The sequence below is a fragment of the Callionymus lyra genome, chromosome 3, assembly GCF_982586985.1.
Source record: "Callionymus lyra chromosome 3, fCalLyr1.hap1.1, whole genome shotgun sequence".
NCBI classification, from domain to species: domain Eukaryota; kingdom Metazoa; phylum Chordata; class Actinopteri; order Syngnathiformes; family Callionymidae; genus Callionymus; species Callionymus lyra.
The window spans coordinates 40,578,803-40,639,750 of record NC_141820.1 but is presented as its reverse complement, the minus strand read 5'-3'; the positions used below and the strand labels follow the sequence as shown (position 1 = coordinate 40,639,750).

The 60,948-nt window shown below is 39.9% G+C and overlaps 2 protein-coding genes across 4 annotated transcripts; one reads left to right on the top strand and one right to left on the bottom strand.

Annotated features, from left to right (window-relative positions):
• Positions 1-9,592: 9,592 nt before the first annotated feature.
• lrig3 (leucine-rich repeats and immunoglobulin-like domains 3) lies at positions 9,593-28,054 on the bottom strand. 2 transcript variants are annotated; one of them, XM_087788001.1, is made up of 19 exons: positions 27,604-28,054; positions 24,894-24,965; positions 24,749-24,823; positions 18,642-18,776; positions 18,071-18,214; positions 17,737-17,880; positions 17,517-17,660; positions 16,206-16,349; positions 15,241-15,321; positions 15,105-15,176; positions 13,391-13,462; positions 12,799-12,962; positions 12,342-12,677; positions 11,877-12,158; positions 11,327-11,803; positions 11,022-11,180; positions 10,808-10,948; positions 10,527-10,742; positions 9,593-10,099 (listed from the first exon to the last, which is right to left on the bottom strand). In XM_087788001.1, the coding sequence occupies exons 1-19, from the start codon at positions 27,822-27,824 to the stop codon at positions 9,876-9,878; spliced, it is 3,303 nt and encodes a 1,100-aa protein (XP_087644127.1). In that variant the 5' UTR covers positions 27,825-28,054; the 3' UTR covers positions 9,593-9,875. The 2 variants fall into 2 exon arrangements, with proteins under 2 accessions (XP_087644127.1, XP_087644128.1); XM_087788002.1 differs by lacking the exon at positions 24,894-24,965.
• Positions 28,055-38,814: 10,760 nt separating this feature from the next.
• Positions 38,815-52,530, top strand: LOC148084990 (monocarboxylate transporter 2). Of its 2 annotated transcripts, XM_087787998.1 has the most exons (6): positions 38,815-39,014; positions 41,335-41,409; positions 48,716-48,947; positions 49,936-50,079; positions 50,467-51,273; positions 51,949-52,530. In XM_087787998.1, the coding sequence occupies exons 3-6, from the start codon at positions 48,734-48,736 to the stop codon at positions 52,227-52,229; spliced, it is 1,446 nt and encodes a 481-aa protein (XP_087644124.1). In that variant the 5' UTR covers positions 38,815-39,014; positions 41,335-41,409; positions 48,716-48,733; the 3' UTR covers positions 52,230-52,530. The 2 variants fall into 2 exon arrangements, with proteins under 2 accessions (XP_087644124.1, XP_087644125.1); XM_087787999.1 differs by lacking the exon at positions 41,335-41,409.
• The last annotated feature ends 8,418 nt before the right edge of the window (positions 52,531-60,948 follow it).

Sequence of the window (60,948 nt, the reverse complement as noted above, 5' to 3'; positions counted from 1 at the left end):
CTGAAGAACTGGAAATCACTTTTGCCTCCAACATTACAAAATCATGTAAGGGGCCACTTTTCAATAAAAGAATGTTCCAGGTGCACAAAAGCTTTTCTCAAGTTGTCGAGTGTCTCCCTCATAAATCTGGGAAGTCATCACCTCAGGCTTCAAACCTAACTCCAAATGCGCACCAACTTCTGCGAGTCAAATCACGCCCCTTTAATGTCTTCAAAAATATAACCAAAGTTAATAATCACAATCAAGACAGCTGTTGATTCTGATCATTAACTTTCTCCTGTTCATCGATAGTCAGAGTTAAAACTCCACAAAATAAGTTGGATTTAGCCTTTCCATGACCTTGACCCGCTTGTTGCCCTGCAATTGACTCAAAAGAACTAACTCAGATGTGTTCAGCTCATCCAAGAATCTGAAACACAACATGTCCACAAGAACTTTGCGTTGTTAATCTTGCATTCTTTGCCAAGTACATTTTATGATGAAAGTGCTTTTTATACTGCTTGTGGTCAGTGGTCAACAGGATTGAACAGAATATTAATGAATAAAGGACCTTAACTTTGCCATCTCTGGCAGGGACCAGGCACCTATGCAAAGCTTTGGGAAAGCAACCGATTACTTTTAATCCAGAGTCCGTGATTCAAGGCTCCATATCCGTGCTTAACAGGTCTGGGGTGTGGGCTACTGCAATCCACAGACAGATGCAGCTCTTTAGATCTGAGTGGGATTAGTCACAGTGGAGGCAGAGGGTCTCAAGACATTGTGAGAAAAGAGAAAGTGCAGAGTGGGCGTTTTTCTTTTTATGTTTTTATGAGCCTTCAGGCCTCCACCCGTGCCGACATGGCCCAGACTTTACAATGAAAGAGTTACAAGCAGCGAAATTCCAGAATCCTTTACCGGAAGGGTGGGAGCGGGGTAAGCTGGTGGGACATCAGGCTAGTGGTGTGGGGGACAAAGCTATGGTGGAACTTTTCTCAGGCAGCATGATTTATGACAACATCTGAAAGAAAACGCTCCCCCGTATGTTTTCGATCAGATGTGGGCTGCAGGTGGAGTTGTGGAGTGAGATCAGGCAACTCGTGTGAGATTCAGACTCCAGGCAACTTGAGTGAAAAGATGACACAACAGTGAAACGGCTGTGTTTAAACTCTGATCTAGATTATTCACTCCAGGTCATGTCTAGAACCTTGAGTGCACCCTGATGTTGTCCTTGCTGGTTCAACATCACTTCTTTTTTAAAGCATCAACTATGTGAGATCAAGACCAAGAACATTCTTTACCAATAAAAATGAAGAGGCCAACATAAATCTCTGTGCAGGTCCTGAAATAAAAGTGCAGGCCTCTTTTGCAGGACCGCTGCCTCCAAGACCCAACCAGCGGAGTTTTAATATAACACATCTCGCTACTTTTCACTGGAGAAAATGTTTAGGATTTTATATTTTAATATTTAAAGTTGCACACCTGTATCAAAGCACATTTCTAATTGGTAGAACCTTCCAATTATAATGGAAATAAAAATAATTCAGATTCTGATGACCAGGACAAGTCAAGAAAAGGCCTCAACTTCTGAAAGAGCGGGGTCTTAACCAAAAGTATAAATGTATGACCCGAACAAGACTGAGTAGTAAGATGCAACCTCTTTGAGATCAGCAAAAAATAAGTCTAGTAAAGGTCTAAGGCAAAAGCTTTGACAGACCAAGACAGGTTGGGATGCAGTCCCTGGTCTGTTCAAAACAACAATGTGAAAGACTCTTGCTTCTTGATTTGTTTCTTTATTGTTCAATCAAAAAAAATTACTTCAATCAAAAAAAAGTTTCTTCAATAAAAAGTTACTTTAATCAAAAAATACATTTTCAAATGGTTTTCTTTGATTGAAGTTGTCTTTTTTTTGCAGCGCAAAACTTTGGGTAGGATGTTTGTGTCTTAATATTTCAATCAAAAAATAAGTTACTTCAATCAATTTAAATCTTGTGTTTTTAATCAAAGAGAAAAGAGTATTGATATTTTTGATAAAATTCTTTATTTTTTTGATTGAAGTGAATGAAGTTTTTAAGTCGTATTTTTTTTATTGAAGTGAACATTCTCAATTGTGCACGGTGGCACAGTGGTAAGCATGGTCGCTCACAGCAAGAAGGTTGCAGATTGATTCCAGGCCAAGCCAACCTTTCTGTGTGGAGTTTGTATGTTCTGATTGATGATACGTACATGAAAATACTAGTTCGTTGATCATGTTTAGTCGCCACAACATCATGATTTACGCCCCATGATAATGTTTTTGTGCTCGCTGTTGTTTCTGACGAGTCCACTGTGTGCGCGCTCTCAAACAATTCTCCCTCACCCAGATCACGGGGAGACTGAGGCCTATCCCAGTATTATAGGGAGAGAGGCAGGGGACACCCTGGACAGGACAGCAGTCTGTCACAGGGCACACAAAGACAACCATTAACACACATACTCATACCTATGGACAATTTTCTGAAGGTTCTTAATCAACCTCTGTATGTTTTTGGACTGTGGGAGGAAACCGGAGTAAACCCACGCAACAGGAGGAGAACATACTAACTCCACACAGAAAGGTTTGCTCGGAATGTTGCTGTGAGGCGCCCGCGCTAACCACTGTAAGTAAGTAAGTAAGTAATATTTATTTATATAGCGCTTTTCTAGACCAGGGTCACAAAGCGCTTAAACAATCAGAACAATACTCAAAAAAGTATATACTTTAAAGATCAAGATAATACTGAGAACAACACAGGAGTTCCAGAAATCAAGGAAAAGCCTGAACAAATAGAAACGTCTTAAGATGTTTCTTAAAGGAGTCAGTAGACTCCATCAAGCGCAAAGAGAGAGGAAGATTGTTCCAAAGCTTAGGAGCAACAGCCTGAAAAGATTTCTCTCCTCTGGTCCTGAGCCGTGTGCGTGGAACCATAAGTAGATTCTGATCCACAGACCTCAGAGCCCGAGCTGGGGTGTAAGGCTGGATCAGATCAGTGATGTAAGGAGGAGCCTGACCATGAATAGCTCGGAAAGTAAGAACCAGAATTTTAAAGTTGATCCTGAAAGAAACTGGAAGTCAGTGAAGAGTTTTAAGGATTGGAGAAATGTGAGTTCTTCTACTAGAGCCGGTCAGAATTCTTGCTGCAGAGTTCTGAATCAACTGCAGGCAAGACAGCTCCTTCTTGTTAAGACATGAAAACAAACTGTTGCAATAGTCCAGACGAGAAGAAACAAACGCATGGATTACAAGCTCCAGATCATGTTCCGACAACATTTTCCTAAGTTTAGAGATTTTTCTCAGTTGAAGGAAACAGTTTCTGGTCAGTTTTCTGCAGTGTCGAACAAGAGACATGTCTTTATCAAATACAACACCCAGGTTTCTCAGGCTCAGTTTGACAGACCGACCTAAGTCACCCAAGTACTGACTCAACCCTGGAACCTTATCATCAGGAGCAATCACCAGTGTTTCAGTTTTGTCCACATTTAGCTGTAGAGTGTTTTCACTCAGCCATTGTTTGATTTCTAGCAAACAATTGACTAAGCTGTTCAGCCTTTGGGGCTCAGTTGGATCAACAGAGCAGTAGAGCTGGATGTCATCAGCAAACATGTGATAAGAAACATCAGGAAATCTCTGAATGATTTTACCGAGGGGAATCAAGTACAGCAAAAACAATAAAGGACCCAGAACAGAACCTTGAGGGACTCCACACAACAGATCTGCCGATTCAGACCTCATTTGATTGGCAGATACACTAAAACTGCACCCAGAAAGGTAAGATGAGAACCATTCTAAGACAGACCCAGACAGTCGTACTTCATCCCTCAGTCTTCTCAGCAGGATCTGGTGATCAACTGTGTCAAAGGCTGAGGACAGATCCAAAAGAACCAGAACAGTGAATTTACCAGAGTCAGCCGACATCATGATGTCACTGGACACTTTCAATAAAGCTGTCTCCGTAGAGTGATGTTTACGGAAGCCAGACTGAAACTTCTCATGGATGTCGCTCTGATCAAGGAACAAAGACAGCTGCTCAGACACCACCTTCTCCAAGATCTTGGACAAGAAAGGGAGCTTAGAAATAGGCCTGAAATTACTGAGGTCAGTCGGGCCTGGCTTTTTGAGCAGAGGCTCCACAATGGCATGTTTAAATGCATTTGGAAAAACCCCTGTGGAAAGGGAGTGGTTCACCATATTGGTAACCCACGGGCCAATTACATCAAATACTTTGATAAAAAGCCTACAAGGAAGGACGTCATCTGAGCAAGAGGAGGGTGTCATCTTGTTCACTAGTGCCGAAATATCACCCAAAGATACAGCAGTGAAGGAGGACCAAGAGGAGGAGAGGGGCTCAGAGACAGTAGGGGTTCCAAACAAAGGGGGAGAGATTTTCTCTTTGATCAATTTAATTTTGTCAATGAAAAATCTCAACAATGCATTGCTGTCAGCTTCACAGAAGACAGGCGTGATTTGAGGAGCAGGAGACACGAGAGAATTAATCGTGTCAAACAAAACTTTGGGGTTTTTCCTATTTGCTGCTACCAGTTTTCTGATGTAATCAGATCTAGCAGTTTCTACCATCTCATTGTAAGAAGTCATCAGATCCCTGAGGTGAAGTCTATGCACCTCAAGTTTAGTGGACTTCCAGAGACGCTCAGTCTTTCGACAAAGTCTCTTCAGACTCAGGAGATCTTCATTTGTCCAAGGGCACCTTTTTTTCTGAATTTTCAAGTTTGATTTAACAGGTGCCACTTGATCCAGTATTTCAACACAATGAGTAGTGAAACAGTGAATCAAACTGTCCACGTCTGGGCAGTCATCAAAGGAAACACGGTCAAACATAGCAGAAAAACTGTCTGCAGTATCGGCTGAGATGACGCTTCTGAGACCTAACTTTCAAAGGCTTAGGTTCAGGGATGAAGTCCAGGTTAAACAAGACAAGAGAATGATCACTCAGATGGACATCATGTACAGATACATTAGAGATGTCCAGACCAAGAGTAAAAACTAAGTCTAAAATGTGGCCTTTTTGATGAGTGGGTTCAGAAACATGTTGCTCAAAATTAAAGGCTTCTATTAAAGTTAAAAGTTCTTTAGCAGAACAACATGTGATGGCATCAACATGAAGATTAAAGTCTCCAAGAATAAGAACAGATTCCATCTGAATAATGGAAGATAAGGTAAGGTAAAACTTTATTGATCCCTCAGAATCCACTTCCCAAGAAGTCACTGAAGTCTTTCAAGAACACCGCCGCAGGACTAGGCGGACGGTAGATTGACACACAATAGAAAGGTCTTGTAGAATCACCCAAGATCATTTGAGACTCAAAAGAAGTGAATTCCTGTGTCTGAATCACTTTGCAAGAACAACTCTCCCTTAAAACAGTAGCAAGACCACCCCCACGACCAGAGAGGCGAGGCTTCCCCAGGACAGCGCTCCCTACTGGACAGAGTTCGTTCAGATGAATAAACTCTTCCTCTCTCTGCCAAGTCTCAGAAAGACATAATGATCATTAAGTATAAAGGATTTATTAGTAATAGAGCGAACATTAAGAAGTCCCACATTCAGCACCGATGACGTCACTGACGACGCCGCGTCACTGACAGGCGCGCAGACCGGGATCTTTTGAAGCGAACAGCGGTCACGTGGGTACCAGCTGTCACTGACGTTCAACTCGGTAGTAAAAGCCGAATTAAAGAGAGGAAATGAAAAAATCTTACCACCTTTCGTTGAGGTCTGGACAGACGGCAGCGCTGATGTGTTGTCATGCTCTGCAGCGAGAGGAATGTCGATCAAACATCGATGACGTCCGATGACGTCAGAGTTGTTCCGAGCGATCGCGACTGCTCGTCTCATCCTGACCTGTACTCCAGACCGACTCGATCGCTTGTGGAAATCGCCCGGTACCCGAGAGATCAAACGATATTATTCCACAGAGTCCGAGTCGATGAGAAGCGGAGCCGGAAACAGATTCACCGGACGTTGGTAACGGTCGCGGTTATAATCCTCCATCGACTCTCTGATGTTGAAAAGAGCCTCACGATTATAGATCATAGATGCTTGAGACATATCTTAAGTGATATGAGCATAACATCCGGACAAGTAGTCGTTAAAACGACTGTTTTGGGCAATTAATGCAGGAGCTTACGTTCAAGCAGCCGATCAAAGGCTCACCGGAAGCGGAAGTCCACACTTTTACTGTGCCACTTCAATCCAAAAAAATTCACTTCAATCAAAAATATAAATAATCTTTTCACTTTAATTAAAAAACACAAGATTTCATTTGATTAAAGTAACTTTTATTTTGATCGAAAATATTTTTTTTGATTGAAAACTTTTTTTTTGATTGAACAATAAAGAAACAAACATAACTCCATATAAATGAAGCCTGGTCAGAGCTGGAGGGGGTCTTGGGCACTGCATATGTTGCACTAGTGTGGAAACATGTGTGGCGCAACCATCTTGTGTTCATCAAAACTTCCTTACAATTCTGGCAGGACTTCCAACAAACTCAATAGAGCAGCCTTTAAGCAGCCAGGTGGACTTTTTAATCCAACTTTCCAGGGACAACAAAGAGAGAGAGGCATCCAAAATAATCTGTCCAGAATGAGTCTCATTTCTTATAATGACACTACGGATGTGAAGTATGTTCAATGGTTTGTATTGACACTATCCTTAACTTAAATAACTAGAGCTAAACTGTTGTAATGGTTTAAACAGTGCCTGAAAAAGAGCCATGAGAGGAGTCAGCTGCTGCTGCTGAACCTGGAATTCTATGTGGGGGGGGGACGTGAACACGCAGTGGCTCCTCTCTCTCGCAGAGAGGATATCTGCATATGTTCATCTTCGTCGCGTTTGGTGAACTCAAGGCGCACCTACTCCAGTGAGTTAGAGTCCCAGCCCCCCAACTCCCCCCATCTCCTGCTCCTGCTCCTTATCCTGCTACAACCAACAAACATTGGAAGCCCAACAAGCTAAGGAAGCAGAAGAGGGGAAAGCACGGAGGTATCCGGGCTAGTCCTCATCGGCCTCTCCGCTCGTTGGAAAATAAACTTGACTACATCCATCTACTACAGACAACTTCAAAGTCTGTGAGAGAGTGTTTGTGGAAACATGGCTTAACAACAGTGCCCCGGACTGTGCCAGTCATGGCAGGGGACTCTGTGTTTACATCAGCCTGGTTCCGCAACGCTGCTATACAAGCACTGCTCATCTCTGGTGGAGTTTAGATTATTAAATGCCGGCCTTTCTACCTGCCAAGGGAATTTAGTGCCATATTACTGGTGGTAATATACATCCCCCCTGGCTCCAATAACAACAGGAGGAAAGCACCACAAGAACCCCACCAGCACATCAGTGACCAGCAGACAGCCCACCCAGATGCCTTCCTCATCCTGGCCGGGGATTTCAACCACGCCAACCCAAAGAATGTGTTTCCACAACTCTATAAACACATCAACTTCCTAAAACGAGGAAACAATATCCTGGACAATGTTTACACCACACACAAACGTGCCTACAAAGCTCATCTCCTCCCCCATCTTGGAGCCTTAGACCACACCAATGTTATGCCAATGCCAGCATAACAGTGGTTAAAGTAAATTAACCAGCTAAAAGGCTAATTTGCATGTGGCCTGAGGGGTCTACAGAAGCACTCCAGGACTGCTTCTCCACCACAGACTAGAGCATTTTCAGAGAAGCAGCCACCTACAACGGCACTACAGAACTCCAAGAGTACACAGAGTCTGTTACTTCATACATGTGGAAGTGCATGGACGATGTCACGGTCACCAGAAGCATCTCCATTTGGGCCAACGAGAAGATGGGTCTGAGGATGGCCAGGGCTAACCTGTCACGAGGCATCAGGATGGCCAAGAGGGAGTACTCCAGGAGGATTGCTGACCGCTTCAACGACAGCTGAGACACCAGGAACCTCTGGCGAGGGATGCAGACCATAACTGACTACCCTGGTCGTGTCCTGAGAGACTGTGCCGAGGAGCTCACAGATCAATGCCACCACCATCATCCCAGTCCCGAAGAAGTCGTCCCCCTCCAGCTACAACGACTATTCTCCAATCGCACTCACTCCCATCCTCATGAAGTGATTCGAACGGCTAGTCCTGCAATACACCAAGTATGAGCTCCCCCCCGCCCTGGACCCCTTCCAGTTTTCCGGTCATTGTGGACTTCAGGAGAGTGCACACCCAGCATCCACCACTAACCATCAACAGAGCTGCAGTGGAGAGTGTGAGCAGCACCAAGTTCCTTGGTGTGCATATATCTGAAGATCTGTCCTGTAGAAACAATACAGCATCACTGGCCTAAAAGGCGACATGCGCCTGTATTTCCTCCGCAGAATGAGGAGAGCAAGAGCCCCACCACCCATGATGCTCACCTTCTACAGAAGCACCATCAAGAGCATCCTGTCAAGCTGCAAGACCCTGCAGCGCATTGTGAGAGCAGCTGAGAGGATCATTGGTGTCTCTCCCCCCTCCTGGACATTTATAACAAACACATCACCAGCAAGGCCATCAGGAATACTGGTGACCCCACTTACCCATCCCACAGCCTCTTCAGCCTGCTGCCATCAAGGAGGAGACTGCACAGCCTTCAGGTCAGAACCAGCAGGTTAAAGGACAGCTTTTCCCTCCAGGCTGTCAGGAGACTCAACTCCCTCCCTGCCCTAACATCACTCTCATCTCCGCTTGGACCACCTGTGCATTAACTTTGTTGTTTGTTGTTATCCTGTTTATTATTTAATTATTTAATTATTGTTTATTATTTATTTTTATTTTGTTGATTATTTAATTATTATTATCATTATTATTTGTAATGTCTTATTTAATGTCCTTCCATGTTTTACTTCATGTTTTGCATTATGGGTCTGAGAGGACAATTTCATCGATGCTGTATCAGGGCCGGGTCTAGGCAGGGGCAAGAGGGGGCCTGGCACAATGCCCCCTCAAGATTTGTGGCTGCCCCCTCATACATGCCTGTCTAGACCCGGCCCTGTGCTGTATGCCTGGCATGCATGTATATTTGACAATAAAATAACTTGAACTTGAAAAGTATAGGTTGATGCTAATAAATTTCACAGAGTGGAGACAAGTGGTCTCAGTATCTAGCCAGCATCTCATTGAAATACATGAATGTGTCATTGCAAAAATCCTTGTTTGCATTTTTAAATTTATATTAAATCTGAATGTGTATAATTGTAATCTATGACTAAAGGTTAGCAGAAAGAAGTGGAGATTTTCAAACTTCACAAGAGACCTCTGCTAGATGGAGCGATAGAATTTAAAGGCTAGCCAGACTAAGCTATTTAACTCAGACTAGGTGCCTTACGATGCTCAAATTTCAGACAAAAACATTTTTAAAAATACCACTCGCAAAAAGAAAAACTAACCACAGTAGCTTTCCAATAATATTTCACCAGCAGCTTTAAAAAAAAAGATGTCGAAATGTAATGAGACTACAAAAAAGGCTGTTCCTGGCTGTCAAATCAACACTTAACAGGTAATTTTATAATCCTGTCTAGCTATGTACCAAACGCTTTATAAAAAATGATTCATTCTCTTTCCATTTGAAAATCTATCAGAAGCTTTCTGAAGTCACACGATAAAGGTTCTTTATTCTCTTAACATGTGCAAAACATCGCTCCATTCAAAGCCAACAACAACACAACAAAAAGTAAGTAAAAATAATCTGATATATATACAATTTACAATAAACTTTCTCTTAATAATAATAATAATAATGTGTACAGTCATCTAGAATATTCCGCTGAAGTCGTAACATTCACCGCTTGCACAACCCGCCTTATTGAAAACAATTTCTCAGTGAGGTAGAAGTTTCCCTTTGGTCTTCATGGTAACAAAAGTCTGACTAGGTGCTATGTCGGAGATCTAAATCCTTCTTGCCACCGTCGAATGGTTCTTCGTAAACACTTCTGCTTTGCTCCAAGTCCATGACAATCTGATGATTCCAGTCCTCGTCTGGAGCAGTGTACGGATTCTCATGAAGGGACGTTCCGCTGTGTGAGACTGACGGAGGGAGGAATCCAAGGTACTGTTCCTGCTGGGGCCTCCAGGGGGATTTCCCAAATGTTCCTGGAAGAGGTCGGAGACAGTCAGAAAGCACACTGGGAAGGTTTTGTTTTATCAAGGTCACAGAATGATACTATCGATCAAATGGTTGTCCAAAAAACAGTATGTGAGTGTCTTTAGAATTGATTTCTTTAAAAAACTGAAAATGTTTGCTTTTTGGAGTTTGAGGCTTTTATTGAAAAAAAAACAACTGTTTTTTTGTTACACTTACAAACTGATTAATAGCAGGTGTGTGTGTTTATCTGTGTGCAGGTTTAGTATATGCAAATAATTGTGTTTATTTTAAACACTTAATTGCCACTCAATTAAGGAAAGTGTGTACTTGTGAGTGTCATATGTCTGTATGTTTGTGCGTGCGTGAGCAAGAGAAAATTAGCTGCGTCGGTGTAGGCAGACCATACTTATTTCAGGGGTGACTCTTTAGACATACCCATGAAGGAGTTGTAAGACGGAGGGATGCAGTCCTCCGAGCCTTCATTAGGGTAACTCTCTGTGGACGTGCGGCGGTTGGTTTGCCTGTACGTGCCCTTCTGATGCAGACCTCCGTTGGTTAACTGAATTAGCCCTGAGGACGAGCTGAGCTCATAAGGTTCCGACAGGAAGTAGTTATGGGAATCAATGTAAGTGTTGGGTCTCTGGTCGACGCCTGAAAATAGAAAAAATGTTAATCAAGAAGTTTGAGAAACCATCTTAAGTCATGTGGCCCCTGACCTGTGTAGACTTTTGTTGGGTCAGCAGAATACATATTGTCTGTGCACAGCAGGGACCCAATGGGACCTTGATAATGACAAAGTAAAGGATCCAGCGCTGCATCGATGTCCACATTACTTCCTGTATCCATCTGGCAGAGACCTGAAAGGAAAGAGTGTAAGAATCCTGCTACACAGATGGACTATGTTGACGGAGTCAGATTAAGTACCAATACCGTTAATGTCTTTAGCTTGCAGGTAGAAACCACTGATGGAGGATGCCATATACGGGTGAACACTACTGCTCTCAGAGGGAATGTAACCATCTTGCCGGTCTGCTAGTGTGCCCTGAGAGGACAAGTAGCTGGGTATGTCGGTAGGCAGGTTGGTCTCATCTGGAGAAGAAATGTAAGGTGTTTTGAGCTAATACAAACAGTATATCCTTATAACAAAATGTTGTCAAGTGTTTACAAAAACAAAGTGCTCAAATCTATTCTGCTATATTAATTCTACATCTGTTAGTTCAAGATTGACATTTGACCTGTATTTGTGACGCTACAGTCCTCATTGCGTCTCCGCGTGTGGTAGATGATCACCACCCACACCAGCGACGTGCCAACCACACAGCAGACGACTGCGATGATGACAATTCCCACTGTTGTCCACCCATCTTCGTCTGTGCCGGCACCACCGATAATACCAACCCCGATGCCAACCTGCACTCCAGAGTCGCAGTTTGGATTGGGGATGACGGCTAGTCGGATGTTTCCTCTCTCTGTGCCAAGAGCGTTGGACATCTCACAGGTGTACTTCCCGGCATCGGCCTCAGCTGCATCTACTAAGATGAGGAGCTGGTTTGCAGCTGCAAAGAAGTGGCGCTCCGTCACAAACAGTGGGCTGTCGTCCTTCGTCCAGTTTAGCCGGGGTGGAGGGCTGCCTCCAGCGATGCACTGCAGCACAGCAGTTTCCCCCTTTGCTACAGTTCGGTCGATAAGCGGGCGGAGGAAGGAGGGGGTCTCTGTCGTTTAGAAAACAAAACATAAAATGTCTCCTCTGACAATTATAAGCAATATAAAATTAAAGATTCTAACCAAGAACTGTGAGGGTTGCATTTGCGGAAATGGAACCGGCCGAGTTCTGAGCTGTGCAGCTGTAAACACCGATGTCTTCCGTCTTCACATCCACGATGAAAAATACATCGTCCTCTGGCATCACATGCATGCGACGTTCACGGGCAGCAGGGAAGTCGGTACCGCCATCTTTCTGCCAGGCAATCTGAGGTGACGGGTGACCCACGGCAGCACACTCTAGCCTTGCTGTCGCTCCGGCCCGGATACTCAGGTCCATTGGAGTCTTTGTGAAAGTCGGCATCACTGCGAAAGAAAATACAGTTAAAAAAAAGCTTGAATAGAAAGTTAAGAACACTGTTAAAAAAAGACAAAAAACAAAAGTACCTTGCCAAGAAAGATAAAATATTGATAATAACTATTTACATTTGGATTTTAAATATTGATATATTTCACATAAACATTGAAAGATATATTAAAAAAACTCACTGTTGACGGTGAGTCGGGCCTTGGTGGAGTATGAAGAGCCAAAGTGGTTGGAGATGACACACTGGTACTTTCCCTCGCTGGTGAACTGAACTTTATGAAGTTGCAGGGTGGTGGTGTATTCCGTCACCTCTGTCTCACCTGTCGTCCCACTTTGGACACGCAGGTGAGCTTGGTTGTGGATCTCGCCGTCCTTGAGAACCTCATTGTCCTTTTTCCAGGCGAAGGTCATAGGTGAGTCGCTAGAGCTCGCCGCAGAACATATGAAGGTCACGTTGGAGCCCTTTAAAGCCGACTGCGTCTCGGGGTGTACTGTGATCTGAGGTTTTGGAAAGTCCTCTAGAGCAGAGACAAACATTTGTTAGAAACCTGTGTTGGGTAGATTTCCACTCTGCTAAGCCATCTGGGTCAGCTGGCGACCGCTAAAACGTGTTAGTGTTGAATCCATGGCACGACTCACCGCACACAAATTCCTCTGCACTGACAGCAAACAAGCTCCTGCCCTTGAGCAACTGCGGGTGGGCACAGCTGGCGTTGACGCAGGGCAGGAAGGTTTGCTCTGCCACCCAAGCCGGAAGCCATTTCAGCTGGCAGTCGCACAGCAAGCTGGAGGTGTTGAGGCGTCTGAAGGGGGACACGATGTTATCAAACAAGAGCAGATGCAGTATATATGTTGTATGGCATTAACTAGTTATATAGATAACTACAGTTCCAAAAGCAGTTTGTATTCTGATAACTTTGCTAACTTTTCATGCTGAGAGCACATATGCTGACTCACTCACACATGTGATTCATCCATCTTATGAGTCTCAACCAATTCTGCTCTAATCATAGAATCTTTCTGACATGCATAAATCTGCAAATTCATTAATCCAGTTTCTTGCTTGAATATAGATCAACAACAGTAACTTGTAGTCAATGAATTATCTTCAAAGTCTGACCACATCTTAAGGAAAGTGTGACCTCATTAAATAACGTACAGATTTTGTGTCGTAATATGTTGACAAAAGAATTAAAAAAGAGCTTATTGATCTGTAGTAGATGCTACTCACAGCTCCAGCAGGTTCTTCATCTGAGAGAAAGAATTAGCCTGGATGGACATTATGGCGTTGTTGCTCAGATCTCTGCAGGCAAATGAGGATTCAGTCATAGGGGTTTTCACAAGAGTTCCTTGAGCTTCATATTTTGAAGGTAGGTAGGTAGGTAGGTAGGCAGGTAGAACTTTATTGAAATTGTTTTTTTTCCAATTAGCCACAGCAATACAGCAATTATTCATAAAAATAAAAATAAAATAAGAACAAGAACAAAGAGAAATAAAGAGAAAGAAAAAGATGATACAATCTAAGTCTAAAGATAAGATAAAGAACATAGATCAAAGAAAAAAAACAAAGAAAAAGGATACAAAGATTAACATAGAACAGAACATCATGATACTTTTACACCACTCCTGCCCCCAAACTCAGAATTGTACAATCTAATAGCCCGAGGAATGAATGAGTCCTTGAGTCTATTAGTTTGGCATCTGGGAAGGAGCATTTGTGCACTCATTCTGCTTCTCTGCTCACTGATGACAGTGCTCAGCAACTGTCACCAGTGAGTCCAGCTTCATGCCAACCACAGAGCCAGCCTTTCTGATCAACCTGTCCAACCTATTGACACTCCTCTTGGACACATTCCCACCCCATCACACCACAGCATAAAACAGGACACTGGCCACCACAGACTGGTAGAACATGCAGAGGAGCTTCCTGCAGATGTTAAATGATCGGAGCCTCCTCAGAAAGTAAAGTCTACTCTGAACTTTATTATATACATGGTCTGGGTTGCAGGACTAGTCCAGGTACAGTTACTTGATTTGTATTTAGTGCACAAAGTTTTTTTTTTGTTTTAGTTCCATATGATAATTCATAATAGAAAACATTGTAGTGCAATGCTAGTTTTGTATACAGAAAATGTATAAGTAAGTAAGTAATATTTATTTATATAGCGCTTTTCTAGACCAGGGTACAAAGCGCTTAAACAATCAAAACAATACTCAAAAAAGTATATACTTTAAAGATCAAGATAATACTGAGAACAACACAGGAGTTCCAGAAAATCAAGGAAAAGCCTGAACAAATAGAAACGTCTTAAGATGTTTCTTAAAGGAGTCAGTAGACTCCATCAAGCGCAAAGAGAGAGGAAGATTGTTCCAAAGCTTAGGAGCAACAGCCTGAAAAGATTTCTCTCCTCTGGTCCTGAGCCGTGTGCGTGGAACCATAAGTAGATTCTGATCCACAGACCTCAGAGCCCGAGCTGGGGTGTAAGGCTGGATCAGATTAGTGATGTAAGGTGGAGCCTGACAATGAATAGCTCTGAAAGTAAGAACCAGAATTTTAAAGTTGATCCTGAAAGAAACTGGAAGCCTGTGAAGAGTTTTAAGGATTGGAGAAATGTGAGTTCTTCTACTAGAGCGGGTTAGAATTCTTGACAAAATTTAGCAAAAAATCTTCATTTTCATGCAAGAAAGCTGTTTGATTGAAACATTATTTAAATCTCACAAAAACAATGGCAAATGTTCACTGTATTTTTCACTTTACAACTGCTGTCTAGGCTTCAGAAGAATAAAAACTCTGGACAGCAGCTTGCTGTGTTAGATAGACCTGACCGCTTTTAGCTCCAGAGAGGGTAGAGAAGAAACTCTAATAAGAATCAAATGCAGCTGTTGCACACACACATGCTAGTTGCTCATGAAGCTGGAGATTGGACTTAATAGAGAATACTCACAATTGCTGCAATGCATCCAGGCCTGAGAACGACTTCTTGGTGACGGAGCGGATCTGGTTCCCCTGAAGAAACCTGAGCACATCCACTCCAGTCAGCATCATCTCACACATCACTCTCATCAATCTGTTGTTCTTACAGTTTCTTCAGGTTATCCAAAGCAGAGAAGGGGCCGTTCATGTCCTCGATGGTCCAGGAGATTTCGTTACTCTGGATGTCTCTGTTGAAAAAAAAAAAAAACACCTTGTAAAAGAATCCACACCCAAGAAACCGCTGCCATGTTCATAAAAGTTCACGAGAATTAAAAAAAAGTTCCCCATTTAGATTTTTTTTTTTACCGGAAAATAGTTCTTTTTTATTGTTGTTCAGAAATTAACTACTGTCGGATGTTTAAAACGATATATGGGGGCCGGGGGGGTTATATTTGTATTGTGAAAGCTCTAGGGGGGGATATCCCTGTGCACCTAGCCGCAAACCTGCACCAGCTCCAGTTAAAACGGTTAAAAAAAAAGGCAGAATAGGCAAGGCTAATGTTGGGAGCAGGGGGGTGGGTGTGTGTAAAACAAGAGTAACGGGGGAGGCAGGTGGTTGAGGTCGGGGTGAGTTTTTTTTTCAAGTGTGTGGAGAGACCTCAAAACGGTAATCTATTTCACTTCCCTAAAACAAATCAGGCAGGATTTTTCCACTTAGGCGGGGAATTGATACTGAGGTGGGCTCTGGAAATGCGGGGGAAGGGAGATTTAGGGGGGCGACACAGTGGATGCACTGGTCACGGCTGAAGGAAGAGGAAGCACAAGAGGAAATATTTAACTCTTTTAGTCATGATATACAGTAGATGTTTTAAATCACCAGCAACTGGTCACAGACTGGCTTCAGAGTTATGATTGTTTTCAAGATAATAACATTTTGATAAGGTTTTATGTAGCACACTTCATTGTCGATGTGTTCCTTTTAATAACCATTTTAGAGTATCTTAACATTTCTCCACCATTTTAGACTTTTAACTGACAAAAAACATCTTAATATAGTTTATTTGCAATATAATGAAAATACTTTTATAACATAAGGTTGTTAATCGTTTTTTTGTATGAAACGTGAACTCACAGCGTCTGCAGTTTGGAAAGACCTCGGAATGCTCCATCAGCGATGAAACTGACTCGGTTGTTGCCAATGTCAAGTTCATCCAGCAGACTGAGACCGACAAAACTTGACTCTTCCAGTCTGGAGAGATTATTGGAGGAGAGGTTGCTGTGGAATAGAGAATGTTTATTACTTCTGTAACATTTAAACATATTTTCTATACACATTATTGAAATTCTGGAGATTTTATTGACAAAAGGAGGTTATATTCTGACTTCAAAAGAAACATGACTTCAAAATAAACAGAAAGAATATAAGAAAGGAACCCTTGTCTCCATAACATAACTAAAATAAGATTGTTCTTTTTCAAACTATTGCCTATTTCTAGTCACGTCTTTTTTTTTTTAAAGATATGCATTATAAGAATACAACAAAAACACTCCAAATAACTATGAATAATATGAGAAACTTTGACGATAACAATGGATAGAAATACATGTTAGGTGTAAAAGACATTTCACCAGTAAAATAAAATAAAATAAAAACATTATTAAATTATTATGATTTATTATGATTACTATGATTGAATGAATACATTTAATAAATATGTAAAACAAAATTCTAAATGTATTATTTCTGTTTAGAATTCAACTAAATAATATTAGAGTGTGAGAATAAAACAAATAACAATAGCTTGCATTATATACATTTAGATCTTTCTGATCTAGATGGAAAAATTGTATAGCGAATAATTTCCGGATGCCAGTGGGATGAAAACTAATCACTGATCTGGGTGCGTTCCCAACTGACGAGCTGTTTGTTTACTCTCAGGTTTATGTGATAAGGGTGAGAGGAAAACAAGAGGATGAAACAAACAACAAGCTCTTTGTGGATCCATAACAAAGGAAAACCAATCCAGAAATATTCGATTCGGGGACACAGCTTGATGGGTGGCGAAATGCTGACGTTCACAAGTCACTGTGTGCCGTTTAACGAGGGTGCAGACAATTGACAATTATGCTTTCAATCATGGGCATGAATGAGGTTTGTCTTAAGGGTGCTGATGTTTCAGTGCATTAGAGCAGATACGACGAAAAGGGGTTTGTAATTTTTCTGGCAACACTTGACTGTTGGCAGTGTCCGGCCGAGCGTGAGAGACTTTGCTTTGTCTGTGGTGTCGGTTGGCGTCAGGAGGAGGTTCAGTGCGAGGAAGGGCAAGTGGGGGTACCTTAGGACAGGGCAACACACTGAAGTGTTGGGAGTTCAGAGTTTGAATGGAAAGTGAGGACAGAATAACGAGGGGATATGAGGGAGAGATGGGGGAGGGGGACTCACAGCTCGCTCAGTTTCTGGCAGAACTCCCAGGCGTCAGGTCTGATCCTGCTGATGGCGTTGTGGCCAAGGTGGAGCTGCTGTAGAGTCAGCAGACCATAGAGCCAGCCTTTGCTCACCTCGGTTAGGTTGTTGTAGTCCAGCTGCCTGCAGGTCAAGAGGAGACAGAAAAATCAGCACTGGCTCTCACTACGACATTACCTCAAGAGGCAATTCAACCTACAGAACTTCCATGTTGCTCAGGCCCCAGAAGGCTCCATCCATCAGGCGAGTCAGACTGTTTCTCTGCATCCTCAGAGAGCTAAGAGAGTGCAGACCATGGAAGGTGAGACCCTCCACCCTGCGGACCCGGTTCCTACTCAAATCCCTAAACCACAAAAAAATAAAAGTTTAAAGATTTATTTTTTGATGACAATCATAACTCTGGCTACACAAAGGGTCAGAAATGAGATGGCATCAGATACCTTTGCCTTATTTGATTGAGATTTTAGGTTTGAGTGAGTTGGTAAAGTGGCATCACCAATTTCCAAATCTAGAAAATTAAGCAAACAACTCACAAATGCTGGAGGTTGGAGAGCTGGAAGATCTTAGCTGGGATAGAGGACAGTCGGTTGTGGTTAAGCCTCAGAACCAAGAGACTGTTGGACAGATTGGTGAAGCATCCGGTCTCCAACAACGAGATTCGGTTGTTATTGAGGAACCTGAAAAACAAAACCATTCAGTAATTGATCTTGTGTGGGATAAAACTACAGGTGAACAAGCCTCAGAAATCTCTAGTTGTGGAATGGCCACTATGCTGGAATAATGGAGATGTGTTGTGATTGGGCCTTATCTAGTTTTATGCCAGATTGTCAGGTGTAAAATGGTAAATGTTAATTAGCTTTATGAAGATTGCACCATATATCTGGGAGAGATGGTTGACAATAAGACAAAGGTCCTCTGGCTGAGGTTTTCCTCATGAAAATTTGGATAAAAATCTGGTTGAAGAGTCCTGTATAGAGCATTTAATAAAACAATAACCCTCCAGGATCAATCATTGTCAAAAAGTAGGTCTGACAACAACTGCTGCTTGTCAAAAACTCTTGGAAAGGTTCAAGAGTGTGATGCATTATAGTGTCAGACACTTACAGGTTCTTGAGAGATAGACTTGGGAAGGACTTTGCCTTGACGTCCACAATATTGTTGTTGCTGAGGTCCAATGTTTCAAGCATTAGGAAGGGCTGCAGCTGCTCCATGGAGATCCTCGTGATCTTATTGTGTGCACTGAAAATAAAGACGATTTTATTCCAATTATTGACCATAATATTGTGTACTTGGGCAGCTGCATGCAGTGTGTTCACATTACCAGATATACAAACCATAAAGAACAACAATGTGCAAAGCCTACCATCCAGAGAGAGCATTATTCTACCTGTTTGAAAGCAACCTGATCAATTTGCAGCACTTCACGCCTGCTCCAAACAACCTTTTGGTTTAGTGATGTGTTATTCTGTATATAAGGTAATTACGAACAAGGTATTTAAAAAAAAAAAGTAACCTGCCTATTACCAGGCTGATGAATACCATTTGTTTAGTGAAAGCAAGCCCCGGCAGAGGCCAGCAATTTCCTGTGCTGCACGCCTCCTAAATTGCAGTGCAGGGACTGCTTGGTTATAAACAGAGGCTGTACAGTACCCTCTTTGTGTATCCGACTCACACTCCAGAGAGAGTGAAAGGGGGTAGGCAGGAATTCCCTCCACTACATCAGACTACAGGCCTCGTTTTCAGTATTCATCACTTCTGGACCCAGACGCTACACCTTACTGACCAGCGCTGTTCTCCCCAACCAAGGAATGTCTGAAGAACTTTTCCGTGTAGATTCAAAGTGGCGCAGGGTGCCGATGTTTACTTGGTGCACCGACTTAATGGATAGAAAGACTAGTAGAGGCAAGCAATGTTGAAATGCTAAGGAATTAGTTCTTCAAAAAGTTACTTATAGACATACAAGTACAAAACTCTGATATGCATTTTTTGAAACAAAATTGTGTATCCTCACACTTCGTTTAAGTTAGATGAAAAGAGATTAGGTATTTTCGCTCACTTTATTTTGTGATTTGATGTTTAAATCCTTTTCAAAAATCAGTTATTTTTACAAACAAAAATCTGACATATAGTTAATTCCACTGCTAGTCTCAACAAAAAAAAGTCACATTTCATCAGCTTAATTAAAAATATTAATGACATGCATCTCATCTATAAAAATATTAAAATTATTTTATATAAATTAGGTTACATATACAAAACATGTATCAACATTTTTGTTGGATAGAATAAAAAAAAAAGCTGTGTTTTTTAGGTCAGATGATGTGTTCATCAGAACTGAGATGAAAGGAGATAACAAAAGATGAAGCAAAGTTGTTTTGTCTTTCAGGATTTAGTCTGAAACCTTTACTCAACCAACTCTGAAATTGCTGATTGTGCATCCCAAATATGAAAGAGGGAGGCGAGGCCATTGCAAAGGTGATAATTAAAGAATTAAATTCCTTTCTTTCAGGGTGGGATGATGAATAGTTTGTAAAGAAAGAACAAGAAGGAAGTGTTTGAGATACAGAATATCGTGGGATTGAGTTTTTCTAATCTCAATCTCAAATTCTCTTCCACTTGTGAGTGTCAGACGATGCAGCGCTACAACATCAAGATGTCACACCTTTAAAAGTTCCCACAGCGTTTCCCTTTTTGTACCTTTACTATGGAACCTTTTTGCCATTATATCGAAACGATGTAAACAAAGAGAGGAGCAGTCTTGCCAGGCAGCAAGAGTTGTATTCTTCTTCTCAACCTCAATGCTCTTCTGAAAGTCAGTGCATTAGGCAAAAGACTTCTCTGCTTGAGTTGAACCTAGCTCTTTACTATCTGTTCATTAACAGTGGGACACTAGAGGACCCATAGAAACCTTGGAATGACCATCCTTTTGTAATAATTAGTGGTGACATAGTCAGGATAGTTTTGCTATTTTGAAGTTCATTATTTGTATCAAAATATTTGGAAGTGCTGTGAAGGAGAATTCAGGAGCCACAAAAATCGGACTAAGCAGCCCCAAGACTATAGGAAGAGGAAGTTCCTCCGTCAAAAAAAACAAAAGTAAAAACTCATTCTTAACCCTTAAAGAGCTCTTTTGTTCTGACATGTAAAAAGCTCTTTACACACCACAACCCTCAGGTTCTGAAGAAAATGCTACACACCACCTGTGTCTCAGTCTCCATGTTCCACTGACTGAGCCAAGGAAAAAACGGTTGGTCTATTTTCTTCTTAAGGGGGAAAAGACCAGGTATGGAATTGTGAGATGTTCGCTTTAGCAACAACAACGACATGGTATTTTGTTTGTGCTAGTTCCTTCTCTTAAACCTCCTCAATCTTAAAACAAGGACAGTCTGGTACACTGTAGTTACACAGACCTAAATATGTAAGAGCCAATCGATAATAATGCGAACAAGTGACAATTATAGATGTCTCCATGCAAAACAGTACATACATTTTTAAATGCATTCTAAATCCCTATTTATGGGATGCAACAGAGTTTAAACACATCACATTAACGCAGCTAACTTTGGTTTGATCACGGAAAAAATAGTTAAATAATTCATTTTTCTGGTAAAATTTCAAATGGAATTGAAATGTGTGTGTGTGTGTGTGTGTGTGTGTGTGTGTGTGTGTGTGTGTGTGTGTGTGTGTGTGTGTGTGTGTGTGTGTGTGTGTGTGTGTGGGTGTGGGTGTGTGTGTGTGTGTGGTATTTCCTATTGGAAGAAGAACAGAGTTTTGAAGAACCGTCTGACAAATCCCCCCTCCGCGCGGCGCCGGTAATTAAAACCAGGACTGCGTTTGCTCTGGAGACGCCGTGTTGATGGCAACTCGTATCTCGTTCTCACAGTGGATCTGTGTAGCGCTTGGGCGCACTAATAAAATGGTGAAGCATTTTAGCGGAAGAATCACCAGAAACCTATATCGGGGAAGCTCGCACATAAAAATATACTGCCATCTGCTTAAGTTCTTATAAGAAGTTAAAATGAATGTAAATTTGAGAAACATTATAAGCTGCCTGTTCTGGAGCATACAAAATGCAGTGAATCGAGTGCAATAATTATAAAGATTTACATACAACTGTATAAGCGATGTTGAGTACACCTAAAGCTATGTCTGCAATATCTGCTAGCGACACTTTTGTTACTAATGGATTTTCTTTAGTAATTGTGCAATTGGTGAATAACACAAATTTTACTTGTTCAGCAAATTAAATATAAATTATTTAGATTCAGAATTTTTTGAATTTCAGAAATTTGTTTCTAATGTTGTAATCAAATTTCTGAAAGATGTCACGTTCATGACATTTTATGTGTTATGTAACTCATTTTCTTTGACCATTACATAACAGAGTAGTTGGAGAGTGTTTAACAGAGGCAGCTGAGGCAAGTGAAAAATTATTATAGAGTTATGGAATATATGAGTTCAGAAAATAAACTGTTGCGATAACCAGAGATCCAAAATCAATTACAAGCAAGTGAGCATGAAACTTCAAATTAAGTAAGTAAATTAATACAAATATAACATTTTAATTAAAAAACTTTATTTTCTTGATGTCGTTTACGTGTATCTTTGTTTAACTATAAAGGGGACCCTTTATAGTTGATATGTTGCAGCTTCACCACGTTGCAGATTTTTGTTTATATTGCTTCAAATATCCTGGGTTTTCCGCTACAATGCAGGATATGCCTTGTTTAGTCAACACAGTATGCCATTGGCCAACATCCCACATGTGGAATACAGCAGTAGCCTGATGAAACGGCGCCGTCACAAGAGTGGTGAAGCTCTAATGCGCTTTTCAGTGAACGCCATCTATTTTATCGCCATCATTACTGCACAGCAAATTAATCATCATTTAAGTTTCTTTGCAGTAAATTAAAAAATATATATTGTGCCTTTACTTCTCAGATTTTAACCTATTGCTGGTGGTCTTTGAACCCATCACCCAAGTTAAAGAGTTAGTCAATAAATTATCGACTGCCTTCATTTCATCCATACATATTTCCCCCCAAAAACCTGGTAATAATAAAAACATGGAAGATTTACAGTACAAAATTGCAAGGGTTTTTATTCATGCACCCCCTGAAAACCGCACACAGCATCTAATCTGAAATTAAATCTTCGGGTCATTTTTTGAACATTGGGCAGAGGGATTTAGAGATGGTGGGCTTCCCCAGCCCTCTTAAATTCCTGGAAAACTGTTCAATTAATTAAGATGATCATGACTCAATTACTACCAGCTGCTGAGTTATTGCCATTTGTTTTTACTCAGAGCTATGAGGTCAAAGGAGTCAGCGAGAGTTGCCGCTATGTCTGACTGGCTGTTTGAATAAGTGCTATTTGATACGCCAAGGTCTTATTTTCTCCCTTTTGTAACCTCACTGCTTCTTGACGAAAACGTTCCACTGGATCATGGTGGGCGGAATGCTTAAAAAGACGCAAGTCTTGCCAGCTACGTTTTTTTCTCTGTTTTCTTCAGAAAATGTGTCCAAGTGTACTTTTTTGTGCTTAGTCAGCAAAAATCTACTCACAGCCACATAATTGGTCTCTAATTGGTCAACACACAAAAGGAATTTGTCCAAAATGGCCCAGTCATGCAAATAATTAGCTCATTAATGTGCATTAACTAGCATGTGTTACTAGGTTTATAAAAAACATAGATTGATTTGATCACTGTCATTTTGTATACTTTATAACACTTATTTCTGTGTATTGTCAACACACATTGAATTGCTGAAATGATGGTTCCAAATGTTTTTATTGCATTGACCTTTCATTTTTTGTTTATTCATTTCATTCTGTTAACACTTTTGAGACTACCATATTATCTTGTCTGTTATTTTATTATTTCTAAATTGAGTATTATTCTTGTTTTCATATTTGTAATACTTGTTTTAATTGTATCAGAATCATAAACTGTTCTGATTTAATTTAAAAAATATTTTTTAAAAAAGAAAGAATTATTTAAATGAATAAATACGTTTTCTTTTTCTAGCCTTTTATTTGAAGCCATATATATATATATATATATATATATATATATATAGTATTATAAATGTTAGCTGTTATTGTTTTTGTGTTTTTTAATATTTTATTATTCTATACAATGTACTCATATTTCTATAGGTGGAATTTTAGTGATTTAATTTAAAACAAGTATCAAGAATATTTATTTTATTATTTTGAACCTCAGTTATCATGCATCATTGATAAACAAACATTCCGGCCTCTTATTCAAACTTCATACTTTAGAGTAAATTGATGTTTTGGTAAAATCAAAGACATTGTATCCTTTAAAGACTGAACTGTTTTCAAAAACATATTCATCATCTGGAGGTGAAACACATGCTGGACAGCGGTGAGACATGAAACTCCTACAGCTTCAGGAAACAGTCAATTCAGGAAATAATGCGCTTAAAACCTCAGCACTGACACATTCTTTTAAGAGCGCTGAATATTAGTCCTGGGTTTTCCTTGGGGGTCCCGTCAGCTACACTTTTACTAGGAAGGCTTTCAGATAAAATCCAAAGTTGCCCACGCCAAATCAATAGCTGGTGTTCATCTTTGTCCCTCCTGGAATGCTGAGCTTCACATGAGTCCAGACCTTACTGACTTGTCTCCACCCAGAGCAGGATCTCAACTCCAAACCAAGAGTGCATTCTAATCTTGCATCTTCTGATGCAGCAAAAAGCTGATATATCCAATAAGACATCATTATTATTTATTGTTAATAACAATCTCTGGTTTATGGGATTTATTTGAAAGTAAACAGTGTCATGTTGTGTAATATATGAACAAAAATATCATTAATTAAGCATGCCAAAGAACAGTACCATAAACGAAAACAGTGACCATTAAAAGTTGTTGAGTCGAGCAAACCAAGTTTACTCTTGTGATTACCGTCCAAAACCCAAATTTAGCTTCTTCTGACCAAATTGACTTTTTGTAACCGACAATATGTCCAACTTAAAAATAAACCAACTATGGCGGCAGCGACAATACTTTTCTATTCCCGCTAATGGCCTTCAACCATGACTTGTCTGGGTTCTGCTGGCATGACTAGCCCTTTCTTTTGGGAACGGAACCAAAGGAAAGGGATAAGGCTGAACCGCCTTTGCCCACTGGATGGTACAAAAATCAGCAACTTGAGTATGACGTCATTAAAAGGTTTTGCTTACAGTATCATGGTAGTAATATTGGAGGCAGGCGGACCCGGATCTGGTATTTCCTCCAGCTCGTTGTTGTTCAATTTTCTGTTCAGGAAAGAAAAACGGTTAGAGAGGTCAGACAATTGGAAAATGTGTTGTCTACAGCAGGACTTACATTTCATACAGATGTGGTAGGTTGGAAAACAAAGTGCTGTTAAGTGTCTGCAGTTTGTTGTGGCTCAGGTCGCTGCCAGGAAGATGAAAAAGAAATAAATTAATTAATTAATTATATTATTATTATTGCTTGTTTTTTAAAAGGCAAGTAGAAGCAGCCCTGGAAAGTGGAGCTCCATAGCGCTATAAAGCAGTGGTTATTGACGCTGCTGTGCACGATCAACGCCTTGGTGCCAGACACTTTTTTACACCACTAACCCACACCCATCTTCTCCATCCCGCGTACCTCCCTCATCTGGAAATCATCAGGTTTCTCTCAGAGGAGGCCTGAAGCCCAACAATTAGTAATATATTCACAGCAGTGAAGAAAAAAACGAGAGCCTTGCATACATCTAAAACACCCGGATAATATTTGGCCTGTTTTTTGGCCTTACAAGGATGCTAGTATTAGAGATACAGCTGACTGTACACCAGAGCTAATGTGCTATTCTGAGCAAGAGGACAAGGAATACTCAAAAGTGTGGCCCAGTTGGGGTGTTATGTGCGTTGGTGAGGCAGTTTTCTCCCGAGTTGGACACTTTCTGTTGTGAGACCAGTGAAGTCAGTTTTTCAATTGTCTATGTGATGGCAGAGTTGAAGAAAAAGATGCTACTTTGGTGTCTTAACAAGGTGGTGGATCCCTGGAACATGGTGTTTACGTGTAGACAACTCAGCATTGGGTGTCATATGGTAGAAGAGGGGTGTCACACTGGACCGATAAACCCTGAGGAGCTCTGACAACTTTGGCAGGCATCTGCTGAGTCGTGAGGATCTGCAGCCCTGTGTTCTCATAAGAACCTGAAAAGTGAGTGAAAGAGCAACAACAGCACCGCTAAGAGCGACATCACTTTCCAGACGAGTCATTTTGGAGACCAGATGGAGAAAACGGAAGAAACCAACTTAAAAATCTTCAACTTTGTTGCTAAAAACTTCAGAAGTTAATAAATATGTCCATTCATTTCAACCAAAACAAGTGGAAATTCAGAAATAGAAAAAGGTAATTAGCATTAAAATTGCTGCTTGATAACTCAACTTTGTGGTTGGATTCTCAAGGTAGTATGATTATCTGGTGTTGCTTTGACCATTTTAGTAAAAGAAAATTCATTTTTTATTTTTGATAACAAGATTTTGTTTATTGCACCTTGGTAATTTATCGCTATCTCTCCATTAGTATTACAAGCTGATGTGCATTTTTAAATCAATAATTAACTTCAACAGGTAATCAAAAAGTCAGCTTTAGAAATATACACATAGCTTAACAATTTGCAATTAACAGACACATCCAATGTCACGCTTTTGGAAAAGGCTTATCGGACACAGGTGAGGGGAGCCATGGATGACCCTGGTACATGTTGTTTACTAAACCTTCACTTAACTTTTTATGTTTTCACCAATGAGAAAAAAAAATCTGTGCTTCTGTTTTACACTTGTAAACCCTGTTCCAGAAGTATGTGTTACATTTAGAAGTGCATTATATATATAATTTGTTAGAAAATGTAATCATCCAGATTCAATCGTGACAAGATACTTGTGATGTGTGCATTGGGTGGGGTCCACGAGCTTACCCCATACATACTGAAGAGAGTAATCCTCTGTTGAACCCTTCGCACTAGCACAGAACATCTGGACTAAATCTTGCCTTCTTTATTTCAGGTGATACCACTGTGATGCTATTTCGATTAAAGGGAGAAAAGGCAATAATGGATGGAAAATGTGTGCATGTGTGTGTGTAGTGTGTGATTTTTCATATTTGGTTTTGGGATGTGGGGAGCCATTGTAACAAAAAAACATACTTGTTTTTAGTGCATTTTTTAGTTGTGTTTTGAGGCTGATGTTTTCATATTATTACTATGGATTATGGAGAAAAAAAGGGTTTTATTGTTATTATTAAGTTTATTTCATTTTGAACCGTTTACTGAACATTTTGTGTGTGGTTTTCTTTGCTACTCTGGACGGGTTGACTGTGAAAAATGGAACTAGGGACAAGTAAAGAGCAGTTCCGAATCTGAAAATATGACGCTTGTGTCTGTCCTTGGCCTGATTCAGCTGTCTTTCTGCCAACAAACCCCTCAGATATTTGTGGTTCCTCTCCTCCCCCCATCATCCCAGTTTGTTTCTTACTAATCCCTCATGCTTCTTCTTAATCAGGACCATTGCTGACTCCACTCAGCAGAAATAATGGGGGGTGGAAAACAAAGAGTCAGCCTGGTTCCAAGGTTTTAAGACGTACTGGAGAGACACTTGTAAATAAGCATGCCAGAGTGAAAATATTTCCCCCCCAATGTAGGACTCCTTCTCCTCCAGATGGATTGTTCTCTCGTACAGAAAACGTACAAAAGAATATGCATGCGCCTAACATAGAAAAAAAACGTTTTGTGAAGAATGAAATACCCCCCAAAAAATGTTGTTTTTACGAACTTTCTTTCTGCTTAATAAGTAATAAGTAAGTACGTAAGACATTTTTATTTGTAAAGCGCCAAAAGCAATGAGTCCAGATTAATGATGAGATCATTTAAGGTTATTGTGTATTGGCATTTTAACAAAAACTTTTCAACTTTTTTCAATAACTTAACTTAAACATAAAACGTAAAAAAAAAACATCAAACGAGCATTTCATATGAACATTTGTAAGATAAAAATGCCATTTCTTCTGTGTGATAAATTGAACTTACAGTTGTACGGTCCATTCTGGGAAAGAGCGTGGGATCGGGGTTCTCTTCAGCCGACTACAGTCCACCAGATCCCCAGAACATGAACACGGAGGCGGACACGTCCTTACCTCGGCAGCCGACCCACGCCGAACTCCCCACAACACCCCAAAAAGTACGACGAACCGCGCAAAAATTTGAACTTTGTTGGAGAGAAACATTCCTCCAAGGAACTGCACACACATGTGCTATTAAAATGTTTTTGAAAAAAAAGTACTTCCAACACAGATTGCCGAGAAGAAAAACAAATCTAAAGATGAAATCCTTAAATCCACTCTGGTGGAGCGTTGCAGCTCCTGGTCGGACAGGAAAAAGTCAAAAAGGGGTTTAAAACAGATTTCCATTCCTGTAAAGAAACTTCTCTCTGCTGCTGTTGTTGGGGAACTTGTGCTGGTTCGGATCCCCACGGGGCAGCGTGAGACCACAACAGAGGTATGCGAGGGCAGGGCAACAAGGCATGATGGGAAAAGAAGTCTATGCGCTTTGTAGTCAAAACCAACGGGATCGAGGTTTTTTAATCTAGGTAAGGGTTCTAGTACTTTAAACGGACTTTTAAATGATTAACAATAAAACAACATTCGTTAATTCTGAAACCATTTAGACGTCGAACCAGTTAAGTAACATTGTACTTTGTTGCATTATTTAAGAAGGAAAACCATAGACATAGGAGGAATGCTGTGTTTACACTATAAAAGTGATCATAAATCGCTCATTTGTTGAGCTTTTTTCACGTGGTTGGTTTTTCAGACCTCAGACCAGCTAGACAGACATTATTAGAAGGAATATTTTACTATAAAAAACATTTTGTGGTGATAGATGAAACAAATATGAAAGGTATGCTGAGGACAATTTCTCAATGAAATATTCTATTGAGAACATGTGGGATACAATTATGATTAGGATCACTGCAATGTAATAAGAGTACAATGACAAATGACAGTTTATTGTTGATACTACGTCATACATTTTAAAATAAAACCCTCTTAGAAATGACAGAAGTTACCCCTTCTGATGCAACTGGACTTGGGACAACAGATTTACAAAGACAATTTATTTAAAAAGATCTAAACATTGAAAATAATCAATAATAGCTATTTACAACCTTACAAAACTAAAACCCCTTAAAGAGAACTGTTTGGCTTTTTTTTTCTTGTGCTGTTGCTCTGATATTTGAGTGATAAATGTTCTGCAATTTTATGCAGCCTAATTTTGAGGAATATGTTTAAGTAGGTCCGAATGGTGGTTGTCAATGCCAAATTGTGTCTCTTCCGTATGTTCCCCAAGCAAAAATACATCATCCGTACCAATCTCCTCACAGACCACATGCATAACCACAGTGGGAGCTAAGGGGAACTGGCGAATCACCCGCTCTGCTGTTCGCAACAAATCCTGCTACGTAGACCAGCGCATTGTCCACAATCCCACCAAAATGTGTGGGAAAGTAGCTGTGGTCACACATAAGAGCTGAAAAGTTAAAAAATGGGGAAGGTAATTCTTCTGCAGTTTCGGGAGAGGACTTCTCGACAGCAGATAGACACACTAAAAACACTGCATGCAGGAGAAATTTAGGTATGACGATTTGAACGGACCAAACCATTTGACAAACAGTCCAGAATTCTGCTAATAATTGTATTTTAAGATTAAGACGTACCTCTTTCCCTGCAGTTCTTGATGCGCAGCTGCCTCTGATGACACTGTACAAAGATGGCGGCGCTTTATACACATCCGTCTGCAGTTGATGCGGTGTCTATTATATATGTCTATGAGGAAAATTTCTAACTGAACAACTTCTCCTTCCTGTTAAATTGGCAGGCAAAGTTTAAGATAATTCTGGTACAATAATGGAGCCCTTGAGAGAAAATGAGAGAATGAAATGATTCAAAATGTCTACATTTTAAATATAATTGTTGTTATATATATATAAATATGATAAAACTGAAAAGGTCTCAAGAAGGCAAAACAAATGATGTGTCTGTGTTTTCTGTCTTTTCTCAGTTTTCCCAGTTTCCTCAAATGCTTCCTCTTGAACTGCAGGTACTGAAGGTATCAGAGCTTAAATATTTATGAGATCGGCAATAATCGTTGCCCTTTGATCTCTTCATCGTGTCATGGCCATGGTGTGAAAGGACAGATGATCAGCGGTCGATTGTTCACCTGCCACACCTTTACTAGCTGTAAGACTCTCTTGCTTATATGCAAACTAACTCAAATCTGTCAAAGATGTAAAACATTGAACTTCAATTTGTAAATGCCTGTCTACTCCACTTAAGAAGGATCAGTACATTGAAGTGAGTTGAAGCAGAACATATTGAGTTATCCTCTGTCATTTGGTGGTGACTAAAGTGTTGTTTTTTATCAAACATAAACTACACATTTCGTTTTTTTCCACTTTCCTCACAAGCCAACACACACACACTCTCACATTTTTCCAGAACATATGTATTTTTATGTTTTAAGAAATTCACACTTCTAAATAAAATAATAATTAAAGCTACATTTGAACAGTGGCGGGCCGTCAGGGCAAGCAAGGCCTTCTCTGCTGGCCTAAACATAATCAGAAAATAAATTTAATTTTTTAATAAAAAATAGATAAATAAAAAAAAGTTTAATTTTAATTTTATTTTTATTTTTATTTTTATTTTTTTTCTCATAAATATGTATTAAATTATTCCTCATAGTCTTTTCTCTTCATTTAATTTCTTTCCTCTTGCTTGCACTGCTTATAGGATTGTACGTTCATGTGAGAGCTTTCATCCAATCATATTTGAGCTGTCACGTGTTGCCAGAAGAAATCTAGGAGTGATGCAGAGTGTGTGTGTTGTGGCCATGGAAACCACACAGACTGTAGTGGGAGTGATATTTTGATATAATGCACTGATGTTCATTTGATGATAAACATCTAATTGACCTATAACAGTACACGGTCAGATCCCTGTGGTGTATAAAGAACCTTAAAGTAGTTATTGAGAGGTGGATTCATTCAAATGTGTGCCACTGAAGGCATATGGGTGAAATGCACGGCCTGCCACTGCATTTGAATGACTTCTTAGCCATATGGAATCTTAATTACTTTTGATGATGATAACACATTTTATTTTTTAGAGTTTTTAGTGATTTAAAAAAAAAAAATTGACTTAAAAAATTAAATACATTAAAGAAATCTCATTAAACGAAATTTCAATTGACAGGTTATTAAGATTCCATAATTTCATCTTCCCTAATAATATTTAGTTTGTATTAAATGAAATGCCAATTATACGTGCTTTATGATTGATCACTTTTACCAATTTTTGATGCGATCCAAAGTTAATACTATTATGTTTTTAAATAATTCAGTCTCCTAAACTTAAACGCTTTTGCTATCTTCTAAAGAGACAATTGTATTGTTGTCAACTATTTTATTTAGCTACAAATCAAAAGGTTAAAATGATTTGCTTTTCAAAATGCTGGTTATTTATGACCCAGTATATCTTTGAAGCTAACTTAACTAGCTAGCTAGCGACCAAATCTCTAACTCCCTTGTGCCCGTACTAGAATAACAGATTCCTCCTGATAAATTAAACCAACATAGATGCAATAGATTTTAAAGAGTACACAAGTCTCTGCGGGAACATAAAAACTAAAACAGGAGTTCTTTGCTGGAATCTGGGACAACACCTCAGGATTGGAGCACTTTTGCTAGTGGGAGTGATTGATCAGCTCCCTGGAGACTCCAGCAGATGATTGCTTCCTCATGGCTGTCGTTTCTGGGAAGGAAAGCAACATCCAAACCCCCCACCAGACTTTTCTCGAACATCTTTTACTTAAGTTGTGTTCAGGTGGTTTAGGCTGTCAAGTGACGGCGCCAGAAGATGACTGTCTTGTTTAAGCGCACTAGTGGTTTGATAACGTTGAGAGTCTAGCACACGTTCACTCACTGTGTACGAAATACACTGAAAACAACTGAGTGCCAGAAAATTCAGACCTTGTGAAACTTGTAACACGACCATATAGATAATTGCAGTAAGCAGCTGAGAAAAAGTGAAAACAGCATATTAAATATGGAATATGTCTAAAAATTACATAGAATTATGAAATGTTTACGTTTTTATACAAACATAGAGCTTCTCACCTTTTCCCTAAGATCAACATATTGAGGACTAACCCTGATGGATTTGATCATTTTTTACCTAATATTATTTAAATGGTGTCACAGGAACATGAGAAAGTCCTAGCTACTAGAAGCGGGGGACACTCTGAAGTGGCGACCTGGCCAGAGTTGGTTATACAGTAGAAAGACAACCACAGATACACAATCAGAATTTCGAGTCACCAATTAACCAATTTTTTGGAATGTGGAATGTGGAAAGGGGATCACATAAACATTAGATGAACATGAAAACAACAGTGCAACAAATGAAGTTGTAAAGTCAAAATGTCTACCTTTTTCCCCCCAATTTTATCTAACTAACTCAGTTAACGGCTTTGTAGCACAATCATATTCACACGAGCGTCACCATCAGCCTTCTCCGTGTCATCACTCACAATCCTGGTAAAATACATCATCTTCTACTGATTTGTTTAGCCGCAGTGGCGCCAGCAAGATAGATGTTTGGCTCCACTCATATATACCGATCACCCCAGCAGACAGTTCAGGGAATGCCGAGCAGTCAGTCATACTGTACAGATAGACTTAGACTTTCTTTCATCCAATCTATTGTGTCCAGTGGCCATGGTCCATACATAATACTCAGAATAGAATAGATTCTCAAAAATGCAGAAAGTCGACCTTTATGGAGTGAGATTACTGCCACCGGTTTGAGTGAGTGTGTATTGGTTGTTATACCCTTTTTTTGGCGCAAAACCACTCTGCTGCGCGCTCAACCAGTCATATGCGTGTATTCAATGAAGGGGGCGCGTATGACATGTTGAACGCACGCGCATGACTGGTTGAGCGCGTGCGTATGACTATGCAATAGGTGTTTATAGCAGTATTTAGGGATAAAAAATCCCAAATATTCTTCACAAAGTGAATAAAAATGGCAGAGAAGTATTTTTACATTGTTTCTATATATATGTTTTTACACAATTTAAAGGTTTCAAAAACTACTTTTGGGGGTCTTGTGTTAGGGTAATGAGTGTTGGATTATATTGTTTGTTTCCTGAAAGAAAAACATATTTGATAAGCTTCTTTGTAGAGGGTTAATGTAGCCTGGGAGCCACATGTGACTCCTTGACTGTATTTATATGGCCCTCAAAGCTTAGGTCTTAGTCAAGCTAAAATACTATACTGAGGTGTTTATGACAGCTAAAAAAATATTTTCACTGTAAAAGTTCTTGGTTGGTGTGAACATGCTAAATATCGTGCTGGTTCTGGCGTTTAGCAAGTGCTCATGGGAAATGTGGTCTCTGTCGGGCTCGAACTCAGACTCACTTCAGGCTTTTAAATCCCTCCTTAAAACCCAGCTGTTTAAAAATATTACTCGTAGTTGTCTTCTTGTACCTGTCCTTTGTTTGTAAAGCATCTTTGTGTCCTGAAAAGCGCTCCAAATTATGTTGTATTATTATTATCTTAAACATTTTTAGCCTGTTACGAAACAAATTCTAAAAAATACTTCCCCTGTTAGAAAAAAAATAAATCAACTACAACATTTGCTCGAAAGGTAAATCCACACGTGCTATTTAAATGTATAAACAGTACTGAACCACAAGAGACTTGAACTGCCACTGCAAAAGGGAGGAATCCTAACACTCACCTGCAGGTCACTGAGTTTGCCACTGTTAAAATGTGGCTAATTATCTGAGACGCTAGCTCAAGTTAAACTCTCACTACAGGTGTGTCATTGGCAAACATAGCAGCGTTTGTCCAAACTGTCAGCTGCGTGGCTGGGATGTGTGTGGGGTGGAATATGAGGCTGAGTGGGTCCAGAGCATCCTATGTTGTGTAGCCACTGCCAGTTACCAGCCTTAAAAAACATGTCCGCTGTGTGTTGATGAACGAGGCATTGGCACTCAGACCTTGTGGCACGACCGTATAGGCAAGGATCTGTCAACCATTGTCACCTGAACCACCACAGAAAATACACTGATCAAGCAATTGAGTCAAAACACTATCAAATTAATTCACATATGTAGGACACGTCTCCAGGCAAGGTATTGATTTAATCAACTTTCACCCGGTGTTGGATGTTCAGCTCGCTTGTCACTTCATTATTTGTCCATTCTCTTGAACTTGAGCTCTTTCAGCATTAATTACGAGGCTGCATGCAGACAGTTCAATATCCAATCAACCTCATTTGCTAACGATCAATAGATCATGCCGGCCACTTTGGGATCAGTGTTTCAACAACAAACTGAGAAAAGTTTGGTTAAGTCACAAAAGGTAAATGCATCTTAAATCTTCTTTGGAATTTTAAAGTTCCGTTTTTAATACACTTTTAGTCTTACAACACTGTATTTGTTTTCGTCAATGAACTTATTTTTATTTAAACCATTTGACATTTCAAGTTTAATTTGGTTAAAGTGCTCAAATACAATTTAACAAATAAAAGGAATATGAAATAAACTTAAAACTAAATTGCCCTGATCTACAAATATACAAAAATCCTTACAACTGCATATCCAACGTATTGCATTGAAAAGACAAGAAAGCAAAAGTTGTTTCTTTGAAACCCTGTTATATCGTACCAGCAGCTGTCGCCCTGAACTCGCCCACCTCAGGCTGAGTGTTCCCTACCAGGAACCCCCCACCACTGTCTCCCCCTCACACCTCCCTTCAGGAGCAACCAGCGGAGCATCCAGTGGTGATAAAGAAACATAACATAACTGTAGGAGTTTTAGACACCGAGCTCTGTGTATCCTTCTTTTCTGCATTACATTCATCACCTGTGCAGTTTAAACCCACACTTTTTATTTCTCTCCCGGAGCTCCAGGGCTCCACCTCCAGAGCTGCTGCTGATCCAGGATCTTCACCATGTCATCAGATCCAGAGTTCTCCCCAGCACCTCCATGGACTCTCTTACACTCTCCTCTTTTTTTCTCACTATAATTTCCCTCACTCCTCCTTATCCATCTGTCTACCCCCCCCCCCCCCCCCCCATCCTTCCTCCCAGCCGGTCAAAGCGGCAGGCCTTCAACAATGAGTCTGGTTCTGCTCGAGGTTTTCTGCCTTCTAAAAGGAAGTTTTTTCCTCGCCATACAGTTGTACAGCTCACTGTACAGCTCACTGTACAGTGTTTCGCTTCTTGCTCTTTGTTGAATTGCTGGGATCTATTTTTCCTTAATCAACTATAGTCTTATTTCAACTGTATATTGTCTTGAGATAACTGTTATGTTATGATAAGACACTTTGAAATAAAATTGAATTGAATTTAATTGAATTTAATTGAATTTAATTGAATTGAATTGAATTGAATTGAATTGAATTGAATAACATAACATAACATAACATAACATAACATAACATAACATAACATAACATAATACAGTATAATTGTGTGTGCGTGTGGGTGTGTGTGTGTACCCACTCACAAAATAAATTGTGAAAAAAAAACCTGACACTGAGATCATTCAGATTAGATAACAGCCTCACTGTTTTATCAGCAGGGAAGGGAGGTGGTGGTGAGGACATGGTGGAGGATTCATCTTCCTTTACTCCCTACACCCCTCGATTATTTCACCCACTAACCCGAAAAAACACCGGAGGTGGTCAGTTATGGCAGATTAGTTTAGCAGACCCCGCTCAGACCAGCGGCCCTGTGCACATGTGTGTACGTTCTTATGTTTCTTGTCCTTTCGCTTCATGTGCGTCAGTATAAACATACAGTCTGTTTCCGAACTGATTGTTTGAAATGCGCGTGCATCTGTGAGTATGAGTGCACGTGTCCGCGGTGTGTCTGGGTGCGGGTGTGTATGTCTGGGTTTATGTTATGCGTGTGAAAACGTGGCGTGTTTGTGTGCATGCTCGCGCTTCTGTGTCTCACAGAATTTGGGGAGTAGCAACTCTGCAGAAAAAATAAAGAGATTAACGTCACCCTCTCCTGGACAAAATGTGTATTAGGATTTTGTATTTGAACGTTTAAACTTCACACGTTTGAGATGATTCACATTTGTCTGTTCATGACCGAATATTTTTTTATTTTCTTACTTTTAGAATTACATTTCTCTACTGATCCACCCACATACCACTGTAAAAAAAGAAGCAAAAACTGTTTTCTAAACTGAAAATACTGTCAGCTGTGGTTGTGTATAGATGGATATACAAAGCTGATTTTACAGTTAAGAAATATCTGTCTTCGAGTCTAACCTTCCACAAATTAGGAAATGGTGGACCCTGGTTCTGATGGATAATTTTAGGGACTTCCATGAAAGGCAAGTCCTACAACATTGAATTACTATTTGAAGAACCCCTGTCTAACCAATTGATTGCAGAACAGAAAACCATGATGACAGAGAGACATTGGCGGCCTTTTATTAAAGCATTAGTTTTTTATTTCATAGTTTGGGTTATGTGGTTTGTTTGTTCCTTTTTGTTGTGTGGGTTGTTTTATGTAAATAAAGTTTTATGAAAATGGCCACTGTGTCTTTCAATAATGTGATTAATATACAGTATATGTGTTGTTAACATCTAAATGAATCTTCACAGCAATGCAACAATTAATACATCAGATGATAACTACTGTTGAAGGTGTCTCATATTTAAGCATTATATTGGCATGGTTTTATTCATACACGAAGAATGACACTGCCGAGATATTGTGTACAGTGTTCCAGTGTCTAATAATGGTAAATATAAACAAGTGAATGAATAGTTCATAGCAGTACAATAAGTACTTGTTTATGGTAACCCTTCGCTTTGCTGCAGGATTTAAACAACGAAAATAAAAAATAAAAAATGGAACGGATTAATAGTAAGGCACTGAATGACAGAATGTTAAAAAAAAAGTTTTACATTGTTCCGTTTTCATGAGCTCATAACAATCTCATTCTTTTAAAGATATTAAATACAAATATCGTCCCGTTTCTCACTAATTGTTATCAACGGGTTGTCACACCAGTATACGTGCCTGTCACTTGCGTTATGCGACGTAAACAAACCCACTATAGTAAGTGCTGATGCCAGTAGCTATGGGCTGGGTGGTGTGTTGTTACAGGGTCATGTTGACGGATTAAAACCAGTTGCATACTGTTCATAACTGATGACAGACAGATGCAGAAAGGCGCTATGCACAGATCAAAAAGGAGTGTTTAGCTGTTGACTGGGCCTGTGAGAGATATTCTACCTAGCTGTGCGGACTGGACAGTTTCACATTGCAAACAGGCCAAAAATCACTGGTACCATTAATAAACAACAAAGATCTTGATATGGTTACCCTAGAGATACCAACGTTTGCTTATGCGACTGATGAGGTACAGCCCGAATGCGGACACTCTGTCTAGACAATTGTTACCCGTCATGCAGAGTGAAATAACAGAACTGACCTGTGATGTTTCAGTATTTGAAGATGCAGTTCACACAGCATGGCCGCTGTCACCCACAAAGCTGGAGAAGATCAAGCAGGCAACGAGCACACACTATGAGCTGTGGTAAGCAAAGTGGTGAGCAAACTGGTGGTCCAGGGATGGCCAAAACATATGAGCAGTGTCCCAGTACAGGCCAAAGCATAACATCAAAGGGGTAACAGCCTGTCAACTTCAAAAGGACTTCTGCTATACGGAGATCATATCTTCATACCACACAGTATGAGAAAAGTCATACTACACCGACTGCAGGATGGTCACCAGGGCATCACCAATTGTCGCAAGAGAGCATGTATTAGTGTCTGTTGGCCAGGACTGGAGAAAGAAATCCAAGAGTTGGTTACAAAATGTCCTGAATGCATGCGAACCAGGCCAACATAGAGGAAAGAACCTCTGATGAAAACACCGCTACCTAAAAGGCCATGGCAGAAAGTTGGAGCAGATATCTGTGAGTTTGAAAAGAAAACTTATCTGATCGTGATAGACTATTTTTCTTGATATCTGGAAATATCACACCTACCTGACATGACCAGCAGGACAACCTGTGCAGGGCTGAAGAACATATTTGCCAGATGGGGGTGTCCAGATGAGCTACACACAGACTGATCTTTATCTTAGACTTAGACTTAGATTGTATCATCTTTTTCTTTGTCTTTATTTCTCTTTGTTCTTGTTCTTATTTTTATTTTTATGAATAATTTCTGTATTGATGTGTCTAATTGGAAAAAAACAAAAATTTCAATACAGTTCTACCTACCTACAACGGACAACAGAATCAGAATCAGAATCAGAAATCCTTTATTTGTCCCGCGAGGGGAAATTCAGTTCTCAAGTACTGAGTGCCAAAGTTTTTCTGTAGCTTATTACTTTAAGCATATCACTTCTAGTCCATATTACCCTCAGTCTCAATGGCAAAGCTGAGAGAGCGGTTCAAACGGCAAAAAGAATTCTTCGCCAGACTGATCCTTCCTTGGCTTTCATGAGCTACAGAGCCACACCAATGTAAGCCACAGGGGCCAGCCCTGCACTCCTTATGTTGTCATATTAAGTAAGTAAGTAAGTAATTTTTATTTATATAGCACTTTTCCAGACCAGGGTCACAAAGCGCTTAAACAATCAAAACAATATTCAATAAAGTATATACTTTAAAGATCAAGATAAAACTGAGAACACAACAGGAGTTCCAGAAAATCAAGGAAAAGCCTGAACAAATAAAATCGTCTTAAGATGTTTCTTAAAGGAGTCAGTAGACTCCATCACTGTTCCCACAGTTGATAAAGTCTTTAGCCTTTTTCTTTTAGGAAATAACTTCCACATTGTTGCCATGGAAACCACACGGACTCGTAGTCTGAGTGATATTTTCAGTGATGCGCTGATGTTGTGCTCTTTAAATAATTCTCTAAACGTCGCAGACCTTTGAATCGTTGTAGGAAAGTGGTCATATTGTAATAGCTGATCCACAAAAGCACGTCCAAAGTACTATAAACGCTATATACTATAAATGAAAGGTGTGTTGAACGCAGCAAAGTCGCTCCGTGTGACATCATCGCTTGAGGCGCACTCCCGGACCTCTGAAAAGGATAAGCCTGGCTTTATGACGTCACGTGTCCCATCTCTCCGGCAAGTATTCGGTACGTGCGCTTTGAACATCCTCGCGTAAACGAGCACGAGCACGATCTGGCTAGAGAGCCACCCTCCCAGTGTTCAGGCTGACGCTAAAATAGCACCGGCAGCACCGCCCTCTGCCGCCATCCACGTCACGCAGCTCAGCAGGAAATTTAAACACACGTTGGTCCAGAGACACAACACACACACACGCATCTCTGCGCTCCAAGGTCAGTGGTGCGTTCACTGGTAAATCTTCAGTCACAGCGAAGGTAAGTGAACGTTTCACGGTTGTTGTCTCCACGGAAGTCTCGAGGATGAGGATGGAGATGTGAGGGATTATCAGCTTGAGTTTACAGACGTCATGAACGACAGACGCAGTGTCGTCATGACTGCTACAAACGACAGGATTAATTTAGTGTCGCTTTCAAGAGCCTTTTGGCGAGATCCCGACTCGTTGAAGAATTCCCAAATGATCATTGAATTGGGATACAGTTTGGTGAAACTGGTCCGTGTAGGCCCCGGGCAGCCGGCGTTATCCGGTCACCTTTCTTACACCAGCAGCATCAGGTGATTCTATTATGGGCTGGAGTGAAGAACAACATCACTCAGAAGCATCGCTTTATTTTATTATTGCTTTATGTATTCAGAGGACTGGACCACAAACTAATATACAGTCAGTTCACTTCCTCTGAAAAGTTCCTCAGCCGAGATTACATCAATTTAGAAGATATATATGAATAAACATTCAATTTTTTTGTGCTTTGTTGTTCTTCTGATCAAGGACATAAACTTACCAAACAGTTACCATCAGATGAGTTCCACATACCACCCTAATACAATATTGGTATGTAGCAGAGTTGAAACCAATCCTCCAAACCAGTCTTTCCTGCTGTTTTATTATAACCTCAGAGATACTACCAAGGTGGAGGTCAACAAGGAGTTAGAAACGTGTTTGCATGCCACAGACTCAAATTAGTGCAGTTGCTTTACAGAAAGTTTCCAAAATATACAATAAAATAAACAAATATTAAGTTTCCAAAATATTGAATGTATTTTGTTAGTAGTAAGTTGAATGGCCAGGGTATAAAAATGGTACTGACTAGTTTAGCAATTACGCATTGCCTGATAATATAAAACATGATTCCTAAAAGTTTAAAAGAAACTAAACTATTACTACTACAACCATACTGCGGCGCCTACACAGTATGTCATTCCAAAAATACCCTTCAGATTTCAAAACTTTCCATGACATGACAAATCACTACTGTTTCTTAAGAGCAAGTGTAAGACCTTCAGAAAGTTTCCCAGAGGGATGTTTGTTGTAAACAAAAACCTGTTTAGTGCAGACAAAGGCACCTGACGATGTATGGGTGTTTTATAGACTTTTTATAGACTTGAGGATTTATAAGTGTCATTGTTGCCTAAACAAGACTGCATAAAGCTTACAAGGCCTTGAGAATGAATTTGATGTTGCTGTTTTGTTCATGGTCAGTTTGTTACAGTTAAGATCTGTTATAAACTATAACGCTAAAGTGAACATCAGATGAAGATGCAAAACAAAGACAATCAAAATGTTTTTTAGTTTAAGATTTATAACTATCTGAGGACAGATGTTTAAAGAAAATAGTCTTAAACTTCAAAGGCAGGAAAACATTCTATACAGAAAATCAGTAAAAAAAACAACTTTTAAAATTCAGCCATTTATCATTATTCAACATTTATCCAAGGTTAGTCGGAGGAGAAAACCTCCAGAAGGAGTCGTCCTAAGAATAAGTGGCTTTTCCACATGTAGCGTATCCGATGCTCTATTTTGAGTCCCTCCTGAATGACTGAGCCCCTCAACTTATTTCTTAGGGGGAGTCGAGAAACCCTGCAAAGATCATTTAATTTTCCTATCTAGTGCTTTGGGTCACTTCCCAAAGTCAACCATAGATGAGAGTAAGAATAGATCCTTTTGGCTCAGCTCTTTCTTCATATTTAAAGTACAAAATAATTATTTTCTTTAAAACTTTTACTATGCAGTGTCGTTGTTTGTGATGTCAATTTGCAGTCCGTAAAATTTGCTCCAATACCTTTACCTAGCCCAGTGTTATGTTGTTAGTGCTCAAAACAAATTCAAGTTACTAACAGGTTTCAGTTTATTAATATAACAGACCTCCGGAGCTAGCGTTAGCTATGTTGGTAACTAGCGGCCATAGATGGTATCATGCAGATAAAAAGATATTTACATTCAATCATTTTAGCATTAAAAAGAAAACTGAAAAAGAGTTGAAGATTTTTTATCAGAATATTTTTTATTTATTAAAAATAAAATGTATTTTGACATTAACGATCTATTTATATAACACATTCTCAAGCTCTATACAAATAAAAATTACTTACTTATTTACATACAATTGTCTTTGAAGTTTTAAATAACAAAGGATTGGAGTTAAGCAACATTTTAGCTTTAGAAGTCACAGTAACTACACAATTTATGTAGATCAAATGAAAATTAGGTTTAATGGAGTTGTTCTCTTCATCTGAATGTTCTGTGCTAGGAAAAGCGGACATTGTGACTAACTCAACGTTTTTCTATTTGCATGGCAGGTTTCAAGTTTCACGCTACTTGACAGAACTTGCCACAAACTCCGGATCAGATTGGTTGTCTCTACTAAGAAAGAGGTGTGTTTGTTTGTGTGTGTGTTGGGAGTTCTCCGCTGACGTGGCAAGGTGAGGCAGGTCGAGTGCTACAAGTCATCTGCTATGAAGGTGATCATAAGACCTTGTCGTGTCCGTGCAGCCTGCCACTGACACACTTCCTTGACCACCCATTCTGTTCATGACAACCTGAAGTGTTTACTCATGGATATATAATTGATGTTTGAGTCGTCTAACTAACCCTTCTTTGGAATTAACTTGTTGGCATACACTGTGTCATGCAGCTATATTCAAAGTTTTAGTTTAAAAGGTTATTTTACAAGGTTTGGGCTTTGTTAATCATTACCAGTTCTTTAAACATTATTTTGATTATTAGTTGATGATTATGTCATTAATGATTACGGACTTACATGTCAAATTCATCGAATTGTTATTTACTTCAGGCTTCGATTGATTTTTCCAAAATAGCTAAATGTTGAGGTGATATCGTGTAAAAATCTCGAACGTCAGGTACAGAACAGACTTGCTCTAATAAATCATGTTTATTTAGCATTAGTGTTGTTGTGTTGCAACAGAGATTGTAGGGTTGAGTCAACGTCACGAGAGCTTTTGGATCGAGTTAATGTTGAACACTAAGATCATGTTGCCCAAACATGTTGTCAAAACTTGTCAGAGTCAGGTGGAGGTGAGCACAGGAGGAGGGGGGTGATTGTTTAGTTGACTGTGAAGGTCAAGTGTTCACAAAACCAGTTTATTACACCTACCTCACCTGGTGATCTTACACGTGGCCGTTGTTGAAGTAAGTTCCTGTTGACAGATTAGTGATTTTCAACAATACGTGACTATCAGTGACTGTTTACTCACAGGTTTTAATAGAGAACTGCTCACAAATATTGATAAACATAAGCTACTTGGCAAATGTTAACTGCTAAACGGTGTACATTAAAAACGGTACAGGTACGGTACAATTTTCATGACTTTAGTACAGATGGTAATGAATTGTGAACAGCTCTCATCATATCATTGACTTGTAATTTAAATGAAATATTTATATTACAAAATGTGCTTTGTCTTTATAACCATTACAATGCCAACTCTGCTGTAGGAGGTTGGTCAATGCGCGTCATCAATCCCAGAGATGTTGACTCCAAGGGCTTCATTATATAAACAATGTGTGGTGTAATTACAGCTGACTGGAGGATGATTGAAGCCATTATTACGGACTGACTCCGCTTTTGTAACTTCTTGTTCCCTGAGACTTCAGTAGTGCTGAGACTTCAATAATTATCTTAGGATATTTATATACCACGTAGATCACTGTTAAAGGTGAATAAGACGTTTAGAGCATTATAAAAAGCACATTTTGTATTGATGCCATGATTTTCTTGGAAACAATACAGGCTTCCTGCATCGAAAGTGAGTAAAGACGAAAAACAAAACACGGAAGAGAAACCACAGCCAGCGACTGTGGCTGACTCCCAGGAATGAGAACTGTGTGGAGTCAATCCTCCCTCCAGAATTACATATTGACTTTAAAGAAACCATTATGCAGAAAGGCAGTAGAAAGAGCTGTTGTGTCACAGTGCCTCAATTCTCTTTATAATGCAGCTACAACTGACTCACTCACAAAAAGCATCAGTAATAACCCCCTAAAGCGCGTGGGCTAAAAGTGGTGGACAAATTCTCTGACTGCTTGTGGGGGACTTGCCTTGGGGATGCCATAACTTTCTTAACAATGTCCAGCTTTTCTTGAAAAGTCCTTCTTAAAAATGGCTTTGATAGTAAATATGCAACCAAGTTAATTTCTTCTCCTACTTCAGCCATTGTGGGTTTTAAATAAACACACGTGCACTATATTTATGTTTGTTCAGGGAACAACAAGTTTTGTTGCTGTAGCTAGCTAGTGCACTCTCTGATTAGCCAATCAAAGGACGGGAATACTCTGACAACAGCATAACGTCGCTAGAAGGCCCTGGCGTAGTCAACTCACAATCTGATCCGAACTCTGATTGGATGAGTACTCTTATATGAATATTCATGTTTGGAAGCAGCACGACCAGAGGAAAGCGATGAAAGAAGGTGGATAGACCATTTGAATTTTTTTTTTAAATAGTTATTAATGGAAAATATGATTATACATTTACAAATATTATAATTAAAATAAGTCTGTAATTGAGATATTTCTTAGGCCGGCGGAGAAGGCTTTGCAGGCCCTGACGGCCCACCCTGAAGGAGAGTTGGGTTTGGACTTTATTTGCCCTATAAGTTTCTGGAGTTTCATTAATTCTTACCTGCACATCTGTTCCTTCAAGGCTGTTTTTGACTTATAATTTATTTGATATTATTTTCGGCAAGTTAACTGTTAGAACAATCAGAAGCAACCAATTTCAGGGTGTCCACAACCACCTGTACGCGGTACATGCACTTAAGTCTGTGTTTGATTGTTTAAAAAAAAAAAATCTCATACGGTCATTTTGAAAGATCCAGCTCAGTGATCCCGTGTTCTAAAAATGTCATTGTAGTTTTGTGGAAGAACTTTAGAAATGCGTGAGGTATAAGAACATCTTATTTTCTGCACCAAAAATGAATGAAGAAGTGGCTAATCTATTAAATTTTCACCATTCGTATATTTAAATGCTAGGTTAAAGTATATCCATCATATGTTGCACTGGTGCACACTGTAGGGTTAAGGATGACATTTCCTCAATTTATGTCATCTCTTTCTAAATCTTCACTAGTGATTCAATCTTTTTTATTCTGCCCTGCCTGCATGCTGGCCCTGGCTCTGTTCCAGGCTCCAGATGAAAATAAACGTTTGTGCTCGGTGGAGGAAAACCAGTCTGTTGTGTTATGTGTTAGTGGCACGTGTTGTGTTATGTGTCAGTGGCACATGTTAGTTGCACTCTTTGTTAGAATGATTTCAGTTTATTTCACCACCACATGTTCAGCTGCAATCACTTGCCATGTCTCACAGCTCAGGTACGTCTAAAAGCAAGTGTGTGTTCCTCCCACTTACTTTCCAAATACCTTAACTACCTCAATAGGCAGCATTCATCCCAATAACCGTAGCCGTTTCTCCTCTTTACAAAAGGGACCTTATAGATTCACAGAAACTGGTGACACCTACATGCAAAATGAATGTGGGAGAAGAGATTCACTCATTAATTCAGAAATTAATTTAAGCTTTAATTTAGGCTAGAATAATAGAAGTTTCCCCTAATGAAAAGGAGTGTTTCAGTCTGTAATCAAACATGTCATCAACTAAAATGCCCATGTGACTGCTTCCATTGAAACTTTTAATTGCTTTCAGTTTGTCTGCTAAACCTCGACCTGAAGTGTTTATTTGAGATCACCTTCTTGACCGGTTAATGAAGTTCTCTGATGAATTTACAGAGAAATCCATACAGAGGTATCAAGTGGAAGGATTTTGGAATCTAACACAAACTTGCTTGTTTAATTAATGGCTGGTGTGTCTGTAAGTAGTCAACGGGTATGACTAGAATTAAAAAGACTTGTGCAGGAGTAACCTTGTCATCTGTTGATTGAAATTCCTTGTGATTTAGTGGAGAAAATGTCCCCTTTGTGAGCCGTCAATCTTCATATTTGCACCATCACTTTAAGCTGCTTAGGGCCTTCATACATCGTCATCACGTTCGATTAATCAAAGTCTGTACTAGCAAGTGTGGCTGTGGACACTGTGTAATCTGATCAGATGGGATTAGAACTAGTGGGGTGGGCTGTGTTGAAGACAATGTAGGCTGTAATTTTAAGTGCAGGAAGATCTGTTGTTTTTTCCTTCGAAAATGTTTAAGTCTGTTTCATATTCAACACTATTATGGCTGATATGTTAAAAAACATCCTGAAAACTTAACTTAGAACTTAACTCTGAATGACAGCAACAGTGAAGGAGGCTCATTTTAAAGAAACAATAAGCAGGTATAACCAGTACATGACATACTAATAAGCATAACTTCCTCGTACCATCAAAAACATAGTGAATAACTAACGACTCATGTTTTGGATCCAACCAGTCAAGCACATGTAGTTGAACCAATCAAGTGTCTGAAGACTGTAATCAGTTCATTGTCAGTCTGGTGCTGCTTGTTTTAGCTGACACCTGATTTGTTAACTCAGGTGTGCTTGACTGGTTGGATCCAAAACTTGCACCGTCTCTGCCTATTTCTGGACCAGTTTGACACCCCTGGTCCAGACCTTCCATTTAAAATGGAAGAAAATTAGAATTGTTTTGGCTGGTTCCTCTGATTTACTCTTGCTGCCATTGCTGTGTTTATGTGTCAGCAACTTGATACTGTCCATGCAGTGACAGGAAAGAGAAGGCCAATCACTTATTCACGACAGGCTTAGGTGCCTTTCCAGGTGAGCTGGATTTGCTTACACACCAGAAGACACGGAAGAGATGGTTTCTATCAACTCCAGGATGATGCAATCTTGAGTCAGTTTGTCAGTGTGGCAGACAACACAGAGAGAAACGTTCAAGGACGCTGATAACACTAGCTCTTAAGAAGTTCTGTCTGTTGTAGTATGTAAAAAACGTCAGATCAAAGTATTTAAGGTGCTTCTTTGACAAGGGTAAGTGATATTTAATGAATATTGGGGTTCAGAAGTTCAGGCATTACTTTAACATCACCAGTGTGTGAGGAATTTTCTTCTTCTTTTTACAAGATGGGACAAAGCGAGTATCTGCCTCAAGCAGGAGCTGTTGCCTGATTGGACCAGTTACTTGAAAGAAAATCTAAATCAAGCCTTTAAATTGCACCTTCCAGAAGAAAACTGGATATAATCTATTCACTATTTTTGCGCCTTTATTAGTCTTTGAAGGACTTGTTCTACTACACCTGTAGGCACTTGTGTCAAGCACAAAGATTTTGCTCTTGCATTCACAGTCAAACTTCAAACTCTCACTTACTACATTCTTGCACAATGCTGTGACTTTAAGCAGTCATTTCAACACAAGTCCTTCAAGCACTCTATTTACAACTTGCAATCTAAATTCTTTGTTGTGGTCAAACATGGTTCTTATTTCAACCAAGTCTGTGTTTCAGATGAAATGAAAGCAACATAATTTTAGCTCAGTTAAGAGACTACAAATACTATTTTGCTAGCTTGCATTACTTGACACTTGACAGATGTAGGTGGTCATAATGTGAAGATATCTGTTCAATTTACTATTCAAGCTCTGTGAAAGCAAATTAAAGTTATCCAGTAACTGTAATGGAGCACCTTGGTTTGTGATATGAGGCCTGTAAATTTCTGCTCCGCCTGAGGGCTCAAGGTTGTGTGTGTGTGTGTGTGAACAGGGGGTAGGACAAGTCTTCTCAGGTTGTAATGTGACTATAAACCACAGGTGTCAAACTGAGAAAAGGTCCGAGACGGTGCAGGTTTTGAATACAACCAGTCAAGCACATATTGTTGAACCAATCAGGCATCTGAAGACAGTAATCGTCTTCAGTCAGGTGTTGCTTGTTTAAGCCGACATATAATTCGTTAACGCATGTGTGCTTGACTGGTTGGAACAAAAACCTGCACCCTATCCTGGACCAGTTTTACACCCCTGCTATAAACCCTTCTCTAGTGTGTTGACATTGGGTTTTCTAAACCTTCTTCCTTCTTTGTGTCATTTTAGCTGGCCTGGAAAGTGTCACAGTCATAGAAATGTTATCTTTATTTTGTTAATATGTTCCGGTGAGGACCTCATCAGGTGTGTTTTTTGCGATTTAGGAAATTATTTAATGGTGATGATATGTAGAAGGTATTTGGTTCGGAAGTCAAGTCCTAGATCACGGGTGTTGAACACCTTCAAGCAAGGTGCCAAAATGCTCGAAATTAAATTAAGTCCTTTCAAATCATATCAAAGTTATCTCAAGACACTTTTCAGTTTAAGTGAGGGTGTATAGGAGAAAAGCATGTGCATTTTAACAGGCAGAAACCTTGAGTAGAAATCAGTGTTGACTGCCTTCTGCTGTGATATATAATAATAGTATATATTATAATGGGTGAAAAATGGTAATTCTCTAATAAATAAATCATGGATTATTTAATTATTACCAATGGGTAAGCCAAAAAATAATTAGATGTTTGTTGTTATTTAAAATATTTGTTCAACATTCCCATGGGCTTCTCAGTTGGTGCCATCACTTTAGTGACCTCTGATGTAGACCATTACATTAGTTTTTGTCTGAGTTCAGAAAAAGGGAGTTTATTGGTCATCCAGGACTTGATATGTGTAATGCAAGGATGTAATTGTAGTTGCTGACTGCTTTTATCTTGTTGCATTGACAAATAAAGTTGGGTTTCATTAGCATAACATTGAAAGTTTATAATTAAAAAGAAAATGGAATTGCCTAGTGGGACTTTCTAGATTGTAAAAAGGATTGGGCAAAGAGCAGAACCTTGTGGGATACCATAGCTAACTAAGTCTGCGTCAACGAGAGGTGGTTGACACGTACACTTTCTGTCTGATAGGTAAGATTTAAAACAGTTAATAGCAGTTATCGTAATATCTATTTCATTTTCTAATCTCTGTAGATTAATCTGGAGGTCGACAGTGTGAAATGCAGCATTGAGGTCCAGGAGAACAAGTACTAAATCACGGTCACTCAATGTCTCTGTCCTGTGGTGTTCACTAAAACCAGAAATAAATTTCAGATTGACTGTTCGCTTCAAGATACTGGCACAACAGACTAGTGACCACTTTCTCCAGAATCTTTGAAATGAAGACAAGATTGGAGATAGACAAATAGTTTGTGAGAATCCATGGATCAAGAGTGTTTTTTCAAGCATAGTTCAATTACAGCAACTGTTAAAGTCAGAGGGACATAACCTGACGTCATTGACAAGTTAATGAAGTCACCTATGGCCGCGCTAAGTAAGGAAAACACTTCTCTAGGAAGCCCTGTGGGAATATGATCTAACAGAAGAAGTAATTGAAGACAATTGTCTATGACTAACAGGAAGAAATTACTCCAGGTTTGAATTGGTTTAGTGTCAATCTATTGAAGGTGCAGCATTTTTAGTAGGGGATACTATAAGGTCTAAAATGTCTTCTATAATGGTTATTTTTTTTTTCATCAAAGAAGTTCATGAAGCCACTGATGAGATGTGGAGGAATGGACTCCATAGAATGATGGTTCTGTGTCAGCCTGGCTACAGTGCTGAATAAGACTTTTGGCTTATTCTTAAAAACCTCTAAGAGTGATAATTAATAGCTGGCTCTGCCCCTCCGGAGTGCTGCATTGGTCTTTTGTTGAACCCCCTTTCTTAAATGTTTATTTTTTTTTATTCTGCTTTAATTGTGAGCTTCTATTTACAGACTTAAAGTGTGCCGGAGATGCCAGCCTCACCGGGTCCCCCCGCCGTTACCCCGCCAGATGGAGGATGGGGTTGGGCTGTGGTTTTAGGATCATTTATATCCATAGGCTTCTCGTATGCCTTTCCCAAGGCCATCACTGTGTTCTTTAAAGACATCCAGACCATCTTCGACGCCTCCTACAGTCAGGTGGCCTGGATCTCTTCCATCATGCTCGCTGTCATGTATGCTGCAGGTGAGTCCGAAACATCTTTCATTATGTGAAAGCACAATGTAAATACTTGCAATGATAGGATCCTCTGCAAAAAGTGAGAAGGAGAGAGAGCCAGGAACAAATGAAGATGACTGCAAAAATATATGTCGCTTCAAGACCCAATGCTCTAATTTTTTATATGTGATGTATCGAACAAATGTTATGTCTGAAATATAAATTAAATCATAATTTAAATGAGCAAGTATTCATATTTTTCACAACAAAATAATCTTACAAATTAAAAACAAATATATATACGGAATGATTTATGGATACATTTAAGGGTATTTGTTGTTAGTTGGGTATTGGATGTTAGTTGGTTAGTTGAAGTTAGTTGTCTAATTGGAAAAACAATTTCCCGAAGGAGACCTCCTGAGGGATCAATAAAGTTCTACCTACCTACCTACCTTGTGTCCTGAGTGCCTCTTGCATCAAGTAGCTGGGACAGACACATGTGTCATGTGTGAACCTGGGTCACATGACTGACAGCAGGAGCCAACAATCCTATTGTTGTACATTTTTCTCTTTTTGCTGCTGTGGTTTTCAACGCCAACTGTCCTAATATAAATGTTCAAGCCTTCACCTGCTCTATTTGTGACATTTTGCGGCACCATTCTGACCATCTGTCCTCGCCGTAATCCTCATGTCACTGCATCATCTGCTGCTGCTGCAATCTGCTCTGATCACTTCCTGCAGGCCGATACAGGCTAACAATGTTTCCAGCGTTCCAGAGGTTACACTATATATACAGTATATGTATATATACAAAATATTTGTTCTCAATTTATATATATGTGGACTTTTGGGTTTTCTAACTTAGTCTCATCAGCCAGGGAGATCCTCACAGTGTTTAAACAAAAGTTATTGTTGTGACAAGCCGATCTCGCTGGTGTGCTAATCTAACTGCACTAAGCAACTTTGACTCAACGTTGTTTACTACTGGTCAGGCAGACTGTCATTCTGGTTCTAGGTCCGGTCAGCAGCATCCTGGTCAACACGTATGGCTGCCGGCCCGTCGTCATGACTGGGGGCATCTTATGCTCCATTGGAATGATCTCTGCTTCTTTCTGCACAAGCGTGGTGCAACTCTACCTGTGCATCGGCGTCATTAGCGGTATGTCTATTAAAAGCCGCTTAAGCCCTTTTCACTTCACCCTATAAGCTTCTGCAAAGTAGATGGTAAAAAATAGCAGAGGTTCCTATTTAGCCATTTGTTTACTGTTTGTGTTGTGATTTGGATACAGGTAGTTGATAGGTGACTGTGTTTTTTTTAGAATTGCATCAATTAAACTAGAGTTCAATAGTTTAAATAGTTTTGCATATTTATAAATTGACAAAAACTAAGAATAAGGTTAAACAATTTTAAAAAGCCTACAGATTTTGCTGTCACAATTTGTTAACAGGGCTATCTTAACTTTTTTTTAAATTTATTTAAATCCAAATTTGCTTGTCCAAGATATTAAACTAAAGCACCCTCATTCCCTCTATTTTATCCCTTTAGGGCTTGGACTTGCATTCAACCTTCAGCCAGCGCTAACAATGATCGGGAGGTACTTTTATAAAAAGAGACCTCTTGCTAATGGTATGGCGATGGCGGGCAGTCCGGTGTTCCTTAGCACATTGGCTCCTCTGAACACGTACCTCTTCAACAAGTTTGGCTGGCAAGGAAGCTTTCTCATCCTTGGCGGTTTGCTGCTTAACTGCTGCGTGGCCGGCTCCCTCATGAGGCCTCTAAAACCCCCACATGGCGAAGCCAAGAAGGAGGAAAAGGAGCCAATCAGTAGCACTGTCACTAAAAAAGAGAAGCTGACCGCCTGGCAGACTGTGAACAAGTATCTGGACTTGACGCTCTTCACGCACAGAGGCTTCCTCATCTACCTTTCTGGCAACTGCATTATGTTCCTGGGGTTTTTCGCACCCATCGTGTTCCTTGCCCCATACGCCAAGGACATGGGTGTAGATGAGTTCTCTGCTGCATTCCTTCTCTCCATTCTTGCATTCAGTGACATGGTAGCAAGACCTTCAATGGGTCTGCTGGCAAACACCCGCTGGATTAGACCACGGATTCAGTACTTCTTTTGCTTTGCCGTGTTCTACAATGGACTTTGCCACATCCTCTGCCCGTTGGCAGAAAGTTACTCTGGACTGGTGGTTTATGCCATCTTCTTCGGGTTTGCCTTTGGCATGGTCAGCTCAGTCCTGTTTGAGACCTTATCGGACCTTGTTGGGGCTCAGAGGTTCTCCAGTGCTGTAGGACTTACAACTATTGTGGAATGTTGCCCAGTGCTTGTTGGTCCTCCAATAGCAGGTATGATTAATACACTGTAATCCATCTGCTGTGAACATATATGTTTTTGATGAATCGCAATAGGTAAATGTCAAGAAACATTTAAGCCTTGAGGAGTTAATAGGTCCCATGACACAGCTCATTTCCATCTACACTGTGACTAATTGAGTGAAAACTTCAGTATTTGAAGATGCATCCATATCACAAGCAAATGCACCTAGTAACATGATTTCTACTCAATTTCACTTTACTGTAAGTTCAAATTGTGATGATCACTGGTTCACTGAAACCCTTGCGTTATCTCAGGGTCAAGGTGACCCAAAGGCCTGAAAACAAATCCAATTGTTTTATCCCTTGTGTTGCTTCTGAGTCAAGGTGAACAACTTCCCTGGCTTCCAGAAATAAATATGCAGTGGTGAAGGGTGTTTCCCCTGAGATAACACAAGGATTAACAAACTACTACTGTCAACAAACTACAAACTACTGTCATATGTGGGCAGTTTTCTTTGATGTACTTCACGGCCAGAATTACCTGCTCGCAGAAACATTGTGTCACACACTATGATGGCTTTCAGTAGGCATATATAGTTTCACTCCTAGATCACATAGTGGAACCTAACACAGATACACAGAAGTGTACAGAACCCCAGTAAAGGCCAATAAAAAACACTCTAAAAAATCTCTTCTGTTTTACAGGAAAACTAGTGGACGCCACTAAGGACTACAAAATGATGTATTTCTTCTGTGGCGGTGTCGTGATTCTGGCCAGTATATGGCTCTTCATCGGAAACTTCATCAACTACAGACTGTTAGCACGGGAGCGCAGATATGCAGAGCAATACAAACAGACAAACACAGATGACCCGGACAAAGTCAAGGAAAAGAAGGAGGACATGAAGGATTCCAACGCCCTCGTGGACATCGTTTCTAACAACCAAGCCGACGGTGAACAGATGCAGCGTGAAACCAACATCTAACATCGCACTGACCAAAATCTTCTTTTGATGTTCTCAACTTTAATCAACTGATCCAAGAACGTTTCTTAAGGTGCTCCAACATCCACTCCGAAACTCACTTTAACTAAACTGCCAAAGTAGACACTATTTAGGTATACCTGGGACAATGACACACTAGATTCCTCAGTGGTCCCATTCCTTCAAACATTATGCAGAGCTCACTGTATGAATTTTGTTCCTTTCAACTTTCTCCATTTTTTTATTTGACTACCTACAGAAATTTGTATGGAGTTAAATAAAAATAAATAATAACACACCACAAGCCCCTTCTCCACCCTCCACACAGAGTTTCAGCAGCTTAAACAAATGGAACATAATCTCATTGAGTGACCATGTTTAATATGTATTTTTATATGTGAAGTAAAGGGGTTCCAAATGTCAGCAAATGTTTGTGAAAGACCAACAAAGGCTAGCCGGATCATGACCAGTTTGAACTCAACATCTATCTTGACTTTCAAAGAAAACAGACTCGTCAGATTCAAATGGCTTAAGATGAGGTTGTCATGTCAATCGAAGCATGTACATATAAGCAATACATCTTGTACGTTTCCCACCAGCAGTGTATAATTACCTGATTGGGAACAATGAAGGAAATCCCTTCTCTTACGACTGGAGAATCGGGCGCTTTCTTGATTAGTTTTAGTTTTATTCATGCTAAAGAAACAATTTTGCCTCAGAAATCCTTCCACTCTTGAAGGCTTTGTAATATCATGCATCCAAAACTTTGAATAACTTATCATTTACAAAATTAGATGTCTGTTTGTGAAAACATTTTTGTACAAAGTCAGGACCAATTACTTTTTCACTGCCGCAGCCCTGATTCAGTTTCAACACTGTAGAAGGCACAAGAAAATTAACAAATGTTCCAGTCTTAGACCATCCACCTGACAAAACAAATTCCAAACACTCCTGTCTTAAACTTTTCGACATGGCAAATTATAGGTTCATACCTCAGACGCTTTGTCTGACGTTGGTTCCAGTCATGTACAGTCATTGGCTCTTAGAATCCCCTCTCTGACTCGTTTCCCTTAAAGAGCAAGTTTGGGATCTTTGGTTCTGTACAGTTCCTTCCTGCAAAATGTTTTATCGACCCCACCTAATTATCCCACTGTCAAGGCATATTGGGGACTATAGCCAACTTTGTTTTCTTTTGTCACTCACTTCAAGTAGAATCACACTCTTTGCAATCTGCATTGGGCTTTATCTTTATTCACCATGTTGCCGCCACAGATAACTCCATTCTCAGGTGAAAATATTAAAAATACAGTCTTTCTCCCGTTTTTTCTGCTACCTTATCCTCAACTATGCCAGGTCTACTTGCGGAGGTAAAAGGATAAAAATAGAGGATTATTATTATTATATATTTTCTTATTATAGATTTCCAAGTGGCATTGCGAAGTACGTTCTTAACATGCATTATTAAGATGTTTGATGTTTAACGGACCCTTAACTTTGAACAACTGCTGCAATGACCTGTGAAATACGGATGAATGTAACGTCAACTGTCAGCCTTCACAGTTTCAGTGACCAAAACTCTATGTATAGCATTGCAAATTATCAGGTATCTTTCTTTCTGTTGCTTTTTCTCACAGTGTTTGACGCCTTAACACACATAAAGGGATTTTGTGGCTGTAATCATTTCAACAAGTGAAGATTTTAAATTAAAAAAAATTAACATGAAGAACGGCATATGAAGGTATAACGATGACACATTATAAATAAAACCTCTACAGGGACACATTTCAATTTCCTGGAAGTGTCTTGGCCATAAAAACTGGTCTATCAGATTTCTTCATAGTGGAAAGTCGCACTATTTTAACAGGTATTTTCTTTTCCCCATATGTGACTCCAGGGAAAACCTTGTTTGACTTTGATTAAGTCAACCTAAATAAAAATCTTCTTTTGCCCCATGTCAGCCATATCCTAGAAAAATAGTTGTTTATCAGATTCCCTCATATTCCCTTGTACATGATGTAACAGGGAGTGCGTCTCTGTGTTAAGAGAATAGAATGTTTATCCTTTGTGTAAATGGTATTCTGAACCTCTATTATTTTTTGCTATTTGTATTTAAATTTTTTTTTTTTTTTTTAAACTTTAGCAATCTTTGCTCATGCTTTTGACACAACTATGCGAATAATGTGCTACTTTAGCATCATTACATTGTAACATAAGCTACCATAGGCCATTGTGTTTTTGGCCTTTTGGCTCTACCATTCATGATACACACATGCTGATGCAATGACCCGAAGCCAGATTGCCAATAAAGCATCCTTTCTTTCACTCCAATTTACCCATTGAAGATGCAAATGAGCTAATATGTTGTATCTTGTGCTTCCTTTACCAAATCATGACTAGGAGCTTCTGTGATGTCCCTTTAGTGTCCAAAACCTTTTCATCAGCACTTGATTATACATTCAGGTCTTAGCAATTTTGTCGTTTAAAGCAGAATGAAGATAATTTGTGAAGTGAACTTAAAAACAAAGGGAGAGAGAGGCTGTTTTTCAGTTTCCTGTGTTGTCTTCATGGTAGCTTTGTAATATACTCTTGGTAATTCTGCCATGATGGAAACAGATAGAACCACCTTGTTGTGAAGGGCAGTGTTTGAAGAATAGTCCGGGAGTACTACCCTGGCCATGACAGGCATTCAACACACAAAGTAAAAAAAAAAGTTTGATGTGTACATCTTCTTGAGTGCTACTTAAAAGTGGATGCTGAGTCACTAACACTGTTCGCACTGCTGTAAATGTCTCTCAGTATGATCGTGTGATCATGTTACATTTATGTGTCAAACCCTTTCAAGATCAAGTTGTATTCTGATTGTTCCAATGCTGGAAATGTCTTCCTCACTTTCAAAATGTACAATGTGAAATTTGTTAAAATATTCATTTGAAAGCTCCACTGCTGCTTTAATGAAGTCATTTTGGAATTTTTTTTTGTCACATCCGTCTGATGACTGTAGATACCGTAATGCACCCATTTCACATTTAGCCAATGGTTGACCGCATTTGATATATGGGTTGTGCTGCCCTCATAACTTCATCTGATTTTAATTGATGCTATAAGACACTAATTTTTCATGTTCAAGCATTTACAGAAACAACAATGTTTGCAATTCTTTCAACTACTAAACTGTCATAACAGCCATTCATGAGGCTTAGATGGAAGTAAACAGTCAGCCTTATTAGCTGAGTGGCTCCATCACCAGGGGCGCTGGAGTTGGACTCCCCTCAAATTCTGCATCAAAACCACTGATAATCTGATTCCACAGGCAACATTTAGAAATGCAAACCTGGCGCCCCTTTCCCTCATCAGTGCTCAAGTCCCCCCAGCCAAGTCTAGGGTCAGGTTTTAATGGGGCGACAATTATGAACCGGACAGAGTAGAATGATCATCGAGTCCCTGTAGATTCTGGAGAGAAAAGCTGGAGAGATCCGCCTGAAGGGGGCACTGTCGGGGCTGCTAATAAAGAAGCAGTTGACCTTGAAAAAGTCGAGCACCAGTGGCTGCAAAGTTGTGGGGGCGTCAAGGCTCAGGGCACTTCAGCAGTAATGAGGTTTCTCACTCGCAAGGGACGTGTCTGGAGGAGTTTAACATCCAGGCCTCACGTTCACCAGTAAATAACTTGTCGCAGATAAAACACAAAGTGACGATTGACAGGGTCATGGGAACTACAATAAAGACAGATTCATTGCCTCTCCGATAAATTAGCATGTAAGAGAATGAAGCAAAAGAGAAACAACTAACAAACACAACAAAAAATAAATCAATTGAGAACAGAACGTTACAGAAACCATGCTCTACATTGTTTTATTTGCGATGGCTTTTATCCAATATTCAATTAAATTAATTTGAATTCAATGAGTCAAATCATTACAAAGTTATCTTGAGACACATTGCAGTTTAAACTACACTTTACAGGAGAAGAGAAAAAAGGCCCAGCAAATCACAATGAGTGACAAAGGCAACGAATATAATCCTTTAAACAACATGTATAAACACTGGATCTAAATGTCCCTTCATTAGGGACTTGTAGCAGAAAGATGATTTAGCTGCTCTTGCAACTATATTGTTATTGCATCTGCTATACTTTACACTTAATGGTTAGACTTTGTTTAAAAGGTCAGTTTTATCTCATGTTAAAGCCTGACTTGTATGTATCCGTCACAGCAGTCTGAGCATCAGCTCAAGTGTTTATCTGGTTCACTCAGCTTCTGAGGCGTCCTGACACTCAACCAGACCTCCAACCATTCAGCCCAAGCTATAAGCAGCTCCAGCTTTTTGACAAAGCCCAAATTAACCTCTACGCCACTCCATCTCTTCCAAGTCCAACCATTTAACCTTCATTTAACTTTGGTGTGATGTGCTCCCCAGTGCCCATGATTTTTGAAAGGGGAAGCTTCAGAAGCGAGAAGGCGCCTGCGGCTATAAATCAGCACATTGGTCGCTGCTGTTGTCGGCTGGTGGATATGAGAGCTGCCTGCTCTTGTGGATGGCAGAACATAACGCTGAGGAGGAACCTGAGGGGAGTGATTTACAATATTCAGTTTATTCTAATGTGTGACTTTATCATTATGTCTACCTGCTTCATATTGCATAGTTTTGTGTGAGAAACTGTCTTTAGACTGTTTGGATTGTCAATGCCACACTATCATGTTCAGAAAACTAGAATGCCGTTTATCACCTTGAAATTATTCTCCTTAAAAACGATTAAGCCCTGCCAAGATGCTGATCAGTGCGGCTATCAAGATAGAGAGGATACATTAAGAAGATGGATTTGCAGGAAAGTAAAGCTAAAACAATGACGATATAATATACTCTATATTACTATACTATATACTTGTATCATGTATGTATAGACGGAACATACAAAATTGCACATGTTAGCACAAATGGTATTGGGTAGATGGTCACTATGATGGATATGTCGGCCTGAAACTAAAGTTTACACTGACGACTTAACCTCAGATACTCCTCAAGAAGCAGGTGGAGAAAGAGAGGAAACTTCTTCGGTGCGCAGAGAACGGATTGAGGGACGATTTAAAGCCATTGGTCTCAGACAGAAGCAGCTGCTGCTCAGGAGTGAAGTCAGCGTGTGCATATGGAGCTCCGCTGCAGACAGGGGGCGCTGTTGGCTTATTCAACGATCAGGACTATTTCATCCGAGGAGACTCAACGTTGAATGCATATAATAATAGTGAGAGGGTAGGTATAAAAACTGTTTTATCTCTCCGTCGTAAAATTTCGTCAGCTGTAAGGTCGTGGTTGTGTTTTTATTTATTCCAAAGTGACCTTATTGTCCTCTACAAATAACTGCCTTCTGGTTTTACATAGCGATAGAATATGACAAACAGACCTCGACAGTTGAAGGTAAAGTGCAGGGACTCTTCAAAGCTTACACACACAACATTCATTCCTACACATTTTGGTTTATACACAAGCACATAGCAACATACTAGAGTGCACACATACATCTGAGCGCACACGCACACACATACATATTCTTGTACAGTCAATGTGGAATACGTTTACTTCTTGATTATATCACAGAAAGTTTTTTATTAGTAAATTAATTTAATCAATCAAATCTAAAATAAAGCTTGATTTTTCAATCAGCCAAACACTAGAAGAATCAGAATCAGCTTTATTAGCCAGTGATGTAAGAACAACACAGGAACAAGCAGAATTTAAGAAACACCCAACATACTTAAAATAATGCAGAGACAAAACCTGAGAACAAAATCAACTGAGATTAAATGAGGAAAGAGATAACAGTGGCGCTCATTTCTCCTTGTGAGCTTCTCTGGTTTCTCTGACTCACACATCATCCACATTATGGCAGCGTGGACTCACCGAGACACCGATTTGTCCTGACATGTTAAGCTGTTACTTGATCGCGTTGCGAAACTTGGCACCATTAATGGACCCGTTGAATGTCTGCAGGAGACTTCTTCTGTTACCAGATGCCTTGGTGACCTTGCCAGTGTCCATCACGCTGACAGTGATGAGTGCTGGGATCGTCAATCATTCGCACACTTTAGGTGACTTTTGAATCATATCTACTTCTTTTTTAGTCTACGTATTTGTACTATAAGATCTGACTTACATGAGTGTGACTGTGTCACTCTAACTTTATGAAAAATTGACTTAGCAGTCATAGTATTAACAAGTCAATAAGTAGGAGCTACTTGCCGTCAAGTTTTCTCAGGACAAAACTCACTTGTGCGACATGAGACTAAAGATTCAATGACTGCATATATTTCCTCCCCATCACTTACTTTTGATCTGAGATCATGGTTCTCATTCAGAAAAAGGGTGGAATGTTGGAATGTCCCTGTTGTTATCTGCTCCTCTCCCTAGCAGGATATAGACTCGCTCCTAACCCCAGCTCATTTGGATTTGAAGAAGCTGCTCGGATGAGCAGCAAAACCTCTTCCTAGAAACTCTACACAGTCCAGTTGCTTTTGAACCTCTTGGAATGGCAGTGTCATCAGCATACTTCTGGGCAAGACTCAGCTCGGAGTTGTAGCAGAAATGAAGAAGTGTAGATGGTGAAGAGGAGAGGGGCCAGTACTTTCCCCTGAGGTGCTCCTGTACTGCACACCACAGTGTCAGACGTTATGTACTTCAGTCTGACATACTGTGGTCGATCTGTGAGATAGTCTGTGATACCAGACGGGGGTCCACATGCATCTATGTGAATTTTTTCCTTCAGTAGAGTGGGCTAGATGGTGAGTTGAATGAACGGAAAAAACGCACTGTGAAAACAGTTTGGATGTTTTGTACTTTATTTTTTTCTGTTTCAATCTTTTTGTAAAAATTTGAATTCATTTTTTGTATCTGTGTTTTAATTTATTTTGTAGTTCAACCATTTATTTTTTCTCTCTAATTATTCTTAAAATGTATGCCTTATGCAATGAACCAGCATCGTCAGAAAACTTTTAATAAAGTAATCTCTCTTCTCCAGGACTAACAGTTGCGCTACCTTACCCACCAACCTGACAAGACACATGATAAGTGGCAAGGGTGGTGAGGATTCAGGAGCCGCTCCGGAGTGCAGGAGGAGGAAATTGAACAAACAGGCCTTGTCACCAGAAGTTCAAGAAACTACCTGTCACGACAATTGACTGCACAGTTGATGTATGAAAAATTGTTAAAAATCGTTTGCTAGTGGAACAACTACCTGGGACACTTGCAGTGATATCCTGAAGCGATGTTATAAACGTACATCTGATTGAGATCTATTAAAGTATATTAATGCAATCAGAGTTTGAATAGCAGAAAAATCAGACTGAATTTTTCTGAAGTTTATCACCTCCTTTGTTTTAACAGTCAAATACATTTCGGCACATATCACAAAAAATCCGTGCTATTTTTTGGGGGGGAAATTCAGCTTCAATATCAACCATGGAGAAGCAATCAATCACTGTTGTTAAACCTACAAAGTCAGGTTATGCTTTTAATATCATCAAATTCACAGGAAACGGTGTTATGAATGAGCCAAGAGTGACAAGTCTGCCTTTTCCTATCCTGTAAATCCCAAATTCCGCACAACTGAAGCTCGTTCATCTACTCCTCTCGACTAAACTGCCCGAACACTATGGGTGTGTCCCGAACCGCGCACTTCTGCACTCAAACCTAAGTGCACAAGTGCCTCCCGATGAGCAGTGTGCGAAAATGTAGTGTGCAATGAGCCCTCTATTGGCGCACTCAAATGTTCCGAAAATTGAGTTTGGATCGATGGACACTATCCACCCTCAATGGCTGCCATCTCAGTGACGTAAATGACGCTAAACAGAAGCGACGTCGCTCACAATGAGTCTTTGGAGCAGATACTGGCGTAAATGCCGAGAAAACACTACATTTACCACACTGAAAACAAAATGAAACACAACCTAATAACTTGTTTCAATGGTGAAAAGCGTCGGCGATAGGGTTTCAGCAGCCGATTGCAATCAGCGCTAAAAAGTAGTAGAAGAAGAAGCTGTCGAGTTATTTCCGGTAAATGCGTGCAGTGTTTGATTTGAGACAGTACAACTGTTAGATTAAATTGTTGTATACATATACGGCATACTTAATAAAATATACTGTGCTTGATGCTAATAGCGGGGGAACGTTTGTCCCCACACACACATATACAATCAACATACATGCATACTGATAACTGGATTGGGACCAGCTCAATTCAGGATTAGAGTCAAATCACCGGTAGAATAGACATATCTGTCTGCCTGCATCCTGAGAACCCAGGGGGGAAGCAGAAAACAGGAAACAACGCCCTCAACGAGTGTGACTGAGAACGTGACAACTCAGAGCCCAGACCAGGAGGCAGTCTTACACACTCTTCTGCAATTCTCATACAACAGTCACCTGCCTTTAAACACATAGAGAGGGTGAATCTTCCCCGTTTAATAAAACTAAAAAAAATGTCCACAGTAGATGAGTTGTTAAAGAAAATCTAATTCAAATACATACTTCCACTACTACTAAGAGAGGTCTGGGATGGTGTTAAAACCATCACTGGACACAAGACCAAGGCCTCTCTGACTGCAGTGGACACGGTGGAGGAGGCAAATGGACTGAACAACTTTTTCAACAGGTTTGAGCAGGTCACCTCACCCTCACTGCTGCCCGCCTCAGGACCTGCCCCACCTTCTTGTGCCCCCCCCCAGCTCCACACAAC

Excerpts from the sequence above, each read along its gene's own strand:
- lrig3 (XM_087788001.1), bottom strand. The coding sequence starts at position 27,824 with ATGTGTGTGCAGTTCCTTGGAGGAATGTTTCTCTCCAACAAAGTTCAA. Across the intron at positions 17,661-17,736 it reads CTGAGCAACATGGAAGTTCT|GCAGCTGGACTACAACAACC; the intron begins GTAGGTTGAATT and ends CTTGACCTGCAG. Across the intron at positions 16,350-17,516 it reads TGCCAGAAACTGAGCGAGCT|CAACCTCTCCTCCAATAATC; the intron begins GTGAGTCCCCCT and ends TCTATTCCACAG.
- LOC148084990 (XM_087787999.1), top strand. The coding sequence starts at position 48,734 with ATGCCAGCCTCACCGGGTCCCCCCGCCGTTACCCCGCCAGATGGAGGA. Across the intron at positions 48,948-49,935 it reads CGCTGTCATGTATGCTGCAG|GTCCGGTCAGCAGCATCCTG; the intron begins GTGAGTCCGAAA and ends TTCTGGTTCTAG. Across the intron at positions 51,274-51,948 it reads TGTTGGTCCTCCAATAGCAG|GAAAACTAGTGGACGCCACT; the intron begins GTATGATTAATA and ends TCTGTTTTACAG.